The 72089-nt window shown below is 37.6% G+C and overlaps 2 protein-coding genes across 2 annotated transcripts; one reads left to right on the top strand and one right to left on the bottom strand.

Moving 5' to 3' along the window:
- Nucleotides 1-234: 234 nt before the first annotated feature.
- Nucleotides 235-23683, bottom strand: LOC134310091 (carcinoembryonic antigen-related cell adhesion molecule 5-like). The gene is made up of 15 exons (XM_062991608.1): nucleotides 23590-23683; nucleotides 15367-15666; nucleotides 10643-10921; nucleotides 10301-10564; nucleotides 9049-9300; nucleotides 8668-8943; nucleotides 8316-8567; nucleotides 5873-6121; nucleotides 4899-5150; nucleotides 4479-4754; nucleotides 4127-4378; nucleotides 2609-2857; nucleotides 2212-2481; nucleotides 1367-1618; nucleotides 235-314 (listed from the first exon to the last, which is right to left on the bottom strand). Exons 1-15 carry the CDS (start codon nucleotides 23681-23683, stop codon nucleotides 235-237), a joined length of 3597 nt encoding a protein of 1198 aa, XP_062847678.1.
- Nucleotides 23684-24238: 555 nt separating this feature from the next.
- On the top strand, nucleotides 24239-25984 carry LOC134310093 (piggyBac transposable element-derived protein 4-like). Its single transcript, XM_062991609.1, has one exon. The coding sequence runs from the start codon at nucleotides 24239-24241 to the stop codon at nucleotides 25982-25984; it is 1746 nt and encodes a 581-aa protein (XP_062847679.1).
- The last annotated feature ends 46105 nt before the right edge of the window (nucleotides 25985-72089 follow it).

The following is a 72089-nucleotide window of genomic DNA, read 5'->3' on the forward strand; positions in this document are numbered from 1 at the left end:
AAAAAAAGCAATTGTGACTGACCACAACTATTATATTTGTTTATTTTATTTTATTTTTTTTAATGCCAGAGGGTTGACAGTTTGAGAAATGATAGTTTTGTGGCATGTCTGTGATTTATTTTTTTTCTACAAAATTAAACAATTGAAAGAACATCTTCCAAGAGTGGTGATTCCATAATTTTTGCCAGGGGTTGTAAGTGGATGACCAACCAGGTTCAGAATTCTTTTACAGCTTCACAGCAACAGGTTGAAGACCGGCAGGATGAGGGAACAGAGAACCACCAGGAACACACTGGTATGAACAGGAGGGCTTCCTGAAGTAAATGATGTAAAAGTATCTGTGAAATGTAATATTGTAGGTTATCATTGGGATGATTGATTGGGATGACTAATGTACTTCAAGTATCTCTTATACATGCTTATTCCTAACAACCAGAAGTTAGTAATAATAAATAAAAGATAATTCACTTGGTGTTTTTATTATTTTATTATCACCTATATATGAACATGCAAGCTGATGTGTCATGTCAGCGTTTAAAAAAGTGTGATGTACTCATTCTTGTGTTTTTACATTGTCCATTTTATCAGCTTCACTTACCATATCGGAGCATATTGTAGGTCTACAATTACTGACTGTAGTCCATCTGTTTCTCTGCATGCTTTGTTAGCCCCCTTTCATGCTGTTCTTTAATAGTCAGGACCACCACAGAGCAGGTATTATTTGGGTGATGGATGATTATCAGCACTGCAGTGACACTGACATTGTAGTGGTGTGTTAGTGTGTGTTGGGCTGGTATAAGTGGCTCAGACACCTCACTGTCACTGCTGGACTGAAAATAGTCCACCAACCAAAAACATCCAGCCAACAGCACCCCATGGGCAGCATCCTGTGACCACTGATGCAGATCTCAAAGATGACCAACTCAAACAGCAGCAATAGATGAGCGATCATCTCTGACTTTACATCTACAAGGTGGACCAACTAGATAGGAGTGTCTAATAGAGTGGACAGTGAGTGGACACGGTATTTAAAAACTCTCATACCAGCACAACACACACCACCACCATGTCAGAGTCACTGCAGTGCTGAGAATGATCCACCACCTAAATAATACCTGCTCTGTAGTTGTCCTGTGGGGGTCCTGACCATTAAAAAACAGCATGAAAGGGGCTAACAAAGCATGCAGAGAAACAGATGGACTACAGTCAGTAATTGTAGAACTACAAAGTGCTTCTATATGGTAAGTGGAGCTGATAAAATGGACAGTGAGTGTAGAAACAAGGAGGTGGTTTTAAAGTTATGACTGATCAGTGTATATTTGTAAAATCTTACAACTTTTACTGTTACAAAAGTATATGAACTTACCAATGACAATTAGATTCCATTTAACAGTTCCGGTGAGGCCAGTTACAGAGTTTTGTGCTTGGCAAGTGTATTCTCCACCTTGATTTGCTGCAATCGATGGAATCTTATACGAAGAAGTATTCGCCACTACAGAGCCATTAAACAACCAGGTGTAGCTACTGGCAGGTTGAGATGATGCAGTGCAATTGAGGGTCACTGAAGACTTTGCTAATATAATGTATGGACCAGAGATTGTCAGGTTTAATGAACCATCTAAAAACACAATAATAAAGGATATTATTATAATTGTTAGGCATAACAGGCATATTATAATTATTAAGCATAACAGTGTTCATGTTCTTTTAAACTGGTCAAGAAATGACTCTTTTTAAAAGCTCAGAAACAGTTAGGAATTAAGTAGTGGTAGCTCAGCAGTTAAGGTACTGGATCAGGCCTGCAATACATTTGGGACGGTGGTTAAAAGTGTTTACCACTTTAATATTGCTTCTCACAACACTTTATACACTTTTTAGACATTATGGCACCAAGGATGTAAGCAATGAAGTGCTTAGTGTGTTAGTTTGTCCCATTCCTCCTGCAAACATGTCTTAAGATGTGCAAAAGTACAGGATTGTCATATATTTTTTTTAAACTTCAAGACAGGTCAGGACTGCAGGCAGGCCAGTCCAGTTTTCGTACTCTCTTCCTCTGCAGCCATGTCTTTGTCATGTGTGCAGCATGTGGTTTTGCATTGTCTTGTTAAAAAATTAATGGACGTCCCAAGTCAGTGATTACACTATTGCAGTTTTAAATGCAATATATATTACTGTATAGTCTAAAAATAAACACAGACACTTGGTACTTACAGTTCAGGTTGAAGGGCTCGCTGGTCTTTTTGCCCAGTCCATTGCTGGCTCCACACTGGTACAGCCCATTATCAGACAAAACAAGCTGAGTGATTGTGAGGTTCCTGTTTTGGTTGGTGATAGAGATTCTACTGGTATTAGTCTGATTTACACAGTTCTTGATCCAGTATACTGTGTTGGCGGTTCCGGTAATGTTACAGATCAGGCTGAAGCTTGTGCTGTTCATGTTCTGTGTGTTACCAGGCACCACTGAAACAGCCGTTATTGGTTCTGGAGAAAATAAAGTTTTTCCAAATGCTAAGCAACCATTTAAATACAAAACTGATTCTAAATGCTGGGTCCTTTAAAAAATGGGTCATTTAAAAATTGTATAACCAAAATACTTGAGAGGTCTTACCAAGGACAGTCAGGTTCCATTTAGCACTGCTGCTGACACCTGTGACATTTGTCGCTGTGCAGGTGTATTCACCACTTTGGTTTGTTGAAATTGATGCGATCTGATAAACAGGACCATCTGCCTGCTTGATGCCATTAAAGAGCCAGTTGTACGTAGAGTTCGGTTGAGAGGAGGCAGTACAGTTGAGAGTCACTGAAGACTTTACTGCTACAACGCTTGGACCAGAAATTGTCACATTCCAAAAGTCATCTAGAGGATAAAGATATTTTTTAAAAAATGATGGTATTTTTATGGGCCGATCACTGTAAATCAGTCTTTTAGTGACCTCAGTTATTTAGACACTTTAAAAGCAGTTAATCAGATGAGATGTCAGATTTTCAACTTTGTGGCACTAGGCCAGATGTCTACAGCCAGATGTCCAGAATGTTTCTTTAAAGGGCCCTTGTTCAGGCATCCGGAAAAGGATCAGATATGCAATAATAACAAAGAATAATGAAATGAGATTAAAAATAAAATTGAGTTATGAATGATGTCATTCTGATTACCAACAGCAAACCCAAGAAATCTGTTGTCACTTAACACAGTCCGCCGCTGCATCAAGAAATGCAACCTGCAACACAATCTACTACACAATGAAAAAAAACATACATCGTTTCTACACCGACATGGCAGCCAGAGCCATGTGGACCGAGAGACTGTAGAAACGTGCTGTGGTCAGATGATTCCACATTTTATCCAGTTTTCAGGAAAAAAAAAATTGTTGTCAAGATAAAAAATAATCCAGACTTTAACATCAAAAAGTGCAGTAATGAGTAGCAAAATAAGCACCAGATTATAACGAGGTGATGCCAGGTTTTACATGTCTTAAAAGAAGCAAGTGTTAGCTTCTCTGTTCCAAAATGTTGACTGCCATGTCAATTTGTTGGTAGTAATGAACTAAGTCAATAATATTGGTGAAAACTGGATAAAAAAAAAAAAAGAGTTTACACTTATTTGTTATAATGTCTGAAGCAGGGCAGAGACAGTAGCATAATACAATTATTAATATAGAAGAAAAGAGGAGGCATGACGTTTTTATTGTGCATCTTTTTAAATGCCTTAGAAGGAAACTTTTATAGTATTTTTAATAGTAAGGAGCAAATTCCTGAAATAGGAAAAAATTTATTTTGTTTTATTTTTGTGCCTTCTAGATGGCCCATGGAATGTGACCATCTTTGGCCCAACTGATGGGGGATCAAGTTATACATACATTTTTGCATTTATGAAAGAGACAAAGAAAACTGAGAGAACAACTCTGCAGTTGGTAGTCAAAATGACACCATTAATAAACCAATAAATTGAGGTTAGTGGTGTACTGACATTACAGGTCATTGGACTTGTTTAATACGGGTGATAAACCAGCTGGCACCACTGAATGGTTTGTTACTGGATCTGCAGCACAAAATTCCTGACCTGCTTAAATGTAATGCTACACAGCATATAGTATTTCATCAGCAATTAGTATTTTTATTTCCATACCAACAACAAGTAAGTTCCATGTAGCACTGCTGCTACTGATTGTCACGTTATTGTCTGCCTTGCAGGTGTATTGCCCACTGTTGTTTAATGAAACAGATGCAGACTGATACACAGGACCATCCACCAGCTTGACACCATTGAACCACCAGCTGATGTTACTAGGAGGTTGAGATGCAGCTGTGCAGGTAAGGGTAACTGAAGACTTTGATACCACAGCAGTTGGGCCAGAGATGGTTACATTCCATGGGCCATCTAGAGGGCAAAAAATGAAATAAAAAGATTACTTTCACTATTGATTTTCCAGAAATTATACTGTATGGTCTAAAAATATACATAGACACTTGGTACTTACAGTTCACTATTAGGTTGTAGGCCTCACTGGTCATTTTGCCCAGTCCATTGCTGGCTCCACACTGGTACAGCCCATTATCAGACAAAACAAGCTGACTGAGTGTGAGGTTTCTGTTTTGGTTGGTGATAGAGATTATGCTGGTATTAGTCTGATCTACACCGTTCTTGATCCAGTATACTGTGTTTACAGGTCCGTTTATGTTACAGATCAGGCTGAAGCTTGTGTTGTATATGGGTTGTGTGTTACCAGGCACCACTGAAACAGCCGTTATTGGTTCTGGAAAAGACAAAGTTATTCCAAGTGCTAAGCATCCATTTAAATACAAAATGTACTTAAAAATTTTATACATTCTAAATGCTGGGTCCTTTAAAAAATGGGTCATTTAAAAATTGTATAACCAATATGTTTGAGAGGACTTACCAAGGACAGTCAGGTTCCATTTAGCACTGCTGCTGACACTTGTGACATTATTTGTCACTGTGCAGGTGTATTCACCACTTTGGTTTGTTGAGATTGATACGATCTGATAAACAGGACCATCTGCCTGCTTGATGCCATTAAATAGCCAGTTGTACGTAGAGTTCGGTTGAGAGGAGGCAGTACAGTTGAGAGACACTGAAGACTTTACTGCTACAACGCCTGGACCAGAAATTGTCACATTCCAAGAGTCATCTAGAGGACATAGATATTTAAAAAAACTGATGGTATTTTTGTGAACCGATCACTGTGAATAAATGAGTCTTTTTAGTGACCTTTGTTATTTAGGCAGAATGTTCAGGCATCCGGAAAAGGACTATATATGCAGTAATAAGAAAGAATAATGAAATGAGATTAAAAATAAAATTGGGTTTTAAATGGTGCCATTCTTAATACCAAAAGCAGAACCCAAGAAATCTGTTGTCACTTAACACAGTCCGCCGCTGAATCAAGAAATGCAACCTGCAACACAAACTATTACCCAATGAAAAAGCCATACATCAATTCTACACAGACATGGCAGCCAGAGCTCATGTCATGTAGACCGAGAGACTGTAGAAACGTATGCTGTGGTCAGATGATTCCACATTTTATTTGGTTTTCAGGAAAAAAACCTGTCAAGATGAAAAATGATCCAGACTCTAACAGCAAACTGTGCAGTAATGAGTAGCAAAATAAGCACCAGATTATAAAAAGGTAATGCCAGGTTTTACATGTCTTAAAAGAAGCAAGTGCTAGCTTCGTATATGGGCTGTGCATTACCAGGCACCAGTAAAAAAGCCGTTATTGGTTCTGGAAAAATATGTTTTTTCCAAATGCTAAGCATCCTTTTAAATACAAAATGTACTTAAAATGTTATACATTCTAAATCCTGGGTCTTTAAAAATTGTATAACCAAAATGTTTGAGAGGTCTTACCAAGGACAGTCAGGTTCCATTTAGCACTGCTGCTGACACCTGTGACATTTGTCGCTGTGCAGGTGTATTCACCACTTTGGTTTGTTGAAATTGAGGCGATCTGATAAACAGGACCATCTGCCTGCTTGATGCCATTAAAGAGCCAGTTGTACGTAGAGTTCGGTTGAGAGGAGGCAGTACAGTTGAGAGTCACTGAAGACTTTACTGCTACAATGCTTGGACCAGAAATTGTCACATTCCAAGAGTCATCTAGAGGACAGGATATTAAAAAAAAACACTGATGGTATTTTTGTGAACCAATCACTGTGAATAAATGAGTCTTTTAAGTGACCTCTGTTATTTAGACACTAAGTCAATAAAAGCAGTTAATCAGATGAGATGAGTCAGATTTAGGAGTCTTTTTCAACTTTGTGGCACTAGGCCAGATGTCCACAACCAGACATGCAGAATGTTTTTTTAAAGGGCCTCTGTTCAGGCATCCGGAAGAGGACCGGATATGCAATAATAAGAAATAATAATTAAATGAGATTAAAAATGAAATTGGGTTATGAATGGTGTCATTCTGATTACCAACAGCAGAACCCAAGAAAACTGTTGTCACTTAACACAGTCCGCCGCTGAATCAAGAAATGCAACCTGAAATACGATTACCCAATGAAAAAGCCATACATCAATTCTACACAGAAATGGCAGCCAGAGGAGCTCATGTCATGTGGACCGAGAGACTGTAGAAATGTCTGCTGTGGTCAAATGATTCCACATTTTATCCAGTTTTCAAGAAAAACTGTTGTCAAGTTTTCTGTGTCAAAGATGAAAAATGATCCAGACTTTAACAGCAAATGGTGCAGTAATGAGTAGCAAAATAAGCACCAGATTATAAAGAGGTAATGCCAGGCCTTACATGTCTTGGCCCGCGGGCCAAATCCAGCCCGCCACATCATTTTATGTGGCCCACGAGAGCTTAAAAGACCTATGATTGTTGTGATGGTTCGAGTACTTACAGACGCACTTATAATTTAATGGGACACCTGCAGCTTTAAGCGGCAACCGTTGACCTTGTAGTCATGGCAACTAACTTTGACCTTCGCTAAGTAAAATCAGTAGCGTAAATAATAATAATTATACAACAGTTAGTTCCGACCTTACAATCTGATTGGTTGAGAAGCGTTCTAACCGTGATGATATTTGTGATAACAGCACGGCCTTTTCACACCACAACTGTATTACTCCGCCGACACGTTGCCAGTAACAACAAGCTTCTTGCACATAAGCCGGACTGTTTGATGCCGATGCACATCCTACAGAGCAGCCTTTTTTTCTAACTGCACAATGAACAGAAGTGTGCAGATTAACATACACAAATGGCGCAATAACTGTAATAAATAACTAAATTCTATCTTTTCATTAATTTTATTTTAAGCTTTTTCTCCTTTTCCTTTCATCTTCGCTTATTCATATTCGCTTATTTTTTTTATTACAAACTAGCGTTACTTTGTAGTGTTAAACTATATGCCTTTTTTAGCCTACTGTGTTAAAGCAGGGTACGGAATTTTTACCATTGCATAGCAGCAACTCATTCGTTGTGGAACTACTTTTTGGCGGAAGGTATTGTCAATATTAAAGCATATTTAATATGAAATTCAGGGCTTCTTTGATTTATTTTTCAAAAACTGTTGTATAAAAGCAATAGAACACTTGAGGTCATGGGTTATCGCGAATAACATCACGGCTGTAATGATCTACAAATCACAGCCGTGATGTTATTCACGATAACAGACGCCCTCTCGTGTTCTATTGCTTAAGCTTAAGTAAATTCTCTTGCAATCCAATACAGAAGCATCGCCTCTGTATCACCAATACAGTAGTAGACATTTATATTCTCAGTTGTTTGTAAATGTTTAGCAAGAATGTTACAGCATTTCAGTTACGAATTTACTGTAATTCCGTAATTAAATACAGTTGTTACCATTACTGAAGCAAATAGTATTTTTACAGAAAATGCTAACTCATTAGCGCTATTTTACATTTGGTTACATTTCATATTGTACTAGATGTAGCACTTAACTACAGCTATGTGCATGTACTGTATTAAGTTTTTTATTGTTTTTATTGTTTGTATGTTGTAGTTTTACTTCAATCTGAGAAGCAAATAAAACCGACCTAACTGTATTTTGGAGGGAGTTGTCTGTCTGTCTGTCTGTCTGTCTAGCTGAGAAAGGGGGAAAACTCTTAGTGGTGGCAGAACAATTGTCATAAAATACACTGTAAAATTGTACATTAACTGCATCTCCCACAATGCATGCCAATTTTGTGACCTGCAAACCAGCTGGCACCACTGAACGATTTGTTATTGTATCTGCAGCACAAAATTCCTGATCTGCTTAAATGTTACGTTACACAGCACATAGTATTTCATTAGCAGTTAGTATTTTTATTTCCTTACCAACAACAAGTAAGTTCCATGTAGCATTGCTGCTACTGGTTGTCACATTATTGTCTGCCTTGCAGGTGTATTGTCCACTGTTGTTTAATGAAACAGATGCAGACTGATACACAGGACCATCCACAAGCTTGACACCACTGAACCACCAGCTGATGTTACTAGGAGGTTGAGATGCAGCTGTGCAGGTAAGGGTCACTGAAGACTTTGATACCACAGCAATTGGGCCAGAGATGGTTACATTCCATCGGCCATCTAGAGGGCAAAAAATGATATAAAAAGATTACTTTCACTATTGATTTTCCAGAAATTATACTGTATGGTCTAAAAATAAACATAGACACTTGGTACTTACAGTTCACTATTAGGTTGTAGGCCTCACTGGTCATTTTGCCCAGTCCATTGCTGGCTCCACACTGGTACAGCCCATTATCAGACAAAACAAGCTGACTGAGTGTGAGGTTTCTGTTTTGGTTGGTGATAGAGATTATGCTGGTATTAATCTGATCTACACCGTTCTTGATCCAGTATACTGTGTTTACAGGTCCGTTTATGTTACAGATCAGGCTGAAGCTTGTGTTGTATATGGGTTGTGTGTTACCAGGCACCACTGAAACAGCCGTTATTGGTTCTGGAGAAGACAAAGTTATTCCAAGTGCTAAGCATCCATTTAAATACAAAATTCATTCTAAAGTCCTTTAAAAATGGTATAACCAATATGTTTGAGAGGACTTACCAAGGACTGTCAGGTTCCATTTAGCACTGCTGCTGACACCTGTGACATTATTTGTCACTGTGCAGTTGTATTCACCACTTTGGTTTGTTGAAATTGATGCGATCTGATAAACAGGACCATCTGCCTGCTTGATGCCATTAAAGAGCCAGTTGTATGTAGAGTTCGGTTGAGAGGAGGCAGTACAGTTGAGAGTCACTGAAGACTTTACTGCTACAACGCTTGGACCAGAAATTGTTACATTCCAGGGGTTATCTAGAGGATAAAGACATTAAAAAAACTATTTTTGTGAACCGATCACTGTGAATAAATGAGTCTTTTTAGTGACTTCTGTTATTTAGACATTTTTAGTCATAAAAAGCAGTTTGTCACACTTTGTGGCACTAGAACAGATGTCTAGAATGTTCAGGCATTCGGAAGAGGACTACATATGCAATAATAACAAAGAATAATGAAAAGAGATTAAAAATAAAATTGGGTTACGAATGGTGTTGTTCTGATTACCAACAGCAGAGCCCAAGAAAACTGTTGTCACTTAACACAGTCCGCCGCTGCATCAAGAAATGCAACATACAACATTATTACGCAATGAAAAAGCCATACATCAATTCTACACAGAAATGGCAGCCAAAGCTCATGTCATGTGGGCCGAAAGAAGATGTACTGTGGTCAGAGGATTCCACATTTTATCCGGTTGTCAAAGACAAAAAACAGACTTTTACAGCAAAAAGTCCAGTAATGAGTAGCAAAATAAGCACTACAAGATTGTAAAGAGGTAATGTCAGGTTTAACATGTATTAAAAGAAGCAAGTGTTAGCTTCTCTGTTCCAGAATGTTGACTGCCATGTCAATTTGTGGGTATTAATGAACAAAGTCTATAATATAAAGTCAGACAAATCTGCTGTTTGTAGTTTTGATAGGGTAAATGAGCACTTTGCTAAGATATTATCACAAGACCCATGATGCTAATTAGAATAATTACAATAAAATTAAGGTACCTTAATGCAAATTGCATTAACATTATAAAGATTATATCCAGGTTGTTACTTAGTATTCACTGATTTACAGGGATCAGCACAGCAAAGTAAACATGGGCTTACAAAGTCTGCATTGCAAATACTGCACTACATACTACCCCCTTTAAGTGTGCACTTTGTTGATGTTTAGATATGGATACAACCATAGATGATCACTGGAAACTGAACCTACTGATCTAAGAGTGAATAGTCCAAAAGATTAAAAATTGTAATCTCACCAATGATGCTGATGTTTTTGCTGATTGTGACAGATTTGAGAGTTGCTGTGTTCTTGGCAGTGCAGCTGTAAGTGCCTGCATTAGTCAATGTCACATTATTAAGCACCAAAGTTGGTGTGTTTTTATTGAGTGTAGTGCCGTTGAGAGACCAGCTGTAAGTTGCTGCTGGGTTGGAAGTAGCAGTACATGTCAGAGTGATGTTTGATTTTGTAGAATATGTTGTCTGGTCTGGTGAGGCTGTTATGCCCACATTGCTGGGACCATCTATGGAAATACAATGCCAGTTATTTCATATTTATTATTCTATTATTCTCGTAAATATTAGTGTGACTTTATACTCACAGCTGACATTGAGAGTCACTGTTGGACTGGTTCCACTGCTGACACTGTTTGCTGCCATACACTTAAAAGGACCAGTGTCATATCTCGTTACATTAGTGATGGTGAGAAGACTTCCGTTGTTAGTTATCTGGACTGTGCTTCCGTTAGCTATCACAGAGCTGCCGTTGTACCATGTATATGTTGATACTGCTCCAGTGGCTGAGCAGTTTAGTGTGACACTGTCAGTAAACTCCACTGGAGCTGTCTTACTTGCTGTCAGAGTCACTTGCTTGATTACCTCTGCAATTATAAAGACACAAAGGTCCATATTAAGTTATAAACTGATGGTTGGCTACAACAGCTATATCATAGATGAGACTATCTAAGGAAAGACTACTTTCACATAGTTATTTTTATTCACATAAGATAAGGCTACATTTATTCATATGGAAATGGATGCAACATCCAGACAATACAGTGTATCACAAAAGTGAGTACACTTCTCACATTTCTGCAAATATTTCATTATATCTTTTCATGGGACAACACTATAGACATGAAACTTGGATATAACTTAGAGTAGTCAGTGTACAGCTTGTATAGCAGTGTAGATTTACTGTCTTCTGAAAATAACTCAACACACAGCCATTAATGTCTAAATGGCTGGCAACATAAGTGAGTACACCCCACAGTGAACATGTCCAAATTGTGCCCAAAGTGTCAATATTTTGTGTGACCACCATTATTATTCAGCACTACCTTAACCCTCCTGGGCATGGAATTCACCAGAGCTGCACAGGTTGCTACTGGAATCCTCTTCCACTCCTCCATGATGACATCACGGAGCTGGTGGATGTTAGACACCTTGAACTCCTCCACCTTCCACTTGAGGATGCGCCACAGGTGCTCAATTGGGTTTAGTCCATCACCTTTACCTTCAGCTTCCTCAGCAAGGCAGTTGTCATCTTGGAGGTTGTGTTTTGGGGTCGTTATCCTGTTGGAAAACTGTTTTCGAAGGGAGGGGATCATGCTCTGTTTCAGAATGTCACAGTACATGTTGGAATTCATGTTTCCCTCAATGAACTGCAGCTCCCCAGTGCCAGCAACACTCATGCAGCCCAAGACCATGATGCTACCACCACCATACTTGACTGTAGGCAAGATACAGTTGTCTTGGTACTTCTCACCAGGGCGCCGCCACACATGCTGGACACCATCTGAGCCAAACAAGTTTATCTTGGTCTCGTCAGACCACAGGACATTCCAGTAATCCATGTTCTTGGACTGCTTGTCTTCAGCAAACTGTTTGCTGGCTTTCTTGTGCGTCAGCTTCCTTCTGGGATGACGACCATGCAGACTGAGTTGATGCAGTGTGCGGCGTATGGTCTGAGCACTGACAGGCTGACCTCCCACGTCTTCAACCTCTGCCGCAATGCTGGCAGCACTCATGTGTCTATTTTTTAAAGCCAACCTCTGGATATGACGCCGAACACGTGGACTCAACTTCCTTGGTCGACCCTGGCGAAGCCTGTTCCGAGTGGAACCTGTCCTGGAAAACCGCTGTATGACCTTGGCCACCATGCTGTAGCTCAGTTTCAGGGTGTTAGCAATCTTCTTATAGCCCAGGCCATCTTTGTGGAGAGCAACAATTCTATTTCTCACATCCTCAGAGAGTTCTTTGCCATGAGGTGCCATGTTGAATATCCAGTGGCCAGTATGAGAGAATTGTACTCAAAACACCAAATTTAACAGTCCTGCTCCCCATTTACACCTGGGACCTTGACACATGACACCAGGGAGGGACAACGACACATTTGGGCACAATTTGGACATGTTCACTGTGGGGTGTACTCACTTATGTTGCCAGCTGTTTAGACATTAATGGCTGTGTGTTGAGTTATTTTCAGAAGACAGTAAATCTACACTGCTATACAAGCTGTACACTGACTACTCTAAGTTATATCCAAGTTTCATGTCTATAGTGTTGTCCCATGAAAAGATATAATGAAATATTTGCAGAAATGTGAGGGGTGTACTCACTTTTGTGATACACTGTATGAATAAAGTTGTATCAGTGTATGTTTGCTAAAAAGTTAAAGGTTTATATCATTTTGAGATCACAGATCTTTTTCAGAGAGATCTTATTTATTTTCTGCTATTATATTTTGTTCTAAACAAAGAAAAATGTATAGTGCTTATAAAAGTTATTATTAATGAACAAGTACTAAGTAAAAGAAAAAAATGTTGATAAAAATATGTATAAACTGGCCTGCTAATGCCAAGTTCACACTATTTGACTTTCCAAGTTGTCAGGTCGCTGTACAGTTCACACTACACAACTGGATCGCTTGTAATCTTTGGTGTGGCTTTCACACTACACGACTGATCGGCGATAGGGGGTTTCACACTACACGATCTATCACCAACTCGAATCGCAGGCGAGCTTCTCTGGTCTCCCAAACTACGTTTTGTCACCAAAACAAACGCGAGAAGTGACGAGAGGTTTAATGATACCTTGTCTAAAAATGCACGTAACAAGTAGCGAGCGATCAAAGTTTGTCTGGTGATGTGCAGCGTTAAAGCAACGAGGAAAAATAAATGAATCTGAGTGGATTTGGCTACACGAACAGCAGGGATTGTTCTATAGTGAGTTGGAGGTTAATAAATATTTTTGCAATGCAATGATGTTGTAATGTTTTGTAGAGAATGATAGGGTAAGAAATACTGTAAAACTTGTGTGTGTGCTGATGCATTCCGATTTAAACTAATGTATATTATGCCCCTGTTCCAACTACTCCCCAGCGTTTCCTCTCACCCTGTATCTTGCGTTCTCGTTGGCTGTTCGACATAGCACTCACTGCCAGTCAGGCAACTCAGATCCAGATATTTGACAAGCTAGATATCTCTCTTCGGTTGCTGAACGTTTGGCAAGTGCTCGAGTTGTTGAGTAGTTCGCACATAGCGTTTGAGAGCCGAGTTTCGATTGCAGAGCGATCACAGAGCCGGCAAATGTAGTGCCGACCAGTCGGTGAGCTAAAATCAGGGCAAAAATCTTGTAGTGTGAACTAGGCATAACACGACCTGGCCAGTATGTTTGCATCAGTGTCAGAGCCACACAAAGTACTCTGAATAAATATCCAGCAGCTTGTGTTTGTACAATGCCAAATCCGAAAAGCTGGAACAGTATGAAAAATGCAAATTAAAAAAAGACTAAAAACTGTAACAAAGGCAGCACAGTGGCTTGGTGGGTAGTACTGCTGCCTCACAGCAAAAAGTTCATGGGTTTGATTTTTCAAGTGGAGCGATCTGGGTCCCAGACAGTATGAACCCAAGAACCTTCATTTTATTTGTTAATAGTTAACACAGATACCAGGTGAGGACATGCAGGCAGGGCAGTCTAGTATCTGTACTCTCTTATTCCGCAGCTGTCCTTTGTAATGTGTGCAGCATGTGATTTTGAATAGTCTTGTTGACAAGTGTATGGATATCAGTTGAAAGGACATCGTCTTGATAACAGCGTATGCTTGATATGTTTGAGATCCGGTGCCCATCTTTGCTCCTCAGATACTGTTTTTGTTCAAAATCATGATTACAATCACCTATTGACATCACATAGACGCACTTTGTAGTTGTACAATTACTGACTGTAGTCCATCTGTTTCTCTGCATGCTTTGTTAGCCCCCATGCTGTTCTTCAATGGTCAGGACCCCCACAGGACTACCACAGAGCAGGTACTAATTAGGTGGTGGATCATTATCAGCACTGCAGTGACACTGACATGGTGGTGGTGTGTTAGTGTGTGTTGTGCTGGTATGAGTGGATAAGACACAGCAATACTGATGGAGTTTTTAAACACCTCACTGCTGGACTAAGAATAGTCCACCAACCAAAAATATATCCAGCCAACAGCACCCCATGGGCAGCATCCTGTGAACACTGATGAAGGTCTAGAAGATGGCCAACTCAAACAACATCAATAGATGAGTGATAGTCTCTGACTTTACATCTACAAGGTGGACCAACTAGGTAGGAGTGTCTAATAGAGTGGACAGTGAGTGGACACAGTATTTAAAAACTCCAGCAGCACTGCTGTGTCTGATCCACTCATACCAGCACAACACACACTAACACACCACCATCATGTCATTGTCACTGCAGTGCAGAGAATGATCCACCACCTAAAAAATACCAACTCTGTGGTGGTCCCGACCATTAAAGAATAGGGTAAAAGCAATATTAAAAAATATGTAGAGAAATAGATGGACTACAGTCAGTAATTGTAGAAGTACAAAGTGCTTCTATATGGTAAGTGAAGCTGATAAAATGTACAGAAAGTGTAGAAACAAGGAGGTGGTTTTAATGTTATGGCAGATTGGTGTATATCAACAAATAAAGTTGACCAGTCAGAACATAAAATATCTCGGGTTCATACTGTCTGCAATGAAGTAAATGCAATAAATGATTCATTTTTAATTAATTTAATTATTTATTTATTTTGCATGTTTTATACTGTCCCAACATTTTCTGATTTGGGGTTGTAAAACCACGAACACTTCTGTAAATGAAAATCAAATTACACACTGAAGCTAAAACCTAAAATATTGAGTTACAATCAATTTTGAACATTGGACTAACCTGTGTAAAAATGAAATTAATCACAAATATAGTTTTGTTTGTTGGTTAAGGTTTAGTGAAGTATTAATTGTTTGTGTGCTTGTCAGACAGTATAGTTGAGGAATCTTACCCACTACAGTCACGTTCACTGATACTTTTAAATTTGGCGTAATGCCTTGCAGAACGTATTCACCAGAATCATTCACTGCGATTGGACCTAGATTGAGCTGGTGGGTGGCACTGTTGTATGTTACACGGTTGCCATAATCAGTGTCCACTGAAGCATTTCCTGGGTACCAGAATACTATAACCAACCCATTATACAGCCAGCTACCGGAGTGGATGGTAGTTGCAGGACTCAGTGTGATGGTGAGATTTCCTCCTGTGGGCACAGGGTTCTCAAGTGGAACCAGATCCAGTGCAAATGTGCCTGAAAGGAGACAGAAATCAGAATAATTATAAATAATATTAGTGCATTAAGAAGCATTGATTTCAGGTTTCCACTCTACATTGCAGGATCTGACAGTGGGAAAAAGAGTCTCATAAGAGTTGCACGTTATAAATAGAAAGTGTTTTTTTTTAAGTGTTTCTGGTTGTCATACAAAAAGGCCAAAATTCTAAGATTTACATTTGCTACAATGATGTCCTTACGATGATAAGTTTTGAGAAATACATGAATTTTTAAATTTCTTAGTATTTGGCGCTACTGAAAAGTAGAGCTGGGCGGTTCCTGAATCACCAGGGTTAATGATTCGAATCTTCATACTGAATCAGGAATCATGAGTCCAAGTAGGGCTGGGCGATTTTCACGATTAATTCGGTTAATTCGAATGAACGTTTTCATCCGATGTTAGAATGTAACAATCGCGATTGTTTACATATTTTATATTTTCATTAAAATACCAACATGTCACGAAGCAGAAACTGACGAGACGCTCGCGGAATATAAATCAGGGAAAGTTTAATATAAAAAGGGCAAAAACAGTGTACAAAACCAGGTCAGAGTCCAAAACCAGCGAAAACCACAACAGTAAACGGAAGACAACAAGGATTATACACTGTAACGGTTAGATTCAGTAATAAAGAGCGCAAACGCGATCAGCAAAACAGAAGAGTTTAATTAAGATTCACTGAATCAAACACCGCTGAACTGAATCAAAATACATTTACTCGCGTTACTGTAATTAAGTAGTTTTGTGTACTTTTTAAAGTAGATTTTAAAGCCGGTAATTTTACTTTTACTTAAGTAAGTTTTGTATTAAGAATTGTGATTCGCTACATTTTAAATCACATCCGTAACTGAGTAAAAAAAAAAAAATCGCGATAGGGAGTCGAATCTTTTGGCTCGGTTCCTTGTAAAGAGCCGTATGTATGTAACGCCTCCCAATTAAACACATTACACATCCCTAAATGTTTTAAATGTTGTATCAATAAACAAACAACTATTGTGAGATTTATATCCACTTATAGACACGCTCTTCTGTTAAATAAGTAACGTTTACTCTGAGTACATTTTAAATGAATTACTTTTTACTTGAATAGATTTTTAAACTACAGTAGTAACTTTACTCGTACTCAAGTCAAAATGCATTAAAGTAGTAGTACTTTTACTTGAGTACAATGTTTTAGTACTCTTTAAACCTCTACTGACCGGGACATGTGATAGTCACGTGACAGTCCGTTGGAACATGGGAATTGTAGTCCATGTTGTTAGAAGCAGAACGTGCCCCCTCCATCCACCCCCCAAAGCACAAGAGGACAAAAAGCTGAGCTGAGTGATTACTTGATGCCCCCCAGTGTAGATACTGATACAGACTCACTAATTCCTAATGTAAGGAGGTTCTGCGGAACATTATTTAAAATAAAAGTTGTTTGTGAGCTATTCTTAGATAATAGATAAGGATATAAATAATTCAGATCTCTATTTTGTTTTAATTATTGTTAATTATTGTGATATCATTGTTATAAAGTTCGAGTCCCTTAAAAGGATAATTATAGGTGGTGATGTTACTATTTTTGAACTTCTGCAGCCTTTAATTACAATGCAAAAAAAGAAATTTGAGTCTTATTTTAATTGCATTATTCAAGAACAAAAAAAATCTAAATCGTAATCGACAATCGGGTATAATTTTAAAATAATCGAGATTTTTTTTTTTTGCAAAATCGCCCAGCCCTAAGTCCAAGGTCTCAATTAACCTGGATCCTATGAGTCCTCTGACTGTAGTACACAAGGCGAGTAAGCAGACTCACCGGAAACACCACAGACTCAGATGATTTGGCTGAACCGGCTTCACTCCAGTCCGTGAATCTAAGTACTAAGTTAAATATTCCAATAAACAAGCGATTAAACACTATGGTGTTTGTTATGTGGCTGATTTTATGCACATGCTATTATTATTATTATTATTAGTAGTAGTAGTAGTAGTAGTAGTAGGGGTATAGATTAGTAATGTAGCATATTTTCTTGTAAGCAAAACAACAACAAAATATAGTTATATTATTATTAAAATGCAAATGCTTACAGGTTACTTTAGTACTGTACCGCTTAAGGAGTATCATAGATCTTCCCTCATTGTAATTTATTGACTGTTTGTTTTGGTGCCACTGTGGCTGCCTGACTGGGTCAAGTTGGCACCATGGCAATTTGTTGCTGACCATCCCCTTTGAACCCTTGACCCATTAATATACCCATGAGTCAAAAAAATGAACCGAATTTACAACCACTACTGAAATCAAGTAAACACGTGTAAACTGACCCATTCCTTTGTACAAAAACAGTGTAGTTAAGGTACTGGACTAGTAATCAGAAGGTCAAAATGCCACTGTTGGGCCCCTGAGCAAGACCCTAATCCCTCAGTTGCTTAAATTTCTATTCAGTCACAAACTTAAGATAACAGTGTCAGTTAAATGTGAATAAATCCTTGGTGTATTTGTCTTGCAGTATATTGAATTTAGAGGTTTGTGATGTGAAAGAGTATTTTAGTTTTTTTGTAATGGAGTGTGTTTTGGGTATACCCAGTGTAAATTAGTGGACCAGCTGCTTTACTTTGACTTAGGTGAACAAAGCTGATTTCCTTTAAAAAAAAATCATTGCTGTCTACTGTTGTATTAAAAGATTTTAACATTAATTTGTACTGTAGCTGGAGCTGCGTCTTATCTACAGGTTTAAATTAAAGGGTGGCGTAGTCTTTCAGTCCTATTATGGAGGATCAGTTACACAGATTTTACATTTCTTAACAGGTACTTTCAAAAAAAATGTTACAAACAGTGCATAATAATTATATTAGATGTGCTTATATGATAATAATAATAATAATGATATAAAAATATATTTTATAGTTTAAACAACACCTTAAAGTGAATTAACACCTTTCAGTGAAAATAATAACAACAACATTTATTTCTACATTTCATTTGAATGTATGCTGTTAAATGTATTAAAGTCTAATGTAATAGCTTAAATATTTAAGATACTAGTATGTTTAGTTGCAGTTTTTTGGTCATTTTTATAACACATTTTACTTGGTGTGTTTAGATTGAAGTTATGACATCACTAAAGCAGAATTATAACACTCTTAGGTAACAAAGAAACAGCAATGGTTCTATCACACATTATTAAGCTTTTTCTTAATTTCTTAATTTTTTATATATATACACGTATATTTTTTTGTTTGAACAAGATTAAAGTATTTATAATTAGGAGGATACAGCATTAAACATGCTATGTCATATTGAACAAACAGCAACTTATATTGTGTTGTAATTTATTTAACTGTTTAACATTTTTTACTCAAATGTGTAAAGAAAAGTCAATCATCAAGCTAATAAATACCTGATATGAAGATTACGATGATAAAATTAAAGCAACATAAACTTTTGTATCCCATGTTGGTACTCTGATCGAACGGTTCCTACTTGATGGTGCACCTGAAAGATGAATAAGGCAATCATCTGAGTGATGCTGCAAATATATTCGCAAACATTTGCACAATTTACAAAAGGCTTGTGCAATATCCCACCCCTAACATGTGATACCCTCATGCCCACACCCACTCAAACCCAGATTTGAGGTTAAAGGGTGTGTTGTCTTTACTGTAGAGTTGGTACTAGATCGTTGGTACCCAGTTACCTAATAATGGGTCCTCCACCCATCACAGTTTAGGACTTTTAGTCAGATATGAAAGGCATTTTACTTTCATCTGTCAGTACAAAGAGCCAGGAGTGTCACAGAGGACAAAAAAGTAGAGCTCAAAGGAACATTCAGATTTCTAATCCTCAGGGTTTTCAGTTTCACACAATACCTATGTTGTTAGTAGTATTACTTTTATTGTTGTTGTTACATTTGCTAAAAAACTTAAAATTTGGGGAGACCCTTAAATTAAAAAGCATATTTTAAAGGCATTAATTTGTCTTTAAGGTACAGGACTGATCCACTGTGACCCTGACCAAGAAAAAACACTTTAGATAAATGCTACCCATCGAACCACTGCACCACCATTTTTTTTTATCCCTCATCCCTCAAATAATGTTCATGGCCTGCATATATTGTCAGATTTCAGGAAATCACCAGGTCTTACAAGGTCTGAAACTAAATACCAACCAGCAAAGCAAAACTGAGCACCACAGAAAAATGACCACACCTACACAGATCAGTTTTTTTGTAAGCTTGATTAACAAATTGCAGTCAAGAATTTACCAACAATTGTTAGGAACATGTACACTTTATATCCAGCAGTATGTGGAATTGTTAGGCATCCTATTCCAAAACCATGGCCATTAATACACGTAGAGTTGCACCTCCCCCTTTGGAATTATAACAGTCTCCACTGTTCTGTGAAGGTTTTCCAGGTTTTCCTGTCATGGACTGGTGACCTGTCAGGGTTTTTCCTACATTTTGCTCAGTGAATTGGACTCATTAAAACCCTGACTAGGTTAAAGTGGTGGTAAAACAGACAATTAATTAATGAATGTTTGAGAATCTGATTTTATTTTGCACTTTGATGTGTGATATTTTAAGTAACACAAGGCAACTAACAAAAGGAGAAGAACAGCCGATGTCCATTGCTTCATGGTCACACAATAGTCAACCAGTTTGTGTCACATGGGTGGAGAAAGGACTCAAGTGCAGAGATAATATAAATAATGATTTTATTTTTAAATGGGAAATAATAAACAAAACACACAAAACAGAAGCAAAACAAATAAACCCCGATGGACGGCGCTGGGCAACAAAAAAACAGAAAGAGGAAAAATAAGGAAGGCTGGACACGAACCCTGGTCGTTGAGAGGGGAACCGGGCGCGTTACCAGCGCGCCAATATAGCACGGATGAGGGGGTGTATGTGTAAGCGCTGAAGGCGCTACTGTGAGCTGACGCGGGGATAGCAAACCTCCGCTGAAAACCTAGCCCCAGCACAGCGGTTGGCTAGTGTAGGTCGCAATCGGCGGACACTTCGCCTGTGGAAGCACACCGATCTGAAAGAAGAGAGAAAATCAAATGTTTAGTTAGGCAAGCTCACAGGTGCAGATTCGAACCGGGTAATGGCGTTATAGCCAAGCGCTTGACGGCATCGCCACCAGGCAGTTACTGAACCCACTAGCGCTGAAAATAAAAGAGTTGGATTAGAACCGGGTAATGGCGTTATAGCCAAGCGCTTGACGGCATCGCCACCAGGCAGTTACTGAACCCACTAGCGCTGAAAATAAAAGAGTTGGATTAGAACCGGGTAATGGCGTTATAGCCGAGCGCTTGACGGCATCGCCACCAGGCAGTTACTGAACCCACTAGCGCTGAAAATAAAAGAGTTGGATTAGAACCGGGTAATGGCGTTATAGCCGAGCGCTTGACGGCATCGCCACCAGGCAGTTACTGAACCCACTAGCGCTGAAAATAAAAGAGTTGGATTAGAACCGGGTAATGGCGTTATAGCCAAGCGCTTGACGGCATCGCCACCAGGCAGTTACTGAACCCACTAGCGCTGAAAATAAAAGAGTTGGATTAGAACCGGGTAATGGCGTTATAGCCGAGCGCTTGACGGCATCGCCACCAGGCAGTTACTGAACCCACTAGCGCTGAAAATAAAAGAGTTGGATTAGAACCGGGTAATGGCGTTATAGCCGAGCGCTTGACGGCATCGCCACCAGGCAGTTACTGAACCCACTAGTGCTCAAAATCAAAAGAGTTGGATTCGAACTGGGTAATGGCGATTACAGCCGCACACTTACCGGCGTAGTCACCCAGTGGTTCTCGAATCCAATAACAATTGTTTTAAACTAGAAATCCCCAGAAATCGCCTATGGCGCAGTTCGGGGGGAACAGAAGGCCCCTTCTTCAGCCGCAGCTAGAGCCAGTCTGTTGTAGGAAATAGGTAAAGAGAACCAAGTTAAGCAAGCTCCTAAATGTGCATTCGAACCGGGGTTGCTGGCAAGACAGCCGAACACTTAACGGCGACGCCACCCAGCTGGTTCGGAATCCATTGGCAAAGCGCTGTAGCTCAACGCTGATCAGAGCCGCTAGTGCTAACTGCTAAGCGTGAAAACAAATACCAGTACGAGGACTGGACGGCTTCGCACCACGCTAATTCTAAGAGAGGTAAAAGCAAAAGACTAACTATCTCGACCTTGCAGTCTACACACCCGAATGGCCTTGTGCCACCAGGGGTACCACCTAGTCCTAAGAAAGAAGCGTGGTGGAACCGCCATCAGCCCTCACGGACACCGACGTGCCAAACAAAAAAGGGAAACAAAAGCAGAAGGTGCGACGCCTGCAGCCTGGCGGCATCCCCTTAAATAAGGGAACCGCAGCTGCAGGTCGTTCGCCCTAACAAGCTGGCCTATTATTTAAAGCCAAGCTCGTTGCTGCTCTGTAAGGCCTGTGACGTCAGGGAAGAGTGGTAAGTTCCACTGATGCCACAGAACCTTACAGTTTGAAGCAATTTTACTGAAACTTTGTTGCAAATATCTTTTCCTGGTGATGATCCTAACAGATGACACTAAGATCATTGGACTAATCCAGGATGGAGATGAGTCTGCATATTGGCAGGAGATTGAATGGTTGGTGCTCAACCTAGAGCTGAACACTCTAAAGACTGTAGAGATCAGTGGTGTAACTAGGAGCTCATGGACCCCAGTGCAAAAAAATTTTGGGCCCCCCTCATACTGTATATATACTTTCTGTATATATACTTTCTAAAACGTGACAGAACTTTAATGGAAAAACTCAACTTTGCATCAATTCTAATTGGTCCATCGAGTTTGATTGCCAAAAATGCTGCTAAATGTTCTGTGTAAAAGTGAAAATAAAAAAATATGAGGAGGAAATCTCACCAATAAAGCAGTTTAGCAAAAGTGTGATGTTGTAGGTTCTGTATTTATTCCTTTAAACTATTTGTTTCACAGTCTGAGCATTGTTATTCAGATAACTAGTTTAACCATGGGGCATTGAGACATGTATTATTACTGCTTAGTTGTTTGAGAGGAGAAATGACGGTATCGGATTGGTATTGGCAGTTACTCAATTAGCAGTATTGGTATCGGACATAAAAAATGGTATCGAGCCAGCCCTAGTTTGTATTTTGTAGAGAGATAACAACAGCCGAAAACAAATTCCTTGTGTGTGTAAACATGCGTGGCAAATAAAGCTGATTCTGATAAACATGAGGAAGAAGTCGTGGTTCCTCCATCTTCACAATCACTAAATTTAAACTTTCTTAAACCAAAGCACAGACTGTGAAGTAGATCTCCACACATTTTATTCCACAAATAACTGAAAAGGTTTCTTTTTGAACAATGCTTTATTATTCTATTATTAAACCAGTCAACGCCAAAGGCAAACTGTGTCACAACAGTGGGCTGCAATTCATAAAATGTAACACATACACCCTGTTCACATACAAACACACTTGTAAATAAGAGAATAAAAGAGAAGATAAAATTAAACGAATCTTTAAGCTGCAGTTAAGGTTAAGGTCTGCACCATTCTAAAATTCCACATATTATCCTTTTGCGTCTTCCAGTTGTTGTATACACAGGGCAATATGTGTGTATAACCCAGGCACGTGCACAGATAGACCCCTAGTGGTGCTCAAGCACCTGCCCTTTTGCCCTAGATGAGAAAAGTGCCCTTTCTGCTGGAACCCATTTTTTTCCTACATTCATCAATATTTAAAAATAAAAATTACCCTCTCTGTCATCAATTCCCCCCAAAAGTGTTTTGATCTGATCCCTGCCCCTCCCTCCTCCTCCTCCTCCGGTTAGCACTTATGCAGTGCTGAGCGCCAGGCCAAACTGCTGCTACACACTTCCCAGATAGCAAATTTGATATGGCCCGAATCTGGGCCACGTCCGGCACTTACTTGTGGCCCACATACCACATGGAATGATGGCACAGATGAGGGCCAGATGCGGTTGCTGGAACTCGGCCGTTTTACAGCCATAAAAGGGCCACATCTCAGCCACCTTTAAACCAGCAGGGCCAGAAATGACCCACAACTCAACCACATGTAAAACAACTGGGCTGTTACCATGCCATATGTGGCCCAGATCCAAATTTTACTGATGCCCCTCTCCCAATCCCATTAATCATCACAACCTGTGATTTAATAATCATCACTTAACCCTTGTATTATGTTACGGGTCAATTTGACCCATTTCAATTTTTGAGTTGACCAAAGTGCAGGTTATCCTTACTTTTTTTCCAAGATATTTTATGAGTTTTTCTCATCTAGGGTCATGAACTGCTGTGTGAAATCTGGACACTTTGATGTGTCGTGGAGTGTCTGCACAGAGTTTGTATACAAAGATGATGTTGTGGGTCATTTTGACCCAGACAAAAACAAGCTGTTTAAATCCAAAATAAACATGTCTCTTTGATATTTTTTATTTTGACTGCCTCTGAATAGCCATTCAGAACCAGGTGTGTGTGTGTGTGTGTGTGGAAGAGGGACTTAATCTCCTCTGTCATTGTCACTGTTTCCATGCCCTTTCTTTGAGAAATACACCAAAATGAGCTCCAAACAATTTACAGCTGAAGAAGTTTTATCGCAGCTTATGAACTGGGATAGTGATGTAGAGGAAGAGATTTCAGAGTCGGAGGATCCTTCAGAGCCAGAGGACAATGCTATTGATGATCCAGATTGTCAATTTTCCCACAATGAGGAAGATTCAGAGGACGAGTCTGCCGGTGTCCCTTCATCAGATGAAAACCAAGACACGCAACAATCGTCATCCACAGAGGGGACATGGACATCTAAAGATGGTAAAATAAAATGGTCAACATCACCACACCAAAGCCGAGGCAGATTGTCATCTTCTAATGTCATCAAAATGACGCCTGGTCCGACAAGATTTGCTGTCACAAGAATTGATGATATTGAATCAGCATTTCAGCTCTTCATATCCCCACCCATAGAAAAGATAATCCTCGACATGACCAACTTGGAGGGGAGGCGTGTCTTTCAAGAAAAATGGAAGACACTGGATCCAACTGACTTGCATGCTTACATTGGAATTCTGGTATTAGCTGGAGTATACAGGTCAAAGGGTGAAGCAACTGCAAGTTTATGGAATGAAGAGAATGGAAGGCCAATATTCCGAGCAACAATGTCTTTGGAGATGTTTCACATGATCTCTCGTGTGATCCGATTTGACAATCGTGACACCAGAGCTGGTCGTCGCGAGAGAGACAAACTTGCAGCGATCAGAGATGTTTGGGATAAATGGGTCGAAATCCTGCCTTTATTGTATAATCCTGGCCCCCATGTTACTGTGGATGAGCGCCTCGTACCATTCAGAGGACGCTGTCCTTTCCGACAGTATATGCCAAACAAGCCTGCGAAAAATGGCATTAAAATATGGGCAGCCTGTGATGCAAAATCCAGTTATGCATGGAACCTGCAAGTATATACTGGAAAGTCACCTGGAGGAGCACCTGAAAAGAATCAGGGAATGTGTGTGGTATTGGAGATGACTGAAGGGCTGCAAGGTCATAACATCACATGTGACAACTTCTTTACATCCTACCGTCTTGGAGATGAACTTCAGGAAAGAAAGCTGACTATGTTGGGAACAGTCAGAAAAAATAAGCCAGAACTTCCCAGTGAGATTCTGAAGATGCAAGGAAGACCTCTGCATTACTCAAAATTTGTTTTCACAGAGAAAACAACACTTGTTTCTTACTGCCCAAAGAGAAACAAGAATGTTCTTGTGATGAGCACAATGCACAAAGATGCATCTCTGAGCACGAGAGAGGACATGAAGCCACAAATGATCCTGGATTACAACTCCACCAAAGGAGGAGTTGACAATCTTGACAAAGTCATAGCAACATATAGCTGCCAGCGCAAGACTGCCCGTTGGCCCTTGGTGGTTTTCTACAACATTGTGGACGTGTCTGCTTACAATGCCTATGTGCTGTGGATTGAGATCAACCAGCAGTGGAATGCCAGCAAACTGTACCGACGTCGACTTTTCCTGGAAGAACTATGCAAAGCACTCGTCACTCCCAAGATCCAGAACCGGGCCAGGCCAGCTCGATCCCCAGCAGCTGCAGCTGTCATCGCAAAAGTCCAGGGCAGGGCATCTGACCAACCAACAATGGATCCTTTGGATATAGGTGCAAAGAAACGCAAAAGATGTCAAGTCTGTCCCTCACGAGATGACAGTAAAACAAGTACCTGCTGTGTGAGGTGTAAGAAATACATCTGCAGAAAGCACACAGTCACATTCTGTCCATCATGTGGGGAACACTGAAAATGTTGAACATTGAAAACCCAAAAAAAGGGTTTGTGAAGATGGAAAAATTTAAATCAGTTCTTTTCAGTTTGTGTCTTCTTAAATTGAAATTGAGTTATTTAATATAGAGTTAAAATTATATATCTCTTCTTCTCGTTTCTTCTAAATGTTTGTATAATTTAAAATAAAGTTCTTAATGGTTTAACTTCATTTTTGACTGTGTTGAGTGGATTTACACAATACGGGTAAAAATGACCCGCAACATAATCAATGTATTTTTTTCTCACCATAATACAAGGGTTAATCATGTTTTCCATCAATATAACAATACAACAAACATTTAAATGTCTCACTTTATTCATTGTTTCAACTTGATGCACTGAGTCAAAATAACTTACTATGTTTATTTTATCCATTTAGAAAATGAGCTATCTAGTCAAATAAACATACAATTCCTCTTTATTTTAACACACACTTTTAAGTTCATAAAACTGCAGCTATATTCACATAACTTACTGTCTAAAGTTAACAGTGCTTATGTTCATCATTTCTAGACTTGACTAATAAATGTTTCCCAGTTTCTTTAAACTTTACAATGAATCAACTTACAACTTCTGTTTAGAAATATCATTTATTTAAACAAAACAAATATTTCACAAGTTTTTACCTTGGCTCTTAGTACATCTTTTAAAAAGGCAATGTGTACCCAAAATAAAAACAGTGCCACCTTTGAACACATTTATTGCAAACAGGTTCCATGAATGTTGTTTAGGAATAAATCTGCTCTTTGTAGTGCTGTAGTATTCTTCCTTGACCATTTCCACTTCATGAAAGGGACCTTAAGAACTCTGCAGAGAGAAAAAACAAGAATGCTAAATTGTGTTCTCAAAAATGTATGTGAATAAAATTATTATCTGGATAGGGAGATATTTAGCTCTCTTCATTCATCCCTACATAGGTCAATTAAACCCAATTACAACTTTAAAAAGAAACCCAAATTCTTTAACGCTCAGCAGATCAACACCGTGTAAAAACGCACATTATTACAAGTCATTATTTACTGTGGATGGCTAACGAATTAGCTAGCTAGCTAACAATCTTTTTCACTATTAGCTTACCCGAGCACGCATGCAGACGTTTCGTTTAAAAGCAAACAAAAGTTTATTTCACCACAGTTAATGTTCCGTTATACTCATTACAGCACAAACCATTATTTATTATAAACCATTACTCATTACAGCACAAACCAACACAACCATTATTTAAAATATCTGCCATGGACCCAAGTGGTGTAGTAGCTAACTGTTAACCTAATGTTAAGCGTTCATGGCCTCGGTAAACATAACGAAACGAGTAAATCCGTCAGTTCTGTCACATTTAATGGTCGGCGTACACAATTTCACTTTTTATCACACAGGTTTTAAACTTTGATAAACTCACCTGCTTCCCGCCATTGATGCTTTCAATAGTAAACGCTCCAACTTGCCAAACTCCACTCGGTGTATCAATCCGCCTCAAACTGTAGTCCAGAGTCAGGTGTGTCCCTCCGCCGCTAAATGTAGTCCCCTATCGTATAACGTGTGTTATTCTTGTTTTTATCAGTATTAATATTAAGGCTTTTCGTCTGTGAAAAAAATTGGTTAGCCCCATGCTCCCATGGTTTAAAAAATATTATTGTTCTGTCTAACTCAAAAATGGTCCCACCTATAGGAATCGCCCACTCTTTCCCCACCTTTTGTTTAACTGATAACTTACAGACATGAGTTAAATGAACATTGACAACATAGAAAAACTCACAAGTAGTCAAGATAACTGATTATTTTACGTTAGATTTTCTGAAAACGTAATAACCTGAGTTCAAAATCCAAAACTTGTCATGACAATTTGAGTTGAAAAGAAGAAATGAGTTCACATAACTTATTGAGGCTGAAATGTTTTACAGTGTATCTTATTATTCTTAGTTACAGTAGTAGTATTAATTTTCATTAATTTTGCAAATGTTGTCGTTTTTGTTTTATTTATTTGCAAATGAATGCATTTGAATGCTTTAGAAAGTGGGACATTACCATTTTTCATATAAGAGCCAGTATTACTGGCTCACTTAGTTTGCCAGTGGTGCCATGTCTTTGCCAAATGTGGCCCAGATGTGTTTTGGGACATGTGGGCCATATAAGCATTTCCTATATGTGGGCCACTTTTGGCTCATATGCTGTTTGCCGATGCCGGCAGTGAGCCGGCAGTGCCGTAATGTTGCCAGAAGTGGCCCACATCCGTATGCTATCTGGGTTACAGATAAGTGATGACGGTGTTTCATACAGAGAGCATAACATAGAGCCTACATGTTCTGTACTCATAAGTCAGGAAATACGTGATTTCAAAGCCTTGTCCAGCTGTTTACTGATGTTTGTCATGTTTAATGAAGGGGGAGGGGGACAAACTGCAGCAAACAGATAGACAGGGAATTTAAAGACAGTTTTACAGTTTTACAAATTAGACACGTTCACTAGTTTTGTTTCATTTAGGTTAAATGTATTTATTTAAAGAAATGTTAAAATGACCAAGCGGCTCACGCGTTAGGGAGCATCATAAAACTAACAGAAAAACGTAGGAAACATTTACTCTGCACTTATGACAGAGAAATAAATGCATTCAAATATTTTAATATATTTTTAAAACTATTTTTAATATACACTTATTAATGTTCCTCACAACCTACAAACTTTGTTTTATAAATACTGCTTTCATTTCAAGTCAAGTAGCTCTCACAGTAAAGTGCTGAAAATAGATACAAGCATACAATATTTTATAATTACAGCATCCTGGCCAAAACGCTGTGTGAGAAAAGTCACCTGTAGTCAAGGAGTTATTTTCATGCCAGCATTTATACTTCAACAGTTGAGGTTTACTAATAAGGAATAATTTACATTACAAACTAATATATGTAGAAGCCTAATATAATGCTCTACATTTACATTTTCAGCATTTAGCAGATGCTTTTATCCAAAGCGACTTACACAATGAGCAATTGAGGGTTAAGAGCCTTGCTCAGGGACCCAACAGTGGCAACTTGGTGGTGGCGGGGCTTGAACGGGCAACCTTCTGTTTACTAGTCCAGTACCTTAACCACTGAGCTACCACTGGCCCTGATATATTATATATAACTACATACAAAAAATAATGAGTAAATATGAAAATGTTATTTAGCTATTTATTTGATTTTATTGGCATAGTACAATAATAGGCCCATTGTTAACATTAACTACCCAAAGTGGGTTTCTGATTTGAAATCAAAGGTAGGTCTTAAGTTGAGTGAGGTAAATTGATACTAGTAATGGTGTAATGCTTCAACTCAGAAAACAGTAAAATGATGTATACTGTATTCTCCCCTTTATGGAGATTCAATAAGTCACTCTTGATAATAATGCACAACATTGATTTATCTCATTTACACATTTTGCAGCATAATGCCAAGAAAAGAAAAGTTACAAAAGCAGAAAGAAAAGGAACTACATCCAGCAGCCCAGGGTAGCAGCTCTCTTTTATCCTGGATTAGGCAATCTACCAGTAAAGTAAATAAGGGAGATGTATCAGTATCAGTTGTTTGGTTATTAAAAAGCGTGCACAATATGAATATATATTGTTTTACCTGTTTTTCATTTATTTATGCAATTTGATAATTTGAATTATTTAATTAGATGTGTATTGATTGTGTTAACAAAATAAATATGTAAGTTAAATATTCTACTGTTTTTTATTTTATTTTTTATTAATAATTCTGGCGATGGGTGCCCCTTTTTTTGGCTTGAGCACCTGCCCCCAAAAATGTCTGTGCACGTGCCTGGTATAACCTGTCTGATCGGGTCAGGATAACAATGTTTTTCATTCTGGATGGTACAATGGTTTTCCAGAGTAAGAAAGAAATTCTGGTGACATGAAGTCATCATTTAGCGAAACAGCAGCTTTGTGTTTTATTTTCCTTTGTTAAAAATAACTTCTTCTGATAAACAGTTAAATACTCACAATATCAACATACACTGATCAGCCATAACATTATGACCACCTCCTTGTTTCTACACTCACTGTACATTTTATCAGCTCCACTTACCATTAGAAGCACTTTGTAGTTCTACAATTACTGACTGTAGTCCATCTATTTCTCTACATACCTTTTTAGCCTGCTTTCACCCTGTTTTTCAATGGTCAGGACTCTTCCAGGACCACCACAGAGCAGGTATTATTTAGGTGGTGGATCATTCTCAGCACTGCAGTGACACTGACATGGTGGTGGTGTGTTAGTGTGTGTTGTGCTGGTATGAGTGGATCAGACACAGCAGCGCTGCTGGAGTTTTTAAATACCGTGTCCACTCACTGTCCACTCTATTAGACACTCCTACCTAGTTGGTCCACCTTGTAGATATAAAGTCAGAGACGATCGCTCATCTATTGCTGCTGTTTGAGTTGGTCATCTTATAGACCTTCATCAGTGGTCACAGGATGCTGCCCACAGGGCGCTGTTGCCTGGATATATTTTTGGTTGGTGGACTATTCTCAGTCCAGCAGTGACAGTGAGGTGTTTAAAAACTCTATCGGCATTGTTGTGTCTGATCCACTCATACCAGCACAACACACACTAACACACCACCACCATGTCAGTGTCACTGCAGTCCTGAGAATGATCCACCACCTAAATAATACCTGCTCTGTAGTGGTCCTGGAAGAGTCCTGACTATTAAAGAACATCATAAAACAGGGCTAACAAAGTATGTAGAGAAACAGATGGAATACAGTCAGTAATTGTAGAACTACAAAGTGCTTCTATATGGTAAATGGAGCTGATAAAATGGACAGTGAGTCTAAAAACAAGGAGGTGGTTTTAATGTTATGGCTGATCAGTGTACAACACTGAAAAACACTGGCAGTAGAATAAATCATACTGAAGAGTTTAGTGACTTCCAACATGCTATCTATTCATGAAGTAGGTTTGTCACATTTCTCACATTTCTTTAAGTGTCTGACCTTGACTGAAACATGTTCTACTTGTTTTCAGACTGGAAACAGCACAGGAATTCTAGTTTTAAGCTTTATGAATTGGCTTTGCTGAGCAGCCACACACATCCCCTAATCTAAGCAATGCCAAGGCTTGACTAAACTGGTGTAAATCACACCAGCAATGGATTCTGAGGTAATGGATCATACTGTAACATCAGTTTTTGAAGTAATTTAAGTTTTTTTCCACCACAACAGAATCTTTTAACCACCCAATGCCTTGGAAATGAGTTCTCGAATTATCACCCATCATAACTGCACAACCTTTGGCAGTGAATTGTGGGTCCTTACTTGAGCATTATTGGTGTTCACAAACATTTAAGCAAAGAGCAATAAACCAACAGGGACCCACACTTATTTAAATACTGTAGTATTTATTTATTTTCTTTTAAATGAATTAAAATGGTCTTTATTGTGTTTTTACCAGTTAAGTGAATTAAGCAGTTGAAGCTATAATCTATTATCAGCTATTATCAATTGATAATATAATCTATGGTAGCTCAGCGGTTAAGGTACTGGACTAGTAATCAGAAGGTTACCGGATCAAACTCCACCACCACCAAGTTGCTACTGTTGAGCCACTGAGCAAGGCACTTAACCTTTAATTGCTTAAATTGTATTGAGTCACTTTGGATAAAGGTGTCAGCTAAATGCTTATAAGCTTGAAAATGCCATTGCAATTTCGTCTTCGAACTATGTTTAAGAGAGGTGTTGCCAAATTTTAGCTGATCAATCCTCATATCAGTAACACTTCATAATAATATAACCGACTAGCTAGAGAAATTAAACAGATTGATCGGCTCGCACAGTGGCTTAGTGGGTAGCACTGTCACCTCACAGCAAGAAGGTCCTGGGTTCGATCCCCAGGTGGGGCAGTCCAGGTCCTTTCTGTGTAGAGTTTGCATGTTATCCCCGTGTCTGCACGGGTTTCCTCCCACAGTCCAAAAACATGCAAGTGAGGTGAACTGGAGACACCAAATTGTCTATAACAGGTTTGACATTAAAACTTGTGAACTGATGAATTTTGTGTAACCAATAACTACCGCTACTGTCATGAATGTAACCAAAGTGTGTAAAACATGACATTAAAATCCTAATAAATAAATAAATAGATTGGTCAAAGTTTAGCTTGAGTTTTCTTTGTGTAATAACATGTTAGGGACAAATACAACTCCAGGACGTCATTGTCATACACCTCTGCCTTTTAGTAAGTCTCTCCCTTCCTCTTTTACTTTTTGCTCACTATTAAATTGGCCTCAGAACATCTTTTTATATCCATTACAGATGCTATGGTTATTATTTTATTGTTTTAATTGCAGTTAATAACTAGAAATATCTATATCATCTGAAATGTAACAGAACTGTTCCAACAATAAACAAAGCAGATGAAATGTAACATTTCTTTTCATTTGTATTTATGGATAAGCTGCATTACTTTGCTTGTCCTACTTCTGTTATCATTACTGATTTTCTTCTTCTTTTTTGCATCTATTCTCTTTTTAATGTACTTTGCCCCACATATTTAAAGCTGCTACTGTTGGATCCCTGTGCACTACCTTTCCTGTCATGAATGTAACCAAAAAGTGTAAAACATGACGTTAAAATCCTAATTAATAAATAAATAAACTCATTTGGTTCCACTGTATTCAGATACAGTTGTAAGTTGCTAAGTACTTTAAAATCAGTGCAGTCAAACTTTCCTTTTTTATACAGTATGTATACTTAAGGTTTACATGTGTAGACAAGGAGACAATGGCACAAAGGTAAATAAGTTTTTTGTGTGTTTGTGTGTATGTGCCAGTTTCAGTCACAAAAAACAGTTACCAATGCTAAGATCTCCCAAATGCTATGCCATGCCTGTCACAAGTGTATGTAAACTTTTAAACATACAGCAGCTATCAACCAAGATTTTACACTGTAAATGCTCTTAAATAATTTGTTATGTTCAAACTTACTTAGATGTATTTAAATTACTGTACAGATGTACACTAGAATTAGATACAATTATTTTTTTTAAATAAGATTTTTCTGATAATCAAAAACTATCTTTACTATTATAAATCGACAACTTTTGTCTTAGTAAAGAAAAAAATTGACTCAATACCAATAAATTAAACAACATCAGGAGAGTGAAAGTGCATGTGATTCGTATTTATTAACAAGTGCAATAAATAAAGTTTAGCAAAATCAATACACATAGAAAACATTGTGTGGAATCATTAAAACAGTGTTATGAATCCATTTCCCTTCATTTCACCGCATGCATTTTCTTACTCTTATAAAAGGATGGAAGGCTGCCAGTAAAGTTTGTTTTAGAAAAAGTCAAGAAAAAAATTATGTGCAAGTAGCTGCAGGTACAAACATCCAGCATAATAACCAGGGAAGAATTTGGTGAGAACTTGTTACTCTGTTATTCGAATTGTTATTTTAATCTGTACCAACGAAATATATTCATGACTTTTTAGAGACTTGTCAGGTCATACATCATATATTTATATAATATGTGAGATTCTTTTCAATCAGATTCTTTAAGAAAGCAACTATTAATCATGGTCCAAAGCAGCCCTTCAGTTTTTCCCTTCCACCATAAGTACACTGATTATAGCACAAAGATTATTCTACTAAAAACTGATAAAATATCTGATTCTTCTTTGTGATAAACTGCATATTAAGACTTGATTTTTGACAGAATAGAATGTCCAGTTATTTTACAGGTCTAAGTCGGGTTCAGAATTCTTTTACAGCTTTACAGCCACAGGTTGAAGACCGGCAGGATGAGGGAACAGAGAACCACCAGGAACACACTGGTATGAACAGCAGGGCTTCCTGCAGTAGGATCTGTGGAAATGAAATATGATAGGTTATCATTGGGATAATTTGTTCATGTTATCATTTATTCATGTTTTTATTTGCTAACTGCTTTATCTTTATTAACCACTTTATCTTAATTAACTTGCAGAAAAAAAGCAAAAAGAGGTGGGCATGTCTATCGATTTATAAATGCACTCAACTGAAGTAGCCCACCAACCCACTAGCACTGGGGAACATGCCAAACTATTTACGGACTGTTACTAGATGTAAACAATAAAACCAGGTGCTCAGGACCCTAGTGCTGTGCAGAGTACCTGTTATGTCACTAAGCCTTCCCACATCTCATTATATTACAATTCAGCATTTATTTTAGGGTCCATGCATTTATTTTATTTTTTTTTCTGCCTAGGTTTAGTAAACATTTCTGGAACAATCCAGTTGTAAGTCCAAAGTACTACATAATGTTTGGGTAAGAAAGCATTTCTTTCTATTTTCTGTTTTATTAGTTTTATTAACATTTTTAAAAGGTGCAGGAATAAATTTTAAAAAGACCATACAAAAACATTCATACTAATAATTTAATGTAGTATAGGGGGTTGAATTGTGGGTTTACACATTTTTATTCTGTACATCTATTATCTAAATCTCGTTAAGGGATGCTACTATATTTGACTTCTTCTTACCTGTGATGGTAAAGGAACCAGATGCTGTTTGCAGGGTTGTAGGGTTTTTGGCCACACACATGTATGTGTTGCCCAGCTGGGTAGTCATTAGCTCTAGGATTAATGTGGCCTCATTTCCAACAACATTGTTTCCAAAAAACCATTGATACGTGCTTGGTGGTTTAGAGCTTGCCTCACAAGTCAGCAAAATGGCATATGAGACCTCAGGTGTGATTTTCACAGAATATGGACCATCTGTTTACCACAAAAAACACAAAGTTAGGCATAAATAAGAGTTTGATAGAGCAACATGTCAATGAAAAGATTCAGATGGTAAGTTCTGTATTAATAAAGCATAAGAGTTCAGGGTAATCTTTTTAAATAATTAGGTACAAAGAACATAATTTCAAGCTGCAATGAACAGGATTTTTATTAGTGTAATGTTGTTCTAAGTTTGTGTCACTATGTCAGGGGTGCACAACTTATTTTTACCAAGGGCCGATTTCACATAAACACCTAAACCAGAGGGCCACACATTTCATTTTTACAGATCTGTCCACATGAATTTGTAATACAGTTAGGGCTGGGTGATATTGAAAAAAAAAATTGATTATTTTCAAATGTATTATTGATTCTCGATTGCGATTGCAATTTTCATTTTTTGTATAATTCAACTGAAAAATTTTAATTTAAAAGACTGCAGAAATGCAAAAATAGTAACAGCACCACCTAATTATCCTTTCAAGGAACTCAAACTTTATAACAATATAACAATAATTAGAACAAAATAGACATCTTAATTAGCTATGTCCTTTATATAAAAAAAACTCACAAACTCACTTTAAATAATGTGCAGCATAAGAAAAGTGCAAAACCACAAACAGTTCTTTACAGGTTTTTTAAAAGGAACTCGAGCCTGTTTACTGTTTCCACCATATAAGTGAGTCTGTATCAGTATCTACACTGGGGGACATCGAATAAGCACTCAGCTCAGCTTTGATTTTGTCCTCTTGTGACTGGGGGGGGGGGTGGATGGACGGGGCACATTCCACGTCTAACCATATGGACTACAATTCCCATGAGCCCCTGGACTGTCACGTGACAACCACATGTCCCCGGTCAGCCAATCTTGATCGCGCTCACCGGAGTTTTGATTCAGTTCAGCTGTGTTCGGTTCCATGAATCTTATTTAAACTCTTCTGTTTGTGTGTCTCGTTGTGAAGTTTTGTCGATCGTGTTTGTGTCCTTATTTCTGAATCTAACCGTTACCGTGTATAATCCTTGTTGTCTTCCGTTTGCTGCCTGTCTGTTTATCCTCTGGTTTTGGACTCTGCCTGGTTTTGTACACTGTTTTTGCCCTTTTGATATTAAACTTTCCCTGATTTATATTCCGCGAGCTTCTGGTCAGTTTCTGCCTCGTGACATGTTGGTATTTTAATTAAAATATAAAGTATGTAAACAATCGCGATCGTCACATTCTAACATCATGTGAAAACGTTCATTCTAACTAACAGAATTAATTGTGAAAATCGCCCAGCCCTAAATACAGTTACATAAAACCAGATAGTTACAAGAAATGTGTTGGTCTGACACCAACTGATTAATGTGGTCGCAAGCACACCAGACAAGAAAATAGCTGTATGTCCATTCAGGGTTAAATTTTATATGCTCGAGATCCACTTTTCTTTGTTTACTCGTACTTGGTTTGGACAAACACATGGTACAGCTGAAGTAACTTGTATTTACATCATTTACTTTTCAGTCGCAAGTTCATGGAATTACCCGGTGAATTTAAAGTGACAGCATCATTTTTTTAAAAATGCATCAGCATTTCATTTGGCGGTCCGGATCGAGAGTTTTGCCGGGCCGGATCTGGCCCGCGGGCCGTATGTTGTGCACCCCTGCACTATGTTAACACTAAAAAGCACAATTACTAAATTAATGTTATGAAAGCAAGTGCATGATATGCATACAAACGCACATAAAAAGATCAGGGTATTACATATCATATAAAGATATACCATATTATACAAGCAAATTAAAATAATAATGTAGAGATGAATGTGTAAATAGGGTGAAGCTAGGTGCCGAGTTGGCTACATTTCGCCAGGAAATGTAATGCCACCATTGGCTTTAATAACTGATAAACTGTTTGAATGATTAATTAGTAGGTAATTTATCTTATGAGTATTTAATATGTTTGTAGTTTGTTTGTCTGAGCTGCATTAGTATAAATACAGGATATAGTGAACCATAGATTCATTTAGCTAGTTAGTTGTAAATAACACCTACAGTAATGACTAGCTAACTACAAGGATACAACTATGTAAATGTAACATGATAAAAGTTTTGACAAGGCAGAACTTTTGACTGAAGGGCCAAAAGATATAGTTAATGTAGCAATAGTTAATGTAACACTTACAAGTACTTCCTGTGCTATTGGTGGCAGTAGTGCTATTAGTGCCCACCGTGGTGCTAGTAGTGCCTCCAGTGATGTTTAAGATGTAAGTAGCATTGTCGGTGTTGCCTGTCACAGGGTTCTCAGTAACACATTTGTATTCTCCAGCGTTGCTGTATGACACTGATGGAATCTGATACTGTCCACCAGTTTCCACCAATACACCTTTGAAGTACCATTTTACGGTACTGGGAGGTTGAGAGTAGGAAGTGCAGCTCAACATCACACTGGAGCCTGTGCTTGCTTGGTTTGGACCATAGATTATAGCGTTTACTGGACCGTCTATAAAACAAATGCAAAAAGGTAAAGAAATTCATTTTTATTCATTCATGTTAAATAGAAATCAATCACAAACACTTGTAATAAACGTAAATTATGACAGTCTTGGAATTGTAATAATTTTGGCTATTTTTTCTGTGACTGGATATTTAAAACATACAATACACTGAATTAAAGTTCTTCTTTGATTAAAATGTTCTAATCTGCCGAACCCATATAATAAGTTTGGAGGTATAAAATGTTTTAAATATTGTTCAACTCTGTGGCATGGTTTTATAATTCTTTTTAGTCATTATAATTGACTATTGCCATAGTTATTGCCAAAGCCACTACAGCTGTTACGATAGACTGTCACAATTCTCTGTGCCCCAAAAAACAGAGCTTGTTTGAATAAATCTACTGATAATTAACATTTATTGTTTAATATTCTTACTTACAGTTAACCACGAGATTGTAGGGATTGCTGGTCATGTTGTTCAAAACATTGATGCCCTGACATGTGTACATTCCACTGTCAGTGCGATTTAGTTGGCTGAACATGAGAGTCTTGTTTTGGTTGGTAAGAGACATGCTGCTGGTATTCATAATCACACCATTCTTTAGCCAGTAAGTGGTGTCTGCACGTCCAGTTATATTACAGCTCATATTATAAGGCTTACCGGCTATGGGCACTGCATTTGAAGGTACTAATGCAATGGCTGTTACTGGGTCTGCAGAGAAAAACAAATCATGAATAATGATAAACTTACATTTGAAGTTTCATATATACATAAAATGAATGACAAACATATATAACATATATATATAATAACATCTATATAGTTCATTATTCTCTATATAATGGAGATAAAACATTGGACATATATTTTGTGTTTACTCCATTACAGTCTCCAAAACACTTTAATAATTTAAAAAAGTTATGAATGAATGGGAGATACAAAAAAAAAAAAACACCCCAAGTGGTTTTGATTGTTTAAGAAAAATTGTAAAGCTTTTTTGTTTGTGTGGACAGGTCCTTAAATGTACAGTGTGACACATAAATACTTTTCAAAACATGCATTTTAATTGAATGTCAATGAACTTTTAGAGTTACAAAAATATTTGAACTTACCAATGACAGTTAGATTCTTTTTAACAGTTCCGGTGAGGCCTGTCACATTGTTTTGTGCTTGGCAAGTGTATTCTCCACCTTGATTTGCTGCAATCGATGGAATCTGATACGAAGAAGTATTCGCCACTACAGTGCCATTAAACAACCAGGTGTAGCTACTGGCAGGTTGAGAGGATGCAGTGCAGATTTGGGTCACCGAAGACATTGTTGATACAGCAGACGGACCAGAGATTGTCAGGTTTAATGGACCATCTAAAAACACAGTAATAAAGGAAATTATTATTACTATTTTATTTATTGTTTATTATTAGTGTTATTACATTCTTCAGGTCACAGATTACAGTATTGCACTGGTAAATGCATTTTGTTATGCTGTATGGTGTACACATATGCATTTGTTACTCACAGTTTGCTGTTAGGTTGTAGGCTACACTGGTCATTTTGCCCAGTCCATTCATGGCTACACATTGGTACAGCCCATTATTAGACAAAAGGAGCGGGTTGATTGTGAGGTTCCTGTTTTGGTTGGTGATAGAGATTGTGCTGGTATTAGTCTGATTTACATTGTTCTTGATCCAGTATACTGTGTTGGCGGTTCCGGTAATGTTACAGATCAGAGTGAAGCTTGTGCTGTTTATGGGCTGTGTGTTACTAGGCACCACTGAAACAGCCGTTAATGGTTCTGGAGAAAAGAAAGTTATTCCAAATGATTTATATTCATATATTAAAAAAGTGCAACATGACAATACATTCTTTACAGAAATGTATTACCAGAATGTTTAAGAATGGGTTTTTTTTTATTACTTAAAAGCTCATATCTTACCAACTACAGTCAGGTTCAATTTAGTACTGCTGGTGATGCCTGTGACGTTATTTGTCGCTGTGCAGTTGTATTCACCACTTTGGTTTAATGAAATTGATGTCATCTGATAAACAGCACCATCTGCCTGCTTGATGCCATTTAAGAACCAGCTGTACGTAGAGCCTGGTCGAGAGGCAGCAGTGCAGTTGAGGGTCACTGAAGACTTTACTGCTACAATGCTTGGACCAGAAATTGTCATGTTCATAGGACCATCTAGAAGACACAGATATTTAAAAAATTATTATTGTGAAGTAATCACTGTGAATAATTAAAGTTTCTGGTGACCTGGTTTTATATCTGGTTTTATATTTGGGGCACGAAGGGGCGCAGCTATCTAATGCTGTAATACATCTCTTGGAAATGAGCCACTTAAGAACTACACTCCAAACACATATGGATTCTAGTATTTAAACTTGATTATAGTCAAATTCCTTCTTGTGCTTGTTTAAATGTTTTATGTACATAGCATGAACTGAACATACAGTTGAAGTAAGACAGTTTATTTTAAACCTAATGACTAGCTTGCTCATTTATTGTTTCCATTTTTTAATTAGATATGGTTGCTCGGGTGGAGTAGCCGAGTAGCCGGTTTATTACGCTAGCTCACTACCACTGGGAATCAGGGTTCAAATCCCCAGCAGTACCATCGACCAGTCGAGTATCTACATGCAGACATGGTTGGTATTGTCTGAGGGGGGTGGCCGATAGGTTGCTGTCCTGTCCATGGTGTGTTACTGCATTGCAGTCGAGGGGCTGGGGCCACTGTGACCCTCACAAGGATAAAGCATTAGTAAAACATTAAAATAAAATAAAAATGTGTAACTAATGTGGTAATGTGTAACTAACAGATTAATACTCAAAGTCTTTGTTACTTACAGTTAACTGTTAGGTTGTAGACTGCACTGGTCATGCTGTTCACTGCACCGCTGGCTCCACATGTGTACTGTCCATCATCAGAGATAAGAAGCTGCAGGATTGTAAGGTTCTTGTTTTGGTTGGTAAGAGAGATTCTGCTGGAATTAGTTTGATTTACACCGTTCTTAGTCCAGTAGACCAGGTTTGCAGGGCCCGTGACGTTACACATCAGAGTCATGGGATTGTTGTATGTGGGCAGGGTAGCAGCAGGCATGATTGCAACAGCTGTTATGGGCTCTGCCGTGAACAAAGTCATTTCAGTTTATTGAGTTAGCACTTTTTATGTCCCAGAACTGACTACATTGTAAAAAGCACTTAAGAAAAAAAAAAGAATGCTATTTTTTGATAGAGGTCTTACCAACAACAGTTACGTTCCATTTAGCAATGCTGATGTTGGTGGTGATGTTATTGACTGCTGAACATGTGTACTCTCCACTTTGGTTTAGTGAAATGGATGCAATCTGATACACTGGCCCACTTCCCACCATCTTTGTATTGTAGAACCAGGAGAAGGTACTGGGTGGTTGAGAGGAAGCAGTGCAGTTCAGGGTTACTGCAGAGTTTCGTACCACAACAGATGGACCAGAGATAGTAACGTTCAGTGGGCCATCTGGAGAACATAGAAATAGTCATACACTGATTAATACTCCCCCTTCTTTGTGTGTACAGTTTCTGCATCAGATGGCAGTAGAATTAATGATATTTGTTTTTGGTTCGTAATGCTGCAACTAACAACCTCTTGGATGGTTTTGTTATCCTTCAAAAGTTTGGAGACACCTGTGCTCTAATAACACTGGATTTAAACCAACGACCCCTTAACTAGAAGTCAGAACCTTTGACAGTTGAGTCATGCACTCAGATCATTTTTACGTTTGTGAAGGTAGAGATAAAGGTTAGATTTAAATATGTTGGTCTTTACAAATCTCATTATAGTATATGAAGGACAAGGTCTTTGTTACTTACAGTTTATTGTCACGTTGGTTGCCACACTTGTCATGTTGCTCACAGCATTGCTGGCAACGCACCAGTAACTTCCATTATCATTTAAACTAACTGGGTTGATTGTTAGGGTCTTGTTGTCAGCGGAGAGAACGACTCTGCTGTCCGGAGTCAGAACGACACCATTCTTAACCCAGTAAATTGAAGTTAGTGGTGCACTGGAGTTGCAGGTTATAGTCATGGACTTGTTTAATTGGGGTGCCGATCCAGTTTGCAGCGCTGAAAGATTTGATATTGGATCTGCAGAAAAACAAATATGGCGATGATTATTTTGATTACTTCAACAATTTAATATTACCACAGGTTATAGCATTTTATTAATTTCTAGAAATACAGAGTACCCTATACTTTGTTTGAAAACTGATATCATACCAACGACAAGTACGTTCCATGTAGCATTGCTGCTGGTGGATGCCACGTTATTGTCTGCCTTGCAGGTGTATTGTCCACTGTTGGTTGATGAAACAGATGCAGACTGATACACAGGACCATCCGCCACCTTGACACCATTGAACCACCAGCTGATGTTACTAGGAGGTTGAGATGCAGCTGTGCAGTTAAGGGTCAGTGGAGACTTTGATGCCACAGCAGTTGGGCCAGAGATGGTCACATTAGATGGGCCATCTAAAGGGCAAAAAATAAAATAAAGAGATTAATTTCCTTATTGATTTTACAGAGATTTACTCCTAACTGTTGTAACTACAACAAAAGCTGCATTTTGAAATGCATTATGCATAAGCCATTCTTCCTCTTTGCTTTTATATTGATAAAATTTACTAATACCCAGTGGTATAATGCTACAGTCTCTGTCGTGCTTCATAAATTATAACAAATTACTGTATTTTTTATCTAATTCCCACCATATTTTAGACTAACTGGTTCTTCCCTAGACATGGCAGTTAACATTCTTGGGAAAACACGTGAAGCCAATACTTGCTTGTTAGCATCACTTCTTTATAAGCTTCCACTCATTGGTTATTTTAAATTGTAAAAAAAAAAAAATTTTATATAACATGTATAATGTAATAGACAGACTTTACAAGAAAACGCGTTGTCACTTACAGTTAACTGTCAGATTGTAGGCCTTGCTGGTAATAAGGTTCCCACTGTTGCCAGACACACACTGTAAAGATACATTGTCAGTCATAAGAACGGGGTTGATTGTGAGTACAATGTTTCTGTTGGAATAGGTGTATCTTGAGTCAGAGAATAATTTGCCATCTCTTATCCAGTAGGTGGTGTTTGGAGGTCCATTGGGGACACAGGTCAGATTAAATGTCTTGTTGAGTACGGGATTTCCCACAGGCACCACTGTTACAGCTGTCACTTGTTCTAGAGATGAGAAAATTAAAACATGTCATTAGGGATTAAACAAACAAGGGCTGGTTCTTAGCATAAACTATATCCAAATATATTGTATATGACCTTATGCAGATGATTGCTATTCTGTAAACAAAATGTTCACTAGAATAGCAGCACCAAACATTACTAAGAAATCCTTAAAACTAATATTTTGAAATCAAAATAACAAAAATTAACAACAGACACCTTCTGTTTTACTCTTTAAATGTGTATTTTTTATTAGTTGTATCTTAAATCTTGAAGTGTAATAATATCATGTGAGCTTTTATTTGTTTTTAATTAATAGCTTAAAAGAGAGTACTTGTTATTTGGAGTTTAATTTGTACTAAAAAGCACCTTTAAATTTGACATTTAGCACTCTACATTGCAGCACATTAATGTTTCTTAATTCATCAGTTCACAACCAGTCGCAAGAGGTCGCAATCAACACATCCTACACTAGCATGTGTGACAAAAAGTTGCATCATTGAGGCATTTGTTGCATTATTTTATACTACCAGACACATCCTGTTTGCACGCTGTTTGAAAATTCTTCTTTTTACTGCATTATACAAAACGTCCTAACTTTTCCAGAAAATGGGTTTCTAGTTTCAGTTTGCTGTGGGTAAATTAGCACTGTGTTAGGATATTAGTATCACTACACCCTACCCCCTATAAGTGTGCACTTTTGTATCAAGTCAGGGTTCAGCTTTAGATACACCAGTAAATGTAAGTGTTTATCATGTACAAAATGATACCTGGGAACTGAAACTACAGATCTAAGAGTGAATAGTCCAAAAGTTAATTAGAAAAAAAGATTCAAAATTGTAATCTCACCAAAGATACTGATGTTTTTGATGGTTGAGACAGATTTGAGAGTTGCTGTGTTCTTGGCAGTGCAGTTGTAAGTGCCTGCATTAGTCAATGTGACATTATTAAGTGCCAAAGTTTGTGTGTTTGTATTGAGTGAAGTGCCGTTGAGAGACCAGCTGTAAGTTGCTGCTGGGTTGGAAGTAGCAGTACATGTCAGAGTGATGTTTGATCTTGTAGCATATGTTGTCTGGTCTGGTGAGGCTGTTAATACCACATTGCTGGGACCATCTATGAAAATACAATGACAGTTATTTCTTCAAATCATATTTATTATTCTTTGATATAAAACTCATGGTTGTTTGTTAGGTCTGTATAAAAAATACAGCAATTAATCATAGACAAGTTAATATTAGTGTGACTTCATACTCACAGCTGACATTAAGAGTCACTGTTGGACTGGTTGCATTGCTGACACTGTTTGCTGCCATACACTTAAAAGGACCAGTGTCATATTTCGTGACATTAGTGATGGTGAGAAGACCGTTGTTAGTTATCTGGACTGTGCCTCCGTTAGCCATCACTGAGCTGCCGTTGTACCATGTATATGATACTGCTGCAGTGGCTGAGCAGTTTAATGTGACACTGTCAGTAAACTCCACTGGAGCTGTCTTACTTGCTGTCAGAGTCGCTTGCTTGATTACCTCTGCAATTATAAAGCCAAAAAGGACCATATTAAGTTGGATTCTACACGAGCTATATCATAGAGATGAGAAAATTAAAGAGATGAGAAAATTAAAACATGTCATTAAGGATTAAACAAACAAGGGCTGGTTCTTAGCATAAACTATATTTAAACATACTGTATATGACCTTATGCAGATGATTGCTATTCTATAAACACAATATTCACTAGAATAGCAGCACCAAACATTACTAAGAAATCCTTAAAACTAATATTTTGAAATCAAAATAACATAAATTAACAATAGACACCTTCTATCTTAAATCTTGAAGTGTAATGATATCATGTGAGCTTTTATTTGTTTTTAATTAATAGCTTAAAAGAGAGTACTTGTTATTTGGAGTTTAATTTGTACTAAAAAGCACTTTTAAATTTGACATTAAGCACTCTACATTGCAGCACATGAATGTTTCTTAATTCATCAGTTCACAACCAGTTTGACCACCAGAGGTCGCAATCAACACATCCTACACCAGCATGTGTGACAAAAAGTTGCATCATTGAGGCATTTGTTGCATTATTTTATACTACCAGACACATCCTGTGTTTGCACGCTGTTTGAAAATTCTTCTTTTCACTGCATTATACAAAACATCCTAACTTTTCCAGAAAATGGGTTTCTAGTTTCAGTTTGCTGTGGGTAAATTAGCACTGTGTTAGGATATTAGTATCACTACACCCTACCCCCTATAAGTGTGCACTTTTGTATCAAGTCAGGGTTCAGCTTTAGATACACCAGTAAATGTAAGTGTTTTTCATGTATAAAATGATACCTGGGAACTGAAACTACAGATCTAAGAGTGAATAGTCCAAAAGTTGATTAGAAAAAAAGATTCAAAATTGTAATCTCACCAGTGATGCTGATGTTTTTGCTGATTGTGACAGATTTGAGAGTTGCTGTGTTCTTGGCAGTGCAGCTGTAAGTGCCTGCATTAGTCAATGTGACATTATTAAGCACCAAAGTTTGTGTGTTTGTATTGAGTGAAGTGCCGTTGAGAGACCAGCTGTAAGTTGCTGCTGGGTTGGAAGTAGCAGTACATGTCAGAGTGATGTTTGATGTTGTAGAATATGTTGTCTGGTCTGGTGAGGCTGTTAATACCACATTGCTGGGACCATCTATGAAAATACAATGACAGTTATTTCTTCAAATCATATTTATTATTCTTTGATATAAAACTCATGGTTGTTTGTTAGGTCTGTATAAAAAATACAGCAATTAATCATAGACAAGTTAATATTAGTGTGACTTCATACTCACAGCTGACATTAAGAGTCACTGTTGGACTGGTTGCATTGCTGACACTGTTTGCTGCCATACACTTAAAAGGACCAGTGTCATATTTCGTGACATTAGTGATGGTGAGAAGACCGTTGTTAGTTATCTGGACTGTGCCTCCGTTAGCCATCACTGAGCTGCCGTTGTACCATGTATATGATACTGCTGCAGTGGCTGAGCAGTTTAATGTGACACTGTCAGTAAACTCCACTGGAGCTGTCTTACTTGCTGTCAGAGTCGCTTGCTTGATTACCTCTGCAATTATAAAGCCAAAAAGGACCATATTAAGTTGGATTCTACACGAGCTATATCATAGAGATGAGAAAATTAAAGAGATGAGAAAATTAAAACATGTCATTAAGGATTAAACAAACAAGGGCTGGTTCTTAGCATAAACTATATTTAAACATACTGTATATGACCTTATGCAGATGATTGCTATTCTATAAACACAATATTCACTAGAATAGCAGCACCAAACATTACTAAGAAATCCTTAAAACTAATATTTTGAAATCAAAATAACATAAATTAACAATAGACACCTTCTATCTTAAATCTTGAAGTGTAATGATATCATGTGAGCTTTTATTTGTTTTTAATTAATAGCTTAAAAGAGAGTACTTGTTATTTGGAGTTTAATTTGTACTAAAAAGCACTTTTAAATTTGACATTAAGCACTCTACATTGCAGCACATGAATGTTTCTTAATTCATCAGTTCACAACCAGTTTGACCACCAGAGGTCGCAATCAACACATCCTACACCAGCATGTGTGACAAAAAGTTGCATCTTGAGGCATTTGTTGCATTATTTTATACTACCAGACACATCCTGTGTTTGCACGCTGTTTGAAAATTCTTCTTTTCACTGCATTATACAAAACATCCTAACTTTTCCAGAAAATGGGTTTCTAGTTTCAGTTTGCTGTGGGTAAATTAGCACTGTGTTAGGATATTAGTATCACTACACCCTACCCCCTATAAGTGTGCACTTTTGTATCAAGTCAGGGTTCAGCTTTAGATACACCAGTAAATGTAAGTGTTTTTCATGTATAAAATGATACCTGGGAACTGAAACTACAGATCTAAGAGTGAATAGTCCAAAAATTGATTAGAAAAAAAGATTCAAAATTGTAATCTCACCAGTGATGCTGATGTTTTTGCTGATTGTGACAGATTTGAGAGTTGCTGTGTTCTTGGCAGTGCAGCTGTAAGTGCCTGCATTAGTCAATGTGACATTATTAAGCGCCAAAGTTTGTGTGTTTGTATTGAGTGAAGTGCCGTTGAGAGACCAGCTGTAAGTTGCTGCTGGGTTGGAAGTAGCAGTACATGTCAGAGTGATGTTTGATGTTGTAGAATATGTTGTCTGGTCTGGTGAGGCTGTTAATACCACATTGCTGGGACCATCTATGAAAATACAATGACAGTTATTTCTTCAAATCATATTTATTATTCTTTGATATAAAACTCATGGTTGTTTGTTAGGTCTGTATAAAAAATACAGCAATTAATCATAGACAAGTTAATATTAGTGTGACTTCATACTCACAGCTGACATTAAGAGTCACTGTTGGACTGGTTGCATTGCTGACACTGTTTGCTGCCATACACTTAAAAGGACCAGTGTCATATTTCGTGACATTAGTGATGGTGAGAAGACCGTTGTTAGTTATCTGGACTGTGCCTCCGTTAGCCATCACTGAGCTGCCGTTGTACCATGTATATGATACTGCTGCAGTGGCTGAGCAGTTTAATGTGACACTGTCAGTAAACTCCACTGGAGCTGTCTTACTTGCTGTCAGAGTCGCTTGCTTGATTACCTCTGCAATTATAAAGCCAAAAAGGACCATATTAAGTTGGATTCTACACGAGCTATATCATAGGTGAGACTACCTTTCGTGCAGTTATTTGCAGTCACATAAGATCACATCCCAGCTAACAGGGAACCCCATCCCAGCTAACAACTGTCACTAACGTTATGTAAAAGTTCTCTTAATGTTATGAGCAAATGTTCTCACAATAACGTTAGTAGAACATTCTAAAAACGTTATGTGACCTTGATAAAAAATCTGTTAAAAGTGTAACGTTATATGAACGTTTTCATAACCTTAAAATAACATTCTGAGAAGAAAACATCAAGAAAACTGGACAAAATAACGTTGAAGGAACATTCTAATAAAACGTTCATGCAACCATACGGGAACGTTAAGGGAACGTTCAGAAGACATTATTTTCAATGTTAAATTATGGTTGCAAATTAGGTTTAGGTAACGTTCTATGAACGTTTTCATAACTTTAAAAAAACGTTCTGAGAACGTCAAGAAAACTGGACAAAATAACGTTGAGGGAACATTCCAATGGAACGTTGCCTCAACCAAAATGGAACGTTTGGGGAATACAAGTGGAGTTTAAACTATGCAACTTCCAAACAATTTGTAGTCTGTATAATGTGTTAGCTAAGGAGTTAAATGTTTACCTACTTTTAAAGATCAAAATGGATAAAGATTAAGATCATTGAGAAGCGATCACAAAAGTAAGGTACATTTATATATCTGCTGCCACTTTTTTATTATCAACAGTAAAAATGTATAGTGCTTACAAATGTTATTACTAGAAAGCAAGTATGGAGTAAAAAATATGTTCAAACTGGCCTGCTAATGCTAGCTGGCCAGCATAGTTGCACGCTTAGTATACTGAAAGTACCACAGCTCTAAACAACTAGCGTGCTTATAAAACTACAAACATTTCTGTAAATAAACATTTAAGTACAAACTTAAAATGACAACCTAAAATATTGATCTAACCTGTGTAAGAATGAAATTACACAAATATCACAATATAGTTTTGTTTGTTGGTTAAGGTTTAGTGAAGTATTAATTGTTTGTGTGCTTGTCAGACAGTATAGTTGGGGAAACTTACCCACTACAGTCACATTCACTGATACTTTTAAATTTGGGAAAATGCCTTGCAGAACGTATTCTCCAGAATCATTCAGTGCTGTTGAACCTAGATTGAGCTGGTGGGTGACATTGTTGTATGTTACACGGCTGCTGTAATCAATATCCACGGAGAAATTTCCTGGGTACCAGAATACTATAATCAACCCCTTATACAGCCAGCTACCGGAGTGGATGGTAGTTGCAGGACTCAGATTGATGGTGAGATTTCCTCCTGCGGGCACAGGGTTCTTAACTGGAACCACATCCAGTGCAAATGTGCCTGAAAGGAGACAATAATAATATTAGTGCATTTAGAAGCATCAGTAAAGTTTATAAATCACCACTTTATAGTTTAGTTTCCACTTTATACTGCAGGATCTGACTAAGGAAAAAAAAAGTTTATAAGAGTTGCATGTTATAAATAGTTACTCAGAAACTGTGTTTCTGTTTATTTTACCTTAAAAATACAATGGGGCCAAAATTCTAAGACCACTAGTTAACATGCTTTATTTTGCATCAGACGATTGCTAGTTCAAGGCCAAAATACCGCTTTTGGGCCCCTGAGCAGGGCCATCATCCCTCAGTTGCTTTAATTGTATTCAGATGAAAGTGTCTGATAGATGTCGTAAATATAATAGTGTCAGATTTTCTCAATTCTTTTCCTCTCCAAGATTCAACCTATTCACTTAAACTGGTATGCTGATGATGATAATATGATTTGTAATGAAAAACACCTTATCAAATTGGGGAAAAATTTTAAAAAGATGTATTTTTACTAGTGGTCTCAGAGTTTTGGTCCATGCTGTAAATGCCCAGTTAAAGTAAAAAGTTTGCATGTAACGATTTATAAAAATGTTTTTGTTTTGTGAGTTCAGTTCTGAATCTGGGTTTGGTGGTGTTGAATGTTTTATAATGTCATATAATGTTATATAACTCTATAGCTTTCTAATGCCTTAGTTATTGTGACTACCGACTTCTCTATACCCATATAAATGATGGTTTGATTGCACTCATTACAAAGTACATAAAACAGTGGTTTCCTGCCAATGTTGTAGTAGAAACAAATCCTTAAACTGCCATTATGTAGTTTAAAAACCAATAAAAACAGGTCTGCTGTTAATCCAAAGCTGCTAAAACACGAGCAACACAAACACAAGCCATGCTTTTTATCCTTGTGGGTTTAGAGGCTAAAAAAAATGTTCCAAATCCAGGACCTTTAAACTTGACTGACATTTGTTGCCGATGGAATATCTTAAATGCATTTAAACCCATGCCAGTATTAAGCTCCATTAATCATTGAGAGTGTTACCAGTGTTTCAGCAGTTTATAAGTGTTACTTGTTTGTAAGTGTTTTTTGGATTACACTTGACCATTCAGACCTATTTCCTCTCAGCATAATACTGTACTCAATAAGCATCACATAAATTATTGATCCATATAGCCTTAGATTTCACATATCTTCACTACTACAAACACAAGAAACAGGGCATTATAATAAGTAAATGCAACTGTATGCTAATAATAGTGATTTGTAAATAAATGTAAATGTGTTTTAGTTTGACACCTTACAGTGAATTAACATTTATATTAACAGTATTTAACACTGAAAAAAAGATGTCATTTCTATATAACATCTAAAGCATGTCATTCCAATTCTAGTGTCACGTAATAGTTTGTTTAAGAGATTAGTATGTTTGGTAGCAGTGTTTTTTTAACTTGGTGTGTTTAGTGTTTATAAAGATAGGACAACACAAAAGAAGAATTATAACACTTCCAGGGGACAAGGAAACCGAATAGTTCTAGATATAGTCACACCTTGTTAAGCTGTAACGGTCTTAAGTAAGTGGCTTTTCTGGTTTTAACATTTTTACTTAGTCTAAAACTGTAAAATAATACATACATTCTGATCAGTTAGATTTGTCAGTAGATTATTACCAAGATAAATACTATAAGTACCAAAAATTATTTATATTTTACTACTTCTATTTATTGATTATTTATATATTTAATAAAATAATTATTAAAGCTTTAAATATATACAATGTATATCTTTAAATACACACAATTCATATTTATGTATCATTTAATTAATAAATGATGATTTGTTGTAATAGTTGCTTGTTCTAAATTATTTGATCATTATCATTTAAGATTAAAGCATTTATCATTAGAATGACTGGTTTTAAAAACATTTCATCATACAGCATTAAACATGCAAGAAATATTCAGCAACACAGCAATAAATATTGAGTTGTGATTTATCATTTACATTTTAATAAAATGATTATTATTTCTTACAATTTCTTACTAAAATGTAAATACCTGATATGTAGAGTGCGATGATAAAATTGAAGCAACATAAACTTTTGTATCCCATTTTGGTACTCTGAACGAACGGTTCCTACTTGATGGTGCACCAGAGAGATGACTAGGGCAATCATCTAAGGTGATGCAGCTTATATACTGGCAAATATTTGCAGAACAATATCCTAGCCCTACTGAAATACGTGCTGCCCTCACGCCCACACACACTCAAACCCAGATTTGAGATTGATGGGTGTGTTGGTGCTGAAACGTTGGTGGCCAGTTACCTAATAATGGGTCCTCCACCCATCACAGTTTAAGACTTTTAGTCAGATATGAAAGGCATTCCACATTTATCCCACAGTACAAAGAGCCAGGAGTGTCACAGAAGACAAAAAGAAGAGCTCAAGAGGAACATTCATATTTCTAATCCTAAGGTTCTTCAGTAAAATCTGTATTATTATTATTATTATTATTATTATTATTATTATTATTATTATTATTATTATTATTAACAATTACAACAACTGAAGTAAAATACTAAATAAAACTAAAATAGAACAACTAAATGTAATAAAAAATACTAATAAAAGTAATTTAAAAAGTAAAAATTAGGGGTGAATATTAAATGAAAAAAAGTTTAAATGAATTAAAAGTAGGACATTAATTTAAGTATTAGGTCAAATAATAATAAAACAATTTACCAAAACATTTGTTAATTAAAAATTAGTTTAACTGAAAGTTGATCTCATGTTTATTATAACCTTGTTAATTTACTTGTAAAATCAACATGTGTATATAATTGTGATTTTGCTGTGCTTGATTACATACAAATCATTAATCCATTAATTGATTCATTTATTCAGTGTCTACTTTAATTTCACTTTATTCTGGTTAGTGTTGCAGTGAGTCTGATTCATTGGGTGAAAGGCAGGACACACCCTGGACTTGTCACCAGCCCATCATCGGTGAGTAGCATTGTCACCTCACAGCAAGAAGGTCCAGAATTCAATTCCCTGGTGAAGCAGTTCGAGTTCTTTCTGCATGGAGTTTGCATGTTCTCCTTGTGTCTGTGTGGGTTTCCTCCAGGAGCTCTGGTTTCCCCCAACAGTTCAAAGACATGCAGTCAGGTTAATTGGAGATACTAAAGTCCCCCTAGTGTGGGACTAGTACTCATACTCACCCCTAGTATGAGTGTGTGTGAATGTGTGTTTTCTCTGTGATGGACCTGTATAGGATAAAACAGTGATAAAACAGATGAATAAATGAATTAATACTTATATGTGACTCATGGACACTTCTTGTTTATGACGTTCTCATTTTTTTTTACTTAAAGGGATTTGGATGTCTACATTTTATTGTCTCAGGTGTCTCAATACTTGATCAGGAGTCACATGTTACTTTTAATGTGTATGAAAAAAATTAGAGAATAGAAATATGACAGCCTTTGAAACAGGCATTGAGGGGATCAATCAATTTGTAGTACCAGTAGCAAGTGGTCATTCGTTGTGTCCAGATTTTGCTATATTGAGCCTTGCTGGTAACATCTTGTATAAATAAAAACAACACATGACCAAGACAAAGCCAGGTGTGGAAACAAGATCCTAATGAGTCATAGCCATGGCTTAGTAAGGTCTAGATATACAGTACAGGCCAAAAGTTTGGACACACCAGTCAATCCGAGTGCCAAGTCCTGAGCAATATAAGTGTAATTTTTAACTAGCTGTGCTATATTTAAGGCCTGGCAGTATTGTGTTCGTTTTGGGGTCTCAGTAGTTTTTAATACTGGTTAAATCTGTACAATTGTTAATTTTAGTCTTTGTTTCAACTGGTTTGTTTGTTGAGTGTATGTCTTGCTAAAGCTGCCCCAGTCAAGTGCTATCATTGTGTAGTGAGAGAATTTAGGAGCAACAGTAACTGTCATGCCCCGTAAGTATCTTGTAAGGGTGTTCATGGCAGACTTACGGTGGCCGAGAAGTGCAAAACAAATTAACATTTTAGAAAACAAAATTACAAAAAAAACAAAAACAAATTTACAAGAGCTGAAACACTTTTACCAATGCCGAAACAAATTTACAAGAGCTGGAAACACTTTTACCAATGCCGAAACAAATTTACAAACGGCCGATCTGACGGAAAGGGTAGGTACAATACACAGGAAGTGCTTGTTGCTTACCTGCTGTCAAACAAACTGTTTCTCGGGGGGTAACGTGAACAGAGTTTGTGATGGTAACGCTAAACAATGTTTTGTCTATTTTGTGGAAATCATTTTTTATCCAGTTGACCCGCTTTTGTTTTTCTTGTGGTAAGTTCTTAGATTGTATGTGCAGACGTTTAGATGTCGCCTGTGCATCTCTATCTACTGTCCGCTCTTCTAAACATCTAAGGAATTCTTACAAGAAAAACAAAAGCGGCCAATTGTTTATTAGGGACATTTGATACTGAGGCTTTGAAGCTTGTTTCACTTTTGTAACACTCGACTCAGTGTATCGGAGCTTGTATTAAACCAGCAGGAATGTGCGGGACTGATTCAAAGCTTTGGTGCTGTCTCTTATCTCACTGACTATATAAGAGACAGTCAAACTAGGGTTATCAACTGTCCCGTAAAATACAGAATTGTTCTTTATTTGGAGACTAAACGCCGCGTTCTGTATTGAACTGATACAGGACGTGCTTTGTTCCGTATTTTTATCAATGGGAGACAGGGTGATATGTATGAAACAGAAGGAAACTGCTGCTACCGTGGGAATTAGAAAGCGTTTGGTCATTATATTAAGTAGTATTCGCTTTTATTCTTAGTAACGCGGTGTGTGCGCAGGTTTATCAGCAATACAACCTGTTTAATACACCGCTGTATGAGTAGTGCAGTGGGCAGAGTGCGTTGTTTTGCCTAAAATATGGTTCTGATTTATTATTATAAAGAATGAAAATAATATACAGTGTATCACAAAAGTGAGTACACCCCTCACATTTCTGCAAATATTTCATTATATCTTTTCATGGGACAACACTATAGAAATAAAACTTGGATATAACTTAGAGTAGTCAGTGTACAGCTTGTATAGCAGTGTAGATTTACTGTCTTCTGAAAATAACTCAACACACAGCCATTAATGTCTAAATAGCTGGCAACATAAGTGAGTACACCCCACAGTGAACATGTCCAAATTGTGCCCAAATGTGTCGTTGTCCCTCCCTGGTGTCATGTGTCAAGGTCCCAGGTGTAAATGGGGAGCAGGGCTGTTAAATTTGGTGTTTTGGGTACAATTCTCCCATACTGACCACTGGATATTCAACATGGCACCTCATGGCAAAGAACTCTCTGAGGATGTGAGAAATAGAATTGTTGCTCTCCACAAAGATGGCCTGGGCTATAAGAAGATTGCTAACACCCTGAAACTGAGCTACAGCATGGTGGCCAAGGTCATACAGCGGTTTTCCAGGACAGGTTCCACTCGGAACAGGCTTCGCCAGGGTCGACCAAAGAAGTTGAGTCCACGTGTTCGGCGTTATATCCAGAGGTTGGCTTTAAAAAATAGACACATGAGTGCTGCCAGCATTGCTGCAGAGGTTGAAGACGTGGGAGGTCAGCCTGTCAGTGCTCAGACCATACACCGCACACTGCATCAACTCAGTCTGCATGGTCGTCATCCCAGAAGGAAGCTGACGCACAAGAAAGCCAGTAAACAGTTTGCTGAAAATAAGCAGTCCAAGAACATGGATTACTGGAATGCCCTGTGGTCTGACGAGACCAAGATAAACTTGTTTGGCTCAGATGGTGTCCAGCATGTGTGGCGGCGCCCTGGTGAGAAGTAACAAGACAACTGTATCTTGCCTAGTCAAGCATGGTGGTGGTAGCATCATGGTCTTGGGCTGCATGAGTGTTGCTGGCACTGGGGAGCTGCAGTTCATTGAGGGAACCATGAATTCCAACATGTACTGTGACATTCTGAAACAGAGCATGATCCCCTCCCTTCGAAAACTGGGCCTCATGGCAGTTTTCCAACAGGATAACGACCCCAAACACAACCTCCAAGATGACAACTGCCTTGCTGAGGAAGCTGAAGGTAAAGGTGATGGACTAAACCCAATTGAGCACCTGTGGCACATTCTCAAGTGGAAGGTGGAGGAGTTCAAGGTGTCTAACATCCACCAGCTCTGATGTCATCATGGAGGAGTGGAAGAGGATTCCAGTAGCAACCTGTGCAGCTCTGGTGAATTCCATGCCCAGGAGGGTTAAGGCAGTGCTGGATAATAATGGTGGTCACACAAAATATTGACACTTTGGGCACAATTTGGACATGTTCACTGTGGGGTGTACTCACTTATGTTGCCAGCTATTTAGACATTAATGGCTGTGTGTTGAGTTATTTTCAGAAGACAGTAAATCTACACTGCTATACAAGTTGTACACTGACTACTCTAAGTTATATCCAAGTTTCATGTCTATAGTGTTGTCCCATGAAAATATATAATAAAATATTTGCAGAAACGTGAGGGGTGTACTCACTTTTGTGATACACTGTATGTTAAACACCCTAAATAAAACATTTTGATAATGTTCTCATGACGGTGTAAGACCCGTTATATTTTTTATAAGTGCAACCCTAACCAACCCCCCCCCTCCTCCCCCACTCAGGTATTTTCAGCACAATCAGGAAAAAGCTTCAAAAGCTTTAATGAGGCTTCATCTGCACATCACTATTGTTTAGCGTTACCATCACAAACTCCGTTCACTTCACCCCTGCGAAACAGTTTGATTGACAGCAGGTAAGCAACAAGCACTTCCTGTGTATAGTACCTACCCTTTCCGTCAGATCGTCCGTTTGTAAATTTGTTTCGGCATTGGTAAAAGTGTTTCAGCTCTTGTAAATTTGTTGTTTTTTTTTTTTTTGTAATTTTGTTTTCTAAAATGTTAATTTGTTTTGCACTTCTCGGCCACCGTACAAACTGGTACACACAAGTAATAAAACACCATGCATATTGATGTGCTTTGGCTTTGAATGGTGTAAAGCACACTGCCACTGATCTCTGCAGCCCTACAGCACTGAATCACACTGGCAATTAAATATTGCAGACACCAGAAGAACTTCGCCTTTTTAAGACATAGTGCCAACTGTATAGGTTGGTCAAAAAAGAATAAAAGTCTGTGGCTGCTTTAAATATTTTGGGCCAGGCCCTGTAGTTCTATTGTGCAGTGACATTTTAGTAATGACATAAACCTCCTTGTATTGTTTAATTGTCAAAATGAATTGCTTGGGAATTTTCTAGAAAGTGTCTCTGTTTCGCACTGTGATCAGTAATTTGACTAAAAAAACATACTGAATATTGAAAACAAGCAAGCAAAATGTTTTAATGTTTCTAATCAATCTTCTCTGATCCTGAGATATCAGCCTTGTAAACTTGGTCCAACAGTTGGCATGTTCTATAATGTAATATTTGGGGGTATGGTGTTGGTGCATGACATTATGCGACTGTAAATATTGCCACCCCATTTATCTTTGTAATATGACAAACAATTAGATCATGTTCATAACTACACAATGCAAGTGTCACTAGGCAAAAATAGGATTTTTGAAAAGTAGAAAGAATTAAACCACTGCTAACCAAGAGAGAAGTGCTTATCTGACATTATATATATACTGATGATCCTCAAAAACAGGATAATGTTCTATAAACTAATTAAAAACAGAAGAATTTTGACAACTATGGTTTTATAAAACAAATACAGCATTCATTCTACAATTAGAAAACTGTACCAACAATCAACAGCACTGCCTAAGTTCAGTGGGTTTGTATCCAAGGCTGGGCACACAAATACAGAAAGAGCATGGCATTACGTAAACAAAGCCATTGTCAGGACACATATCAGTGCACCCATCAGTGCCAGTCCCAAGTCCAGAAAAAGGGCTGCGTCAGGATGGGCATCTGGCATAAAAACTGTGCCAAATCTATTATGTGGGCATGTTTGTGTGTGTGTTTGCCCTGTAATGGGCTGGCAACCTGCCCAAGGTGTTTCCTACCTTTTGCCCAGTGAATTGCACCCACCATGATAAATGATATGTCCAAAATAAGTGCTAAATTCAGCATGACATGCTAAATTGAATAAATTGACTAATATAAATAATTTCTGGATTCAGGGATGAAATACATATTAGAGAGGATGGCCAACTGGTGAGATTTGTGGCCAGACTTTGTTGATTCGTTGTGGTTTATTTTATTTTTTGTGATTACATTCTACAACCCCAAATCAGAAAAAGTTATGACAGTATGGAAAATGCAACTAAAATAAAAATGCAGTGTTTCTTACATTTACTTTGATTTTTATTTGATTGCAGACAGTTTGAACCCACGATATTTCATGTTTTGTCTGCTCAACTTCATTTCATTTATTAATATACCTCCATTCCTGTATTTCAGGCCTGCAACACATTCCAAAAATGTTGGGACGGGGGCAATTTAAGGCTAGTAATGAGGTGAAAAAACTAAATAATGATAGGATTTTAAACAGGTGATGTCAAGAGGTGATTGTAATCATGGTTTGGTACAAAAGCAGCATCCAGGAAAGGCTGAGTGCTGCTGAGTGCTGCAAAGATGATCAGAGGTTTGTCAACAAAAGTGTGAGAAAATGGTACTGGTACTGGACTGGCCTGCCTGCAGTCCTGACCTGTCCCCAATAGAGAATATGTGGAGAATTTTAAAATGAAAAATGCTGCAACGATGACCCCGTACTGTTGCACATCTTAAGACGTGTTTGCAGGAAGAACGACACAAAATAAAAGCTGAAACACTAAATTGCTTGGTATCCTCTGTGCCAAAATGTCTTTTAACTGTGGTGAAAAGGAATGGATTATGGAAGTGGCAGGCAATGCTGTACACTACACTTACATTTACATTTTTGGCATTTAGCAGACGCCTTGATCCAAAGCGACTTACACTGATCAGCCATAACATTACAACTACCTCCTTGTTTCTACACTCACTGTCCATTTTATCAGCTCCACTTACCATATAGAAGCACTTTGTAGTTCTATATTTGCTGACTGTAGTCCATCTATTTCTCTACATACCTTTTTAGCCTGCTTTCACCCTGTTTTTCAGTAGTCAGGACCACCACATAGCAGGTATTATTTAGGTGGTGGATTATTCCCAGCACTGCAGTGACACTGACATGGTGGTGGTGTATTAGTGTGTGTTGTGCTGTTATGAGTGGATCAGACACAGCAGTGCTGCTGGAGTTTTTAAATACAGTGTCCACTCTCTGACCACTCTATTAGACACTCCTACCTAGTTGGTCCACCTTGTAGATGTAAAGTCAGAGACGATCGCTCATCTGTTGCTGCTGTTTGAGTTGATCATCTTCTAGACCGTTATCAGTGGTCACAAGAGGCTGCCCACAGGGTGCTGTTGGCTGGATATTTTTGGTTGATGGACTATTCTCAGTCCAGCAGTGACAGTAAGGTGTTTAAAAAAACTCCAGCAGCACTGCTGTGTCTTGTCCACTCATACCAGCACAACACACACTAACACACCACCACCATGTCATTGTCACTGCAGTGCTGAGAATGACCCACCACCCAAATAATACCTGCTCTGTGGTGGTCATGTGGGGGTCCTGACCATTGAAGAACATCATGAAAGGGGGCTAACAAAGCATGCAGAGAAACAGATGGACTGCAGTCAGTAATTGTAGAACTACAAAGTGCTTTTATATGATAAGTGGAGCTAATAAAATGGACAGCATGTAGAAACAAGGAGGTGGTTTTAATGTTATGGCTGATAGGTGTACATTACTGTATAGTTACAGTATACAGTCTGAGCAACTGAGGGTTAATTATTTTTTAAGTATTAAACAATAGTACTATGCTAGGATCCAAGGAAGTTAAAATAAAAAAGCTCTAAAAGCTTGTGCAAAGCCTTCCCAGATAAGTGGAGACGGTTATTAACACAAAGGGGTGCCACTTTATATTAACGCCCATCTTTAATAAAATGTCCAACAAGGTAATGCTCAGGTGTCCACATATTTTGGGCCATATAGTAGCTATGCAACTTCAGTGACAATCGAGAGCAAAATTTATTACAGCACTGAATGCAGAAATGCAAAAATACAAACAGTGCTGTATGGAAACAAGCAGCAAATGTGTTTTACATACATATCCTCCAGGCCACCCAAGGAGTTTGGTTCCTCTCAAGGTAATTTTAAGGGAGTTTTTCCTTGCCACTGTTGCCCTCGGCTTGCTTAATAGGGATTTTTTGTCTGTTGGTTCTGGATAATGTTCATTGTAAAAAGCGCTATATAAATAAATTTGACTTGACTTGACACACACACACAAAATGAAAAAATATAACTAATAAAACCTCTGAAAGCAATGTGGTTGACGTATATAAAACAGGAGTGGTCATTCGTCACATTCGAGCTTAACAATAAAGAGCGTATGATTTGCAAAGGGCATTATTCACTCATGAATGGCTAAAGTTGTCTGAATCATATTCGACTGATGTAAGTCATCTGTCGTGACAGTTAAAAGAATTTCCTGTTTTGCCTGTTGTTCGCAGACGCCTTACTCTGTTATATTATTCGTGCATTTTAATTTTAACCAAGCCTGTTTCTCTTTCTTTTACTAAGTTCTAAGTAAATCAATGCATTTGTGCCACACCACATATAATGACTACATACAAACCCTTTTTGTGCTCCCTCTCCGGCCACTCCTACAGGGTTCGGTCAAATACCTCCATGACGTTAGTTTGAGGTCTGACATTTGACACAGGGCAGTGGTAGCTTAGCAGTTAACGTACACAACTAGTACTCACATGACCACCAAGTTGCCAATGTTGGACTCTTGAGCAAGGCACTGTAATTAGCTACAACTGTAAGTCGCTTTGGATGAAGGCGCCTGCTAAAAGCCATTAATAGAAATGAACACATTATAGCCAAATGAATCATATAAACATTTCGTTAATTTAAGAAATTAGCAGTTGTAATAATTGTTTCACACAATCAACCCAATTTTAGGATGGCTTGGTGGTACATCTGGTACAGTGGGTACTAGACATTGGGGTTTTATCCTTGCTTCCTTGTTGTGTTGGATCTTTAATGGCTGGAAATGAGCAAATTTCCCCAGGTATACACAGACCAGGCATTACATTTTGACCACTAACAGGTGAAGTGAGCCAGCAGAGGCAGTGTGATGATTTGGGCAATGTTCTGCTGGGAAACCTTGTTTGTGATGCTTTGGGCAATGTTCTGCAGGGAAACCTTGTTTGTTCTGGGTTCTGCCATCCATGTGGATGTTACTTTGACACGTACCACCTACCTAAGCATTGTTGCAGACCATGTACACCCTTTAATGGACATGGTATTCCCTGATTCAGCAGGATAATGTGTCCTGCCACAAAGCAAAATGGTTTAGGAATGGTTTGAGGAGCATAACGAGTTTGAGGTGTTGACTTGGCCTCCAAATCCCCCAGATCTCAATCCAATCAAGCATCTGTAGGATGTGCTGGACAAACAGTAAATAAAACACTGTCTCTTGTCCTGCAATAAATTGCATAGCACCCTGCGCAGGCTGTATTTTTGCCTTGCTCAGTACACTTTGTCACCCTCCTTTACCTCATCCATTTATTCACCCATAAAGTTCAGTATTAATTTGGGTGGTGAACTGTTTTTGTAGCACTGCATTAAGACTGACTGAGAATATTGAGGTTGTTTGTACTGATATGGGGCAGCACAGGAGCTCAGTGGATAATACTGTCACCTCACAGCAAGAAGGTCCTGGGTTTGATTCCCAGGTGGAGCGATTCGAGTCCTTTCTGTGTGAAGTTTGCATGTTCTCCCCGTGTCTGCATGGGTTTCCTCAGGGAACTCTGGTTTCTTCCCACAGTCCGAAAACAGGTTAACTGGAGACACTGAATTACCCTATAGGTGAATGGGTTTGTGTATGTGTGTGTGTGTGTGTGTGTGTGTGGGTGGGTGGGTGTCTGCCCTGCGATGGACTGGCTACTGAGTGTAGCTCATAAAAAAAAAGCTTTCATACATAATGATGCAGGTAATATCTCTTTCTCATAAATAACCACTGCTTTTAGAATTTATTTCGTAAGTTAATGACTTAATTAAGAGTGCATGAGTGCGTAAGTAACCTAATTAACATAAATAACTTAATTGTTTTATATTTAACAAACTATTAAACTTCCTTATGTATTTACTTTAAATAGTGTTGTAGATCCACACCCTTTTAATAGTACAACAATTTTATCCAAAGCGACTTACAGTACAGTGACAGTATACTGTCTAAGCAATTAAAGGTTACGGGAATTGCTCAAGGGCCCAACAGTGGCAACCTGGCAGTGGTGGGGCTTGAACCAGCGACCTTTCGATTACTAGTCCAGTACCTTAACCACTAGGCTACAACTGCCCTAAAGTAAAATTAAGAATGGTAACAGTGGGGCACTTGGGCTGCACAGTAGTCTATAACTCTAACCCACCAATCTTGGGATCCGGGTTCAAACTTTAGCTGTGTTATCAACCAGCTGGGCATCTACACAGACATGACTGGCTATGTTTTAGGGGAGGGAAATGGATTGGCGCCCTGTCTAGATTATTTCTGCCTTGTGCACAGTGCGTCCTGGATGACCAGAGCCACCACAACCCTGACCAGGATAGAGTGGTTGAATAAAATGAAATGAGTATTAGCACTCTAAGTCGTAAGTGTAGCATGTAGTTGGAACATTCTCAGGATCGTACTACACACATTGTTATCACCCTCTCTTTTTTCTCTCCTACTGTGGCCTAGAAAATTCTACCAAGAAACCCCTAAACTTGTGCACCGCAAGCATTAGTGATGAATTTATTGGATTGCTGGACATCCATGTTTTATACTGTTTGTATTATATACCGCCTTTGCAGTGTTTATTTTTTAATGTTATTTTCATCAGCCACTTTCTGGTTAGGGTGTAACATTGAGCGAGAGGCTGGAATGCCATGGACTGGGTTCCATTCCATCGCAGGGCTTTGGTCACCAAAGATCTAGCCAGTCTTGTCTGTGTAGATGCCTCACAGGCTGACAGGCTAGCACAATAGACCACTGAGCCAGTCGAGCACGTATCAAAGAAAATACACTTCATTTTCCTTCGTAAGAGCCGAGGTCTCCCATTACATGAAACAGACAATGATGTCACTGAGTTTTCTCTAAGTTGTTTTTCCTCCAAAGTGGAAAACAATGCAAACAGTGCAATTTTTAAAGCCTACTTAAACTAGAGTAAGGTAATGTCTACTATGGAAGCACTTCTGTAAGTCGCTCTGGATAAGAGCGTCTGCTAAATGCCGAAAACGCAAATGTAAGTGTTAGCACTATAAATCCAAGGGCCTCTACAGGATTTAAAACAAATTACTCATACACATCTACACTTATCTAAGCTAATGCCACATATTTCCAGCCTACCATAAACACATTAACAAACTCTGTTTAAAATAGGGAACAAAAGTACAAAACCAATTCTTTGTCTGATCTGTTTCCTCTAATAAAGTCATTTATTTTTGTGACAGCTGTAAGCATGTGAAAATATACCAGTTTAACTGCTTGAACAGTTTGTTTTTTTTACTTAATCTCCTTTTCACTGTGAAATTTCTCCGCATCTAACTGATATAGAGACTTGATTGACATAGTGTTAGAAGCTTAGACCGTTAGCATATTAGGAACACACCGATCAGGCATAAAATTATGACCACCTTCTTGTTTCTACACTCACTGTCCATTTTATCAGCTTCACTTACCATATAAAAGCACTTTGTAGTTCTACAATTACTGACTGTAGTCCATCTGTTTCTCTACATGTTTTTTTTAACCTACTTTCACCCTGTTCTTTAATGGTCAGGACTCTCCCAGGACTACTACAGAGCAGGTATTATTTAGGTGGTGGATCATTCTCAGCACTGCAGTGACACTGACATGGTGGTGGTGTGTTAGTGTGTGTTGTGCTGGTATGAGTGGATCAGACACAGCAGCGCTGATGGAGTTTTTAAGCACCTCACTGTCACTGCTGGACTGAGAATAGTCCACCAACCAAAAATATATCCAGCCAACAGCACCCTGTGGGCAGTGTCCTGTGACCACTGATAAAGGTCTAGAAGATGACCAACTCAAACAGCGCCAATAGATGAGTTCCTGATGATCGTTTTTGACTTTACATCTACAAGGTGGACCAACTAGGTAGGAGTGTCTAATAGAGTGGACAGTGAGTGGACACGGTATTTAAAAACTCAAGCAGCGCTGCTGTGTCTGATCCACTCATAGCAACACAACACACACTTACACACAACCACCATGTCAGTGTCAGTGCAGTGCTGAGAATGAGCCACCACCTAAATAATACCTGCTCTGTGGTGGTCCTGTGGGGGTCCTGACCATTGAAGAACAGGGTGAAAGCAGGTTAAAAAGGTATGCAGAGAAACAGATGGACTACAGTCAGTAATTGTAAAACTACAAAGTGCTTCTATATGGTAAGTGGAGCTGATAAAATGGACAGTGAGTGTAGAAACAAGGAGGTGGTTTTAATGTTATGGCTGATCTGTGTATAGTTGGGGATATTGGTATAGCCTAGTGGGTGGAACTACTAACTAAAAGGTTGAGAGTTCGAAGAAAGAAATTCATTGTACTGTACACGTGTATATGTATATATGACTAATAAAGGCATTCTATTCTATTCTATATTGATTATAAGTATTTATATTTACAATCAAATAATAGCTAAACTGGCTGATATGTTTAATGTGTGGTCTGTGGATCAACAGAACGGCATGTCAAGTAAGGCAAAATTAATGACGTTTATTTATTGACTGTCTGGTCAGCAGACTTAACAGCAGATTCACGTCACAAAGGTAACACATTTAGCATATGACCATTACAAATATTTGTTTTGTTTAATTTTTGCCCTTTACCACACCCACAGGGTAAGATCGGATATCCCAATGACGTCAACCTGAGGTTTCAAATTTCAAAGAAACTATCATTCAAAAAATATTTTAAGCAAAACTTTGTACGTCATCAACATTTCAACTTTGATTTAAAACCTAAATGCAGCAAAAAATAGAATTTGAAGTTGGTAGTAACTGTGATCAACTGATCATGCAGCTTTTAAAACTTTTAACTTATTGATTAAAAGTGAAGGTATTATTCTTCCTTGGTCCTTCTCCATTTTATTTTACGTCCTGCACCACAAACAGTGTAGGATCAAATACTTTAGTCCGAGGTTTAACATTCTAAAGAAAAGCTTTCATTAAAAAATAATAATAATAATAATAGAAGATTTTAATGTATGGGGACACTTTTTATTGGACTTTAATTCATTTTTATTGGAACTTAATTAACTAATTTTTTTATTTGTGATATAATTAATTTTAAATCTATTTTCAGGACATTTCAATGTCTTTTACACTTGTACAAGTAGTTTACAAATACTATGTGGGGCGGCACGGTAGCTTAGTGGGTAGCACCGTTGCCTCACAGCAAGAATCCCCAGGTGGGGCAGTCTGGGTCCGTTCTGTGCGGAGTTTGTATGTTCTCCCCGTGTCTGCGTGGGTTTCCTACGGGTGCTCTGGTTTCCTCCCACAGTCCAAAGACATGCAAGTGAGGTAAATTGGAGACACTAAATTGTCCATGACTGTGTTCGATATAACCTTGTGAACCGATGAATCTTGTGTAATTAGTAACTACCGTCTCTGTCATGAATGTAACCAAAGTGTAAAACATGAAGTTAAAATCCTAATAAACAAACAAATACTATGTGTTGGTCATGTAAAATGAGGTGGTAGTGCATTTTAGTGTGAATAATAATAATGCAACCAGTATTCTGTATAGTTATCATGTGCTTTACAGGAAAATAATTCACTTTATCTGATATTTAACTTTATTGTTATCTGATATTTAACTTTTTGTTTATTAGGATTTTAACATCATGTTTTACACTTTGGTTACATTCATGAAAGAGACGGTAGTTACTCATTACGATTCATCAGTTCACAAGTTGAATGTCAAACACAGTCATGGACAATTTTGTATCTCCAATTAACCTGACTGCACATCTTTGGACTGTGGGAGGAAACCGAAGCTCCCGGAGGAAACCCACGCAGACACGGGGAGACCATTCAAACTCCACACAGAAAGGACCCGAACGATATTTAACTTGAAAAAAAACATTGAGCCAGCAGGAATGCAGGTTACTGTAGCCATTTTTTGCTTGTATGACCATGACAACTCATTCTTATCTGTGTCCAGACAGAAATCACAAACATATTTATTTAAATAAAAGTTACTAAAAAGCTTTACATATAAAAAAAGTAGTGATATTTGTTTACATTAATAGTAAATTGCAGATTTTTTTTATCCAAAGCAACTTACAGTTGTGACTGAATACCATGAAGACAATTAAGGGTTAAGGGCAAGAAAAAAAAAAAAAAAAACTCAGAGGCCCAAAAAAGATTGAACGAGCACCCTTCTGATCACTAATACAGTACTGTAACCTCTAAACTACCACTTCCCTTGTTTGTTATGCCAGTTTGTGTCACCCTTTTAACATATCTAGCAGAACAGTTCTGAAGAGATTTCAAGATTCAGAGACCTCTCTGGTAAACCTCTGTCTGCTACAGTAAGCAATTTGTGGAAGAATGATTAGCAGACATTAATAGGGCAACACCTATAAGTATCATTAAATTGTTACTACATCAAATCATTATAATAAAGGTAATTAGTCTTAATGCCTTGAACCATAATAAACCCAAAAGCACTTTCTCTTAATGACTCATGTCAGTGCAACAACATATATTTTGAGTGCTTTTGTCTCCAACATGACAAAGCTACTTTTAACATTATAGCCAAAAATAAGTATGCTCACTGCAGAATAAAACCAACTTAATATTACATTTGTCTAATGACTGTCTGGTTAACATCTAATAGGAGGTTTACTTCACAAGATAACACATCTAACATGCAGTGTTGCGAAAAAAGGATTTGCTTTTTAGTTCTCTTTTAGTAACATCTGTTCCACTTGACGTGTTTGACATGGACCTATTTTAATCACGGTGTATAGTTTTATTTTAAATCCTTGTCTCCCAGCCAGTCCGTGAAATTATATCTTACATAAAACCGGTCCGTGGTGCTAAAAAGGTTGGGGACCGCTAATGAAGATGACCCCCAATACATTTGGGATAATATTTTGTGGACTGCCGAGTCAGATAAACTTTTTTAAAAGACAGTGGTCCAGTTACATCTGATGTAAAGCTAACATAGCATTCCACCATAAGACATAATTCCAAGAGCCAAACATGGTGGTGCTAGTGGTCTAGGTCCGCTGGTTCTGCTTTCTGTCAGAAAAATCTAAATTAGAATGTCTGCCCATCAGTTCATGGGTTGGGGTATACAACAGGTAAATAATCTGAAGCACACACACATTAAGGGTTTGGATAGTCCTGGCTTGAATCCCATTGAGATGCTGTGTTAAGACCTTGCTCAGTTAACGCTCAAAAACCCTCCATTGTAACTGAATTTAAATAATTCTGCAAAGAAAAGTGGGCTGTGGAAGAAATATTACCCACACTAATGTAAAAGACTCATCACAAGTTATCACAAACAGTTGATTCTCATTGTTACTGCCAAGGCTGGCACAACCATGTATTAGGTTTGTGGGGGCAATAAAATTTTCACATAGATTTGGAATACATATTCATCTTCAATTACTAGAATGATAATTTAAAAGCTACATGTTGTGTTTACTCATGTTATCTTTGTCTTATATCAAAATTAGCTGGAGGATATGAAATTAATAATTGTTATAAATAAGCAAAAATAAAAGCACTTTATTCTGGTCAGGGTTGCAGCAGATGTCAGATAAGCACTAGTGTTAATTTTAGCCGTTGTTTCACCTCTCTTGTTTATTACTTTTGCTGAAGCTAAAGATGATCCAATGTGCAAAAACAGTGGATCGTATTTGTATATCTAGTGCTGTTAAGTGATTTACAAGAAGCAACACGTCATTTTCATTTGTAGAACTGCTCAGACAACCTGGTGTAATGCACTCAGTGTAATCTTTCTTTATTTTATAGGGTGATCTGACATCACAGTAATATTAAAATGACTTTACTACAACTGGTGAGCGGTCATACTAAAAATTATAGTGTAATATTAATCAATTCATTGGCATGCATTTGTTCCAACAGAGAAACATAACAATAATCGGTGGCATTGTTACAGCAGTGTCTCTGTCTTTGGATCAAAAGACTGGCTGAATAAAGGACCCTGAGAGAGAATACTATCACGCTATTTAGAGCAAACAGAATCATAAAAAAAGGAAAACTGTCTGTGTGACGGGATGGGCTCTGCTATTGTTCTGTCTGAACAAGGGCCTGAAATGCTATGGAAATTGTCCTAAATTGTTTTTTTTTTTACATTTATACTGGAAAACTGACAGATGAGTTGGTGCTCTATCAATCCAGCATTACAATATGAGCACGTGTGGTGAATAATGCTGTTTTTTTTTTTTGTTTTTTTTTTTTATAAATAACATCACTAAGGTTTGGTTATAGCAGGTACTGGTCATCTGAATGCAGTCAGAATGCAGCTACCGAAACCTCCCAAACACACCCGTACCAAGGTATGTGTTCATGTCTAGGTGTGTTCTCTCTTTTCGTCTAATGCCAGCTGCAGAGGTGAAGGTTCACATGCACCGGTTTAGTGAACGTTCTGCAGGTTTGACCAGAGATGATCTTTTCTGCTTGTGGTTACATGTAGGCTATTATGTGTCCTTTTGTTTGACTGTATTATTTATAATGTAATTGCGTAATGACTTAGGTGTGTAGAGGCTCTCAAAAATAGCACTTTAATGAAGCTATTATTTAACAGTAATGCCTTTGAGAAGCTTGAACAGAAGAAGGTGTTTAGTTGTCAAACAAGGGTCAAGGTGTAGTAAACAGGAATTTGTAATACATGAGCATTGTGGCACGGATTAATAATAGAAGTAGCAGAAATAATTAAGAAAATAAATGAGTATTTTATCATGTTTTTTAAAAGCCTATATAATACGGTACTTGAAATTTTATATAAATACTGTTAAATCATTATTGTTTAATCAATTGTCATATACACTGATCAGCCATAACATTAAAACCTCCTCCTTGTTTCTACACTCACTGTCCATTTTATCGGCTCCACTTACCATACAGAAGCACTGGTCAGGACCACCACAGAGCAGGTATTATTTTGGTGGTGGATGATTCTCAGCACTGCAGTGACAATGGCATGGTGGTGGTGTGTTAGTGTGTGTTGTGCTGGTATGAGTGGATCAGACACAGCAGTACTGCTGTAGTTTTAAATACCATGTGTACTCACTGTCCACTCTATTAGACACTCCTACCTGGTTGGTCCACCTTGTAGATGTAAAGTCAAAGACGATTGCTCATCTGTTGTTGATGTTTGAGTTGGTAATTATTGACATTGTTGTGTCTTATGCACCCATAACAGCACAACACACACTAACACACCACCACCATGTCAGTGTCACTGCAGTGCTGAGAATGATCCACCACCCAAATAATACCTGCTCTGAAGTGGTCCTGGGAGAGTCCTGACCATTGAAGAACAGCATGAAAGGGGGCTAACAAACATGCAGAGAAACAGATGGACTACAGTCAGTAATTGTAGAACTACAAAGTGCTTCTATATGGTAAGTGGTGCCGATAAAATGGACAATGTGTGTAGAAACAAGGAGGTGGTTTTAATGTTATGGCTGATCAGTGTATAAAACACTTTTTAACTGTTTAGTCAAACAAAGTCAGACTGGTTAGCTGATGACCTGTTTGCATTGTTAAGGACCTAGCTGCAGGTATCACTGAATATTATATGTTTGGTAACTATGACATACATTGTTAGTTATTAATAAACAAATTAATAATGTAAATGTGATAGTGATAATGTTTATGATTATATATGATCATGATCTTGATGGCAAATGATAATCCAGACATATGACATGTTTTGTTACTTGCTTATATGGGTGTATCTCAAATTGCATAATGGTGTAAAGAACAGTACGTGCATTAATCTTAAAAATTGCAGTTGTTTTAGATGTAATTGCTCTTTAGGATTCAGCCAAAACATCTGTTAAAGTTTTTAATTGACATACTGTATTTGACAGGGAACAGGAAAACTTAATGAAAAACCTTATAAACACAAAACAAAGCTGAACATCGAACTCGGTACGCTGGAGCTATGTGGTACCAATGCATTTTTTATAACACTGTCTGATCAGTGCACAGCAAATAGATGAACTTATTGATAGCAGCGTGACGGAAGCGGAGATTTCTGAACAGGCTTTAAATTCCATTCTCACTCATGTTGCGTGAGTTGCCACCCACTATATACCATCCTAACACACCTTTATTAATGAGAACAATTCAAACAAGTAAAATACTGACTTGACTACTGTTTTCATACATTCCTTGTTGTGTTGTTGTGTCATTTGCACAATAAACCTATGATTAAAAACACCTGTAACACTCACTATTGATGCTTGGGACAATATAGTCTTTAGCGTGCAATGCTGATGGCATTTTAAATAAAACTTTCATAGACTTATACCTTTAGAAATATGCTTTTAAACTAAAAATAAGGTATACGAGAGGCCAGCAGTTCTTCTATAGGAGTTGTAGGATGACCTGAAAGCAGCGAAAACAACATATACATAATGAACATTAACACTATATAATTGATGGTTTTGGAATAGGATGTCCAGTAGGCTCATGGTGAGGTGTCAACAAACAATATTTTGGGTCATATAGTGTGTGTATACACCGATCAGCCATAACATTAAAACCACCTCCTTGTTTCTACACTTACTGTCCATTTTATCAGCCCCACTTACCATATATGAGCACTTTGTAGTTCTACAATTACTGACTGTAGTCCATCTGTTTTTAGCATGTTTGTTAGCCACCTTTCATGCTGTTCTTCAATGGTCAGGACTCTCCCAGGACCACAACAGAGTAAGTATTATTTGGGTGGTGGATCATTCTCAGAACAGCAGTGACACTGACATGGTGGTGGTGTGTTAGTGTGTGTTGTGCTGGTATGAGTGGATAAGACACAGCCACTTGTAAACTCCACACAGAAAGGACCCGGACCGCCTCGCCCGGGGATCGAACCCCGGATGTTCTTGCTCCAGGTCTTCTCCTGGAGGAAACCCACGCAGACACAGGGAGAACATGCAAATTCCACACAGAAAGGATCTAGACTGCCTCGCCTGGGGATCGAAGCCAGGACCTTCTTGCTGTGAGGCAACAGTGTTACCCATCAAGCAATCAGTCAATTACTTACAGTTGTGACTTAATACAATTCAAGCAATTGTGGGGTTAAGGCCTTGCTTAAAGTAAACAGTGGTAGCCTGGTTGTGGCAGGGCCTGAACTTGCAACCTTTTGATCACTAGTCCATTACTTTAACCTTTGAGCCATCACTGATCAGACTATCACTTTCTTGCACTTGGGTCAGCACCATCCTGTAGTTATACTCTATCTGAATAGATATTGGTGAGTTTATTGAACTTTATTTTCAGCTAGGTCTGAAATATAAAGACATAACATTTATTCTTGCCAGTCGTCATGGATATATTGTCAACAAGAGTAATTTAAAACGCATTTAAAAATGAGGTGTTTATTTATAAAAAAAAAAACTACAGCAACTTAGTATCTGGTGCATATGACAGTGTATTAGGGCCACTGTAAAAAAAAATATTTTTATGTTTTGATATCGAGAATAAAGTCGTAAAAGTTACGATTTTGAGATTAAAAGTCGAAATGATTTTGAGAATACAGTCAAAATTATTTCAAGATTAAAGTCGAAATGATTATGAGAATAAAGTTGAAATGATTATCAGAATAAAGTCGTAATTATTTCAAGATTAAAGTCGAAATGATTATGAGAATAAAGTTGAAATGATTATCAGAATAAAGTCAAAATTATTCCAAGATTAAAGTCAAAATGATTATGAGAATAAAGTTGAAATGATTATGAGAATAAAGTCAAAATTATTTCAAGATTAAAGTTAAAATTATTTCAAGATTAAAGTCGAAATGATTATAAGAATAAAGTCAAAATTATTCCAAGATTAAAGTCAAAATGATTATGAGAATAAAGTTGAAATGATTATGAGAATAAAGTCAAAATTATTTCAAGATTAAAGTTAAAATTATTTCAAGATTAAAGTCGAAATGATTATAAGAATAAAGTCAAAATTATTTCAAGATTAAAGTCGAAATGATTATGAGAATAAAGTCAAAATTATTTCAAGATTAAAGTCGAAATGATTATGAGAATAAAGTTAGAATGATTATGAGAATAAAGTCAAAATTATTTCAAGATTAAAGTCGAAATGATTATGAGAATAAAGTTGAAATAATTATGAGAATAAAGTCAAAATTATTTCAAGATTAAAGTTAAATTTATTTCAAGATTAAAGTCGAAATGATTATAAGAATGAAGTCGAAATTATTTCAAGATTAAAGTCGAAATGATTATGAGAATAAAGTCAAAATTATTTCAAGATTAAAGTCAAAATGATTATAAGAATGAAGTCGAAATTATTTCAAGATTAAAGTCGAAATGATTATGAGAATAAAGTCAAAATTATTTCAAGATTAAAGTCGAAATGATTATGAGAATAAAGTCAAAATTATTTCAAGATTAAAGTCGAAATGATTATCAGAATAAAATTAAAATGATTATGAGAATAAAGTTGAAATTATTTCAAGATTAAAGTTAAAATTATTTCAAGATTAAAATCAAAATGATTATGAGAATGAAGTCAAAATTATTTCAAGATTAAAGTCAAAATAATTATGAGATTAAAGTCGAAATGATTATGAGAATAAAGTCGAAATAATTTCAAGATTAAAATCGAAATGATTATGAGAACAAAGTCGAAATTATTTCAAGATTGAAGTCAAAATGATTATGAGAATAAGGTCGAAATGAATATGAGAATAAAGTCGAAATTATTATGAAAATAAAGTTGAAATTATTTTGAGATTAAAGTCGAAATGATTATGAGAATAAAGTTAAAATATTATGGATAAAGAGTGTGCAGTCGTTGTAGGCTTGTCATTTTAGAGACCCACTGGTCTCAGTACTTGGATCGGCACGCAAGCGCTGAGGGCAGTGTTCAATGCTCATTAGTGTGGTTATCCAGTAACTCGCGATTACTTTTTTTTTGGGTTGTTGTTTGTATTGTATGCTTCCATCCACATAACATGACAACTAAACCCGTCAATGCAACCATTTATAGCGATGCCATATGGCTGTAGCTTATTGTACTAGTCCATAAGGCTTGGTTGAAGTACTGACGACCGGTGGCGCACATTATTCTAAATAATCACAGTTTATTACAAAGCCATTTCTGCGAACTTATACTAATAACAAACTGGTGCTGATGTGCAGGAGATTCTTTATTTGTGAAACCGATACAAAAGTATAACTTTACCAAATCATGAACATCCCTCATTTAACACAAGGAAGTTGCTATAGCC

The sequence above is a fragment of the Trichomycterus rosablanca genome, chromosome 3, assembly GCF_030014385.1.
Source record: "Trichomycterus rosablanca isolate fTriRos1 chromosome 3, fTriRos1.hap1, whole genome shotgun sequence".
Classification (NCBI taxonomy): domain Eukaryota; kingdom Metazoa; phylum Chordata; class Actinopteri; order Siluriformes; family Trichomycteridae; genus Trichomycterus; species Trichomycterus rosablanca.

Coding starts and splice junctions, on each gene's coding strand:
- LOC134310091 (XM_062991608.1), bottom strand. CDS start 23,683: ATGTGGCCCTTTTATGGCTGTAAAACGGCCGAGTTCCAGCAACCGCAT. Junction 8,944..9,048: donor ATGGAACCTGACAGTCCTTG/GTAAGTCCTCTC, acceptor TGTCTTCTCCAG/AACCAATAACGGCTGTTTCA. Junction 315..1,366: donor ATGGAATCTAATTGTCATTG/GTAAGTTCATAT, acceptor CATTTACTTCAG/GAAGCCCTCCTGTTCATACC.
- LOC134310093 (XM_062991609.1), top strand. CDS start 24,239: ATGAGCTCCAAACAATTTACAGCTGAAGAAGTTTTATCGCAGCTTATG.